The 70525-nt window shown below is 40.2% G+C and overlaps 2 protein-coding genes across 2 annotated transcripts in view; both read left to right on the top strand.

Moving 5' to 3' along the window:
* Window positions 1-22359: 22359 nt before the first annotated feature.
* Window positions 22360-47600, top strand: stmn4 (stathmin-like 4). The gene is made up of 6 exons (XM_041250690.1): window positions 22360-22428; window positions 22820-22890; window positions 35545-35640; window positions 36246-36451; window positions 43577-43768; window positions 44353-47600. Exons 2-6 carry the CDS (start codon window positions 22878-22880, stop codon window positions 44410-44412), a joined length of 567 nt encoding a protein of 188 aa, XP_041106624.1. The 5' UTR covers window positions 22360-22428; window positions 22820-22877; the 3' UTR covers window positions 44413-47600.
* A 16795-nt stretch (window positions 47601-64395) lies between these two features.
* The window catches only part of gpn1 (GPN-loop GTPase 1), a 63771-nt gene continuing 57641 nt past the window's right edge, over window positions 64396-70525 (top strand). Inside the window, exon 1 of the mRNA XM_041250689.1 lies at window positions 64396-64855. Within this exon, the coding sequence (XP_041106623.1) occupies window positions 64601-64855 (255 nt within the window). The 5' untranslated portion in view covers window positions 64396-64600. The remainder of the gene's footprint in view (window positions 64856-70525) is intronic.

Here is a 70525-nt window from a genome sequence, read left to right as displayed (position 1 = left end):
GAGCCATTAAAGCATATGTTCCTTGCTTTCCCACTGCAAATAGTGCTGATTTGTAGTAGATTAGTTTGTCTTATTGTAAAGCTGGTGGTGTGAACATATGTTTGTTTTATTTTTTTATATATGGTCCCGTGTAGGTGCTTGTGGGTCTTAATTCTGTGCAGTGTGTTCATGCAGGCATGCATGTTTGTCTTCATTAATATAACAAGGAGACAGATTGAAGATGAGTTGCCCCTGTTTAGCCAAGCACATCTCTGAGCCTACAGTAAACAAATGCACAGTAGAATAACAATTCAAAGAAACTTTGAAGAAAAAAAAATGTATGATGGCTATTTTAATGTGATGTACTGATAGAATTATTTTCCTTCAGTCTAGTCAGTCAACTGGTCAGAGTAACTTTCTTCAAACCCAATGTTCACACTAATGCAAAAGTGCATCTGTGAGAGAGTGCGCCCTTTACATAAATACATTTTTTAGTTTTAACTTTTTCTACTTACTGGTTATAGGCAGTGCTACAATAAAAACATTGAATACAACATCTAGTTTTTTTTTTTTTTACACTTGTTAATTTTAATAAGTTGTGTGAATACACACCTACAGCAAAAGTACAGATGTTGCAAAAGCTTTCAAAGAGGAAAATGTAGAATATGTGCTTGTTGTTTCTTCTAGTTTAAAATGTTAAACTTGTTTTTCCATCGTCTCCCCTTGCATCGCATGACGTGTACATGTTAAGGTACACTGCTGTGCTGAAGGGGTGCACTAGCTCACGGGAGGCACTTTCACATGCAACGCTGTGTCGGTGAAGACAAAGGGTGATTCAGCACAATGTACTTCATAAGGTTGAAGTAAGGAAAGATTTGCCCCACTTCTGTTTTTGTTTTTCATTGTTTTGGGTGTCTCTTTTTTTTTTTTTTGCTTTAGTACTGTACTTTTTAAAACTTTACATGATTGCAAACTTGATCCACAGTTCTCAAAACCCCCTTCATGATTTTTTTTTTTTCTGCCATCCTTTTAAACACTTCCACACCTGTTTCTTGCCAACAAGCTGTTTTACAACTTTAAAATCCTTAATAAAAGTGATGTCTCAATCAGACCAAAAGTAGTTGTGTTTTCTTGCGTGTGCCGTCATGTTTACTGCTCTGGGTTATGCTGTTTACATGGCTTTATATTCCCCTAGTATTCTGCATACTAGTGGAATATGCCACCTCCAATATTCCGACTATGCAGAGGCGGAATACTCCTCCGTATTCAGAATTCTGAATACTAGTGGTATATTACCGGCCATGTAAACACACTGGCTGTTTACTGCCATTTTGTTAATCTGAGTTTTTGCTTGTGCAAAGCTGGTGGGTGTGACTTACGGGTGTGTGTATATATACTATTTTATGTATTCATGTAATTGTGAAGCAAACTTCAGACGTATGCGTTTGTGTGAAAACACGCAACCAATACAAAATGTTTGCAAATTGACCTTATACTTTCTTGTGGGTTTTTTGTTTTTACTGTAACACGTGGATGGAATAACAGTGCTACAGCTGGCCAGTTCAAGGCTGTCTTCAGTCATCTCGTGACACGCTGCAGTGTTCAAGCAGGAACAACAGGAAATGTAACAGCACAGGACAAGACAGACTTTGAGTGACACATGGAAGGAGAATTTTGGAAGCAGATGTGGGAAATTCACCATTTGTGGACTGTGGCGGTCTACATGACCACACCTGCCAATGAAGTTCAATATATTGGTTGCAAATGCTAGTGTATATTGTGTGTGAAAAAGTGCTGCATGAGCCTCACGACCACCCACCCTCCAGTATTCATTGATCCTTCTACAGTACAAAGGTTGCCAGTGCAAATTCTTCTCTCTTCCTCCAAACATATTGCTTGCTTGAAGAAAAAGTTGTTTTGGATTTGTCTGATCATTTTATATTTTGCAATTCTAAAATCTTTGAACTACTGTACTTAAGTTACTTCATACTATGCCTGAATTTGTTATACTGTGTGATGTGTGTGTATAGTATTAATGTTTTAAAAAAGAGGCCCAAATTTATAAAGGCAAAACCTAACAGTAAAAAGCCATGTAATGTGTGTGTTCAGTACACCTGCACTCATTGTCAAAATAACCTATTTTATAAGACTAAAGTAGGTAAGTAAAGCAGATGATTCCACGAGCAACCAATTTAAGTACCCCTCCCTGCAATTAACGGTGGAGAATTACACACCTCTCACAATAAACAGCGGGTTTGGGTCAACCCTGCGTGTGTAGACTACACGTTCCAAAAGAAAATGAATGGCATACAGAGACAGAAAGAAACAAAGTTTTATTTACTTACATCCATGGCAGTCAAACGGGTGGATAATCCTTCCATTGTTGTACAGCAATATGTTCAGCAACAATACAGCTGCATACGAACAGTCTTCAGTTTAACTATGACTTATCTTAGTCTTGCAGTTACAACTCTCCTTTTCAGCCACGTATGTGAACACACTTAGGCCCCCTACAACCTCAACTGTGAACGGAAATTTTAAGGCAACCAAGAGACGGCCCAAGACCGGCTCAGTAAATGTGAAGGGGGTGTTAGACTTTTTCTTTGGTGCACCTCGAAATACTGTTCTTTTAATAATGCTCTTGTTAGAACCTTGCTTTGCAACTGTGAGGAGACCTTTTTTAAATGGATTCTGTATTTTCTATTTGTAGACTCTCTTTTCACATGTAAGCTATGAAACATGTATTGAAAATTGGAGTTTGCAAAACAATATGGTACCGGTATTATAAACTGTAATTTACAAACTGACTTGATCAGAAGGGTTAAAAAAAATGCGCTCTTTGCAAAATGTTATTAAATGTTTCTTTGTCCTTGAAAACTATGTCTCCTTGCTGCAGACAAGTCTCCCACATCACCTTGCCTTTAATATAGCCTACTGTCTGACTGCGGCAAATTAACTCCTGCTTTTCTTCTTAAAATAACCATGCAAATACAAGACCGCAATTACTGGCAGCTTTAATAAATTAGATGGAATATTTAATAGACCTAATTTGCAAAATCCCCTCCCAATTTTAGCAGTTTCATTCTGAAACGCCCCAGAATTACATATGCATCAAGGGCTAAAGCGCAGAGACACTGCCCTCGCAAATCACGTCTTAATTGTGTGTTTGTGCCATTGCCTGTTTTTTTATGAATCATCCAAGAATTCAGAACCCTCAGGGCCTGTTTTACGGTGGTAAAACATTCACAATCCTTTATAAAACTGGACCCAAGTCTCCTTGGATAAAGGCATCTGCCAAATAACTAAATAATAATGTTCTGTTTCCTATGTATCTTACTATTACATTTCTATTAAAATCTACTGTACTTTAAAATGATACATGCTTACATTTTTCTTTATACCCTTACATAAAATCTTGATTTGTAACAGATGGGAAAATTATAAAAGTTATCAAGCTGCGGAGACAAGGTCCCCCAAGATGAAATGGTAGATCAAACGCAGCCTATGATGATGATGACGATGAGGAGGATTTTAAAGATGACCAATGGGATGACTAGTGTATTTTCTCCCTATAGAATTAAGACACTAAATTGTTCCTGACTTTCAAAATCTTATTAAAATTATAATGTAAATGTTTACCAATTTGCTGTTTATTTTTGTTGCCTTTTGCTTTTTTTAATGAATATGTGCAAATCATCATATAATCGGTAAAGGTTTGTTATATACCTTATGTAAAGTTACTCCCTATTAACTTGTGTAATTTTACATCCAGACAAATGCACTCTTGTAAATTTTAATGTTATGTTTCCTTCAAAAATCCTTAATGTTGCAATTGTTAGTTTATACAAGATAACACTATTTTCATGCCATACTTTTCTGTACCTTAAGTGTTCTTATTAAAATCCTAGTATTAGCACTTTTTTTTTTTAAGCTACAGCTCTTAGGATATTTTTAGGAAAACGCACTATATTAGTATAATAGATATTGTAGAACGTTTATAGCTATGGTAGTTCATTACAAATTATTATTGATGTTCATGCCTATCAAAAAAAAAAAAAAAAAAAAAAAAGGGTATTTATTTTATTTATTAGTATGACAAACTTAAAAAGCCTGCAGAAAAAAAGTCAGTCTCCTAAGCTGTCATTAGCTGTCTGACCTTCTCTATTACCACCCTTCATTCTGGGTTTTTCTTTAACAATCAAAAAGCACACCAGTTTTGTAAATCAATATTTTCACATAATATTTGGGATTTTAATGTATTATTGGAACAAGTCAAAGTTTTTGATCTATCTCCGCTCCTATCTGTTGCCCAGACTTGTAGTTGAGTCAGAGTCACGAGTCTGAGTCCTTAAAAGAAACTCCACTTGTTGTAGTAGTGGTGGGAACAGTTTACCTAACAATTATGGTGTGATATCCCTCAGGAAAAAGGCACAAATAATAAAAAATTAAAAATACAAAAAATGTTTTTTACTTATTTTTTTCTAGCTAGATTATTCTATTTGCAAGCCTTTTTCAACTTCTCTGTCACTATTTTCTTTTGGAATTGGAATACTGTTTGAATGTACCTGAAGTTTATAGATAAGATTTAAGTTCAAGTCTGTGCATGTTGTTTTTTACTTTGATAGAAGCCGTGATCTGGAATATAGAGCCAGTGTAGTGTTAGAAAGTGGTACATCGTCAGAATGCGGTATGTGTACCACAACTTGACTCATGTAATGGCTGAAAGTGATGTCAGATTGCACGTTAACCCTAACCCTAACCCAAATCAAAACCTATCGGTCAGCGCCTGAGCATGCAACCTCAATGACCCTAGTTCCCACAGAGGGCAATGAGGGACCTACCACATTCAGGCGGTAGAACCTGGAAAAGGTATGCGGGGTAGCCCAGAACTGACGCCTTCTCTGACCGGACCTTTTCGAGAAAGGGAGAAATGGCAGAGGAGGGAACGCGTAAAGGAGCGCTCTGGTCCATACATGGGCTACGGCATCGACGCCGAGTGGACCGCCTCAGCGGTGGAGGCAGTATAATAGGGGGCAGTGTGTCATCTCCGCAGAGGTGAAGAGATCGACCTGTGCCTTCCTGAAATGTTCCCAAATGTGTTCCACCACCTGAGGGTGGAGCCGCCACTCCGAAGGATGGGGGCCCTCCCTCAAGAGGTCCGCTGCCTGATTCTCCACGACCCAGAACATGCGTCGCCCGACGGGACAGAGGTTCCATTGTGCCCAAATCAGAAGCCTGAAGGCTAGGCGATGCAGCCCCGGGGACCGAAGGCCACCCTAGTGGTTGACATACGTCACCGCTGATGTATTGTCCGTGCGGATCAGCACATTTCTGTTCCGTACCATAGGTAGGAAGTGCTAGAGGGCAAGGAACACCGCCTGCAGCTCCAGCATGTTGATATGCAGGAATGTCCAACGGCCCGACCAGGGTCCGTTGACTCCTCTGCCTTCGCAGACTGCGCCCCAACCCGAGTTGGAGGCATCCATCATCACCACCCTGCGGTTGTAAACCACTCCCATTCGGACTCCCTGACGCAGGTGAGAGGGAATTCTCCACCAGTGCAGGCCGCCGTACACGCAAGGCACACTGTTGCATTTGGGATGTAACCGGAACGCACTGAGCCACATCTGTACTGGGCGCATGCGCAATAAACCCAGCTTGATTGCTGATACTGCTGCTGCCATCAGACCCAGTAGTTGTTGGCACAAAACAAGGGGCACCCTCGATCCCTGTCGAAATAGGGAGAGGTGGTGTTGCAGAGCTGCTACCCTGTCGTCCGACAGGTATGCGCACACCGTAGTGGAGTCCAGCCGGAGCCCCACATACGTTATGCACTGCACCGGCGTCAGACGACTCTTGGCATCGTTTATGGTGAGGCCCAGCCTCACTAGATGCTCCGTCACTGGAGTATGTGACGATGAGTTAGCATGTGGAAGCATTTCTGTTTCAGAAACTGGTTGAGAAACTGCAGGTCCAGGATGGGGTGAAAGCCACCGTCCATCTTCAGTACCAGAAAGTAGAGTTAGGGTTAGGGTTAGGACCCTAGTAGGACCCACGTACACAGTTGTGACGTCGCGAAAAGGAGGGGGTCCCAAGTGAAACTGAAGCGTGTAACCGTATGGTACGGTTGAGAGCACCCACACATTGGAGGTGCAAGCGCCAGTAGATCAGCTGTTGAGCCGTGAATTGAGTATGAGGCCGCTAGCCTTCAGGGTCTCTGCTGGAGCGGCTGAGGCTGGGGCGGGGCTAGCGGTGGCAGTTGTCGTCCAACAGAGCGGCCTTATCAGCATCAAGTACACGTGCCTGAGACGGCCACTACTGTCGGCGCGCGACCACTAGACCCGCCAGACTCTGGCCCAGTGTCTGACCCTGCAGGCTGGAGATCTGGAGCAACGTGTGTGATAGCAATCGCAACTCCGTGGCCACCGGTTCTGGGAGCGCGGCGTCACGCAAAATCTCAGGGGTCAGGGGGCGCTACAGAGACTAAGACCGGCACAGGGGGTGGAGGGGACGCCACACGGGGGCCACCAGCCGGAGCCGGTGGGGTCGGCCTCTTCAAAAGCTCCATGATCCGACCGATCTGGGCTTTCATGTCCATGATGTCCCTCGCCTGCCAGGACTTCTTCACCCAACTAGCCAGAGGCGACAGGGAGTGGCTGTGGTGGATAGAGACGCCTGAGCACAGGGGATCTCCCTGAAGGGGCTCTGTGACGGCGTCCGGAGGTGTGGCTGAGAGGGGCCCGCTGTGTGGGACGAAGAACGAACCCATGCGACTCTCTCCAGGCGGTTCGCGAGCACACAGGGCTGAAAAACCGTGCAGATGTCGCAGGAGCCTTGCAGGGCTGAGGCGGCGTGATCCTGGCCTAGGCACCGAGTACCATGCAGCAACAGGCGCCGCACGCACCAATAGCACTGAGTACCTTGCAGCACCGCCGCGCTAGCCTGTATCGGTACAGCGAGACAATGGGCACCGTACGCACCGTAGTATCGATGTAGCACGGGCAGAGTCTTATGCACCACGGTATTAAAAAACACAGAGGCAGCTAGGCACAGTGCCTACCCTGACCTCGTGGTCACACGCCTGAGCAGCACATAGCGTACAACAGGGGGACAGGGCCGAAGCCGCGGTGGGCGATTCACTCACAAAAAACAGTTAGAACATAAGAACATAAGAAAGTTTACAAACGAGAGGAGGCCATTCGGCCCATCTTGCTCGTTTGGTTGTTAGTAGCTTATTGATCCCAAAATCTCATCAAGCAGCTTCTTGAAGGATCCCAGGGTGTCAGCTTCAACAACATTACTGGGGAGTTGATTCCAGACCCTCACAATTCTCTGTGTAAAAAAGTGTCTCCTATTTTCTGTTCTGAATGCCCCTTTTTCTAAACTCCATTTGTGACCCCTGGTCCTTGTTTCTTTTTTCAGGCTGAAAAAGTCCCTTGCGTCCACACTGTCAATACCTTTTAGAATTTTGAATGCTTGAATTAGGTCGCCACGTAGTCTTCTTTGTTCAAGACTGAACAGATTCAATTCTTTTAGCCTGTCTGCATATGACATGCCTTTTAAGCCCGGAATAATTCTGGTCGCTCTTCTTTGCACTCTTTCTAGAGCAGCAATATCTTTTTTATAGCGAGGTGACCAGAACTGCACACAATATTCAAGATGAGGTCTTACAAGTGCATTGTACAGTTTTAACATTACTTCCCTTGATTTAAATTCAACACTTTTCACAATGTATCCGAGCATCTTGTTAGCCTTTTTTATAGCTTCCCCACATTGTCTAGATGAAGACATTTGAGTCAACAAAAACTCCTAGGTCTTTTTCATAGATTCCTTCTCCAATTTCAATATCTCCCATATGATATTTATAATGTACATTTTTATTTCCTGCGTGCAGTACCTTACACTTTTCTCTATTAAATGTCATTTGCCATGTGTCTGCCCAGTTCTGAATCTTGTCTAGATCATTTTGAATGACCTTTGCTGCTGCAACAGTGTTTGCCACTCCTCCTACTTTTGTGTCGTCTGCAAATTTAACAAGTTTGCTTACTATACCAGAATCTAAATCATTAATGTAGATTAGGAATAGCAGAGGACCTAATACTGATCCCTGTGGTACACCGCTGGTTACCACACTCCATTCTGAGGTTTTTCCTCTAATCAGTACTTTCTGTTTTTCTACATGTTAACCACTCCCTAATCCATGTACATGTGTTTCCTTGAATCCCAACTGCGTTCAGTTTGAGAATTAATCTTTTGTGCGGGACTTTGTCAAAAGCTTTCTGGAAATCTAAATAAACCATGTCATATGCTTTGCAATTATCCATTATCGATGTTGCATCCTCAAAAAAATCAAGCAAGTTAGTTAGACACGATCTCCCTTTCCTAAAACCATGCTGACTGTCTCCCAGTACCCTGTTACCATATAGGTAATTTTCCATTTTGGATCTTATTATAGTTTCCATAAGTTTGCATATAATAGAAGTCAGGCTTACTGGTCTGTAGTTACCTGGTTCAGTTTTGTTTCCCTTTTTGTGGATCGGTATTACGTTTGCAATTTTCCAGTCTGTCGGTACCACCCCTGTGTCAAGAGACTGCTGCATGATCTTGGTTAGCGGTTTGTAAATTACTTCTTTCATTTCTTTGAGTACTACTGAGAGGATCTCATCCGGCCCAGGGGATTTGTTTATTTTAAGAGCTCCTAGTCCCTTTAACACTTCTGCCTCAGTTATGCTAAAGTTATTTAAAACTGGATAGGAACTGGATGACATGTGGGGCATGTTGTCAGTATCTTCCTTTGTAAAAACTTGTGAAAAGTAATCATTTAACATATTTGCTATTTTTTTTTTCTTCATCTACGATTTTGCCATTTGTATCTCTTAAACATTTAATCTCCTCTTTGAATGTTCTCTTGCTGTTGTAATATTGGAAAAACTTTTTGGAATTGGTTTTAGCTCCTTTAGCAATGTTCATTTCTATTTCTCTCTTGGCCTTTCTAACTTCCTTTTTGACCTGCGTTTTTAGTTCTGTGTACTCTTTCTGTGTACTTTCTTTTTGGTCCTTTTTTAATGCTCTGTAAAGTTCCTTTTTTCGCTGAATATTTTTTTTAATTGATCTATTAAACCATTTTTGGCAATTTAGTTTTACATTTAGATTTGTCTACTTTAGGGATGTAATTGTTTTGCGCCTCTAGTACTACGTTTTTGAAGAACAACCATCCTTCTTCTGTGGGTGTTTTCTCTATTTTACTCCAATCTACTTCTGTTAGTCTCTGTTTCATGCCTTCATAGTTTGCTTTTCTAAAATTGTAAACCTTAGCTTTAGTCTTTACTTTTGGGGATTTAAAAAACACTTCAAATGAGACCATGTTGTGGTCTGAGTTTGCCAGTGGTTCTCTGACCTCTGTTTTAGTTATTCTATCTTCGTTATTTGAAAAGACTAAATCAAGGCATGCCTCCCCTCTAGTGGGTGCCTTCACAAATTGTGTTAGGAAGCAGTCATTTGTCATTTCCACCATTTCTATTTCGTCCTTCGCGCTACCCACCGGGTTTTCCCATTTTATTTGGGGGAAGTTGAAATCCCCCATTAGTATGGCTTCTCCTTTGCTACACACATTTCTAATGTCATTGTATAACAGATTATTGTGCTCACCGTCTGAATCTGGCGGTCTATAGCATGCTCCTATTATTATGCCTTTTGAATTTTTGTCTGTTATTCAGACCCATTCTGACGTTAAAATATTACAGGACAGATGGGGCACACTGTCTGTTGAATCTGTTTTTATTTTCACTGTGTATAACATTGAAAAATAGGGCCGTGAGTTTGAAAGAAAACACGCATTATTTATTTGTTTTTTTAAAAAGGGTTAACAAACTCCGTGCGACTATTACACAATTAAAATGCAGATTTAAAAAAAAAAATGGGGTGAATAGAACACCCAAAACCCAGCGTAACGCTGTCACCAGGGTCCGGGTACATTCCGGCCAATCGTTCTTGCATTCTAAATCGTAAAACTGAAAATGAAAAACCAGTCGTTTTCTGTTTTTTCGAGTTTAAAAAACAAAAACGGTTTCAGGCATGTTTTCTCATAATGCATTTTGCAAAGAAGTATTCGAAATGGTATAATCTGTAATACAAAAAAAAATAAGACTATTTTAAAAAGTACTAAGGCGTACTCTACTGAGGCGCAACATAAGGAAGAGCCAAAATGAGGCTGGGGTTGGCAGTTGGCGTCACAACGCGTCAAACAAGAGGGCAGAGCACAGGGCATTGCGCGGAGTGCCTGCAAAGGTACCACGCAGTGTTCCTCTCAGGACAACTGAGTAAGTCAGCACCTCTTTTAGAAGTAACAAAAACGCGTATTCACTGCCAAACATGAACCACTTTAGCTGTGTACTGGCTGCGGTATATGATACTGACATTAGGTTTAGCGTTTTGGTGTTGGGAGAGGATTATGATTGATTTATTAACAATAATATGATAACCAATCAGAGTGCAGTGTCCTCACAGGAACATTTGGTGGTATCTTTGTAAGGACAGTGCATTGCGCGTCCATGGAGAAATAAATGTCAAAGAGGAAGTGACTTCATCACGATGCGCAGGAGCGACATTAACAATAAACCTTGAAGATCGACAATTCCACACTGTCTCCCCGAGTCCTGCTTCATAAACCTGACAAAACGATACAATATTTTGGGGGTCCTAGTTTTCCAGATATTGAACCCCAGAGATATAGTTCAGCACACACGGGTCACATCTGTATGTCTTTCTGGATTAAAATTGGTAATCACTGATAATATTTGTGCCTTCTGGGGAAACTATTCTTATTTATTCATTTATTTATAATTCAGGCTCTACGATTTTAATTTCCCCCCTCTCACTTTTGTTGTTATCTGGTCGGGAGTTGAACGATACCGTTTCATTCCACAAACAAATATGTTGCCGTTGGTATTAAAACTGATAATAAAACGTGAAAAACGAAAGACCAGGTCTAGCAATTGCAAGCCACGACACTGTTTACAGATTTACAGATTTCTTTCAGATGTACGTACTGATGTCCACATTTAGCGAATTTTAACAATAACAAAATGTTGGTTGACAACAAGACATAAATGATAACATGCTCCTGTTTACATTTTTTAAAAGAATATTCCAAAATGAAAATGATTTTGTAAAGACTTGAATGCATTTTATACGTATCTTACTGTTTTACATATTTGGAAAGTCACTTCTGCTGAGTTAGAAAATAAACATACTGCACCAGATTTATATAGCGCCATTTTAAAATTCAAACACGGAATTAATTATCCCCCATATTATTTGTCAGTTCATTAAATTATATGATATTGCACTTCTAAACATCGTGTGCATGTGTTATTTGTGTATATTTTTTATTATATTTATATTATTTGTATATTAATGTCTATTATATTTGTTATATTATACCATATTCTACCTATCACTATATTTATATAGCACCATTTTAAAATTCTAACACGGAATTAATTATCCCCCATATTGTTTATTAGTTTATTAGTATGACATGATATTGCAATTAATACAACACTTGCCAATTTCAAGCATGGCAAGTTGTAATTGATAGAAAAAGATTTTAAACTCTGGCAATTGTGTTAAGAATAATCATTATGTCATGTAAATATAAATAATACCAAATGTATATATTTTATTATATAATTTTGTAATTTTCTATTAAAAAATCCATCGTTATAATTTTAAACTGACCTGTTGAATTATTTTAGTGGTTAGGCTGTCATTGAGTACTTAAGTTAAAAAAAAAAAAAAAACACCTATACATATTTATTATCACATGTAATTACAACTAAATAAAAATATTGCAGAATGTTATGTAATTTGTATTGTAATTAATGGAATGTTAATAAAGTACAGTATATTTTAAAAATATTTGTTAATATGTCTATCTTTCTCAGGGCTCGCAAAATCGCTAGTTTTTGTAGTAATCGTGTTTTTTTTTTGGCTGCTTGACCGACGGGCAATTTGATATTTTTTTACTCTGTAACAAGATAACGTTCTGTGCTTTAATCAAACAGCGGTTTCCCAATTGAGATTCCGCTCACACACCATCCCGGTAAAACACGTTTAGAGGGATCAATGTTTTTCACTGGTAATGCTGGAGTGATTTCGCGAGGATTCCCCGGTATAACACCCCTGAGGACAAGCAATCCTATCTAGTCAGTGCACTGGTATATGTCACGTGACACACACACACACACACACACACACACACACACACACACACACACACACACACACACACACACACACACATATTATTTAGTGCTAGTAGTGTATACTGTAATAATAAAGAAAGTCAAAGAATAAAACAGTACTAATATTAATAATAGTTTAGCGAATGCCTTTATCCAAGGTGACTTCCTTAACTTACTCCAGCAGCTCATTTTGTTCGTTTTGGATTGTCCTTTTACTATAGCGAACAAAAGGCTTTGGACCCAAACAGGGTTGTTATAGCGAGGATGTACTGTATTAAGTAATATGACTTATGTGTTTAAGACGACACCTGCACATTTTAATATATAATGTGCGCACATTTGTTATATGCACCTCCAGATTCTGACAAATACTTTTAGAAAACCAGGAGCAACTTCTGCTCTGGATCAAAAAGCTATAATGCTCTGCGGCCGCCCGGCAATTTGAATAACCATCAAAAAACTAGTAGAACTAACTAAAACACGTCTGGGAAAAACAAATGGAAATTTGGAATAAATATGGAATTTTGATGTCGAAAAAGTATAAAAGAACATAAAAACCTAAGAAAGTTTACAAGTGAGAGGAGGTCATTCGGCCCATCTTGCTTGTTTGGTTGTTAGTAGCTTATTGATCCCAGAATCTCATCAAGCAGCTTCTTGAAGGATCCCAGGGTGTCAGCTTCAACAACATTACTGGGGAGTTGATTCCAGACCCTCACAATTCTCTGTGTAAAAAAGTGCCTCCTATTTTCTGTTCTGAATGCCCCTTTGTCTAATCTCCAATTGTGACCCCTGGTTCTTGTTTCTTTTTTCAGGTCGAAAAAGTCCCTTGGATCGACACTGTCAATACCTTTTAGAATTTTGAATGTTTGAATAGGTTGCCACGTAGTCGTCTTTGTTCAAGACTGAATAGATTCAGTTCTTTTAGACTGTCTGCATATGACATGCCTTTTAAACCCGGAATAATTCTGGTCACTCTTCTTTGTACTCTTTTTAGAGCAGCAATATCCTTTTTGTAGTGAGGTGACTAGAACTAAACACAATATTCAAGATGAGGTCTTACTAATGCATTGTACAGTTTTAACATTACTTCCCTTGATTTAAATTCAACACTTTTCACTGTATATCCGAGCATCTTGTTAACCTTTTTTATAACTTCCCCACACTGTCTAGACTTTCAGGCCTTTTTCATAGATTCCTTCTTCAATTTTAGTATCTCCCATATGATATTTATAATGCACATTTTTATTGCCTGCATAGAGTACCTTACACTTTTCTCTATTAAATGACTTTTGCCATGTGTCTGCCCAGTTCTGAATCTTGTCTAGATCATTTTGAATGATCTTTGCTGCTGCAACAGTGTTTGTCACTCCCATTTTTGTGCATCTGCAAATTTAACAAGTTTGCTTACTATACCAGAATCAAAATCATTAATGTAGATTAGAAATAGCAGAGGACCTAATACAGATCCCTGTGGTACTTCACTGGTTACCTCACTCCATTTTGAGGTGTCTCCTCTAATCAGTACTTTCTGTTTTCTACATGTTAACCACTCCCTAATCCATGTACATGCATTTCCTTGGCGTGAGATACCCTGAGGTACTGTACCTATATTGAGTACAGTGTACTTTGTACAAATCACAGTCCATAGGTCATTTATGGGCAACTTGACATTTTTTTGGACAACCAAATGTCGACAGTGGACTGCCCAAAGGGCAAGTACCATTACCAAAATTTTGTGAGCCCTATTTCTATTTGCTTTTAGATGTGTATCCCTTTAAGAAAGACATTCTTGGTATTTAAGAAGCTGCAAGTATTTTTAGAAACAGGGTATAGGCAGAGGGGAAAACAGGCGAAGAAACAGTAGTAGGACACACGAAAAAGGGTACACAGGCTGTAGATTTGTTATAGCTGTGGAAAGCTTGAAATACATTTTTTGCTAACAAAAATTAATAAATTAAAAAAAAAAACCCTGAAAAATACAACAAAGCTGGTTTTACTTTATATGTTTCTACCTCTGCTAATGAATTTTCATTCCTCTCAAGCTGTTCTTTTGGTGCTGCTTGTTATAAATTAGACATAGATTTACAGCCCTTAGTAATTTTATAATGTTAATGGTATGATCTAAATTGCAGTAACACATTTAAAACTGTAATACAAAAAAAAAATCACCTGCAACAAAGCTGGAATTGCATTGCTTCGGTCAGTTGATGGCGATATATCGATATGTTAAATACTTGTTAGGGTTTTATTTGACAGTCTGTTAAAACGGTATCGACTTCTCAATTAATTCTCATCTGGGTGATTATCAAATAAATCATATACTATCACCTGTCGAGTCATGTGAGAAAAAAAAAGTTGTTTCAATGGCAGATTTGGACTTAAGCCTCCTCCAGGGTAGTCTTAAAGTTAAGACCTTACTTAAGACCAAAATTCTGTTACAACTCGTTCCTGAAAAATCCAAATTGACGACTTATGACCAGTCTTAGACTTAAATCAGCTTTGTGAATACGGCCCCAGATCAAACTTGGGCAGCTCTGGGGCCGTGGGTGTAAAGAATGCACACTCCATCTCGGTAAAGGTAGTATGAATCTTTGAGGAGATGTTTAAAATAAAACAAACAAAAGTAATAAAGTGTGAAATGACAACATAGACCAACTGGGTGGTAAACAAAGTGTGTAGATAATGGAATATGTTTAAAAGTTAAATTAGAGAGTAAAGTGGTTATCACAGATTGGTTTAAGAAAGGTTAAACTTGGGTTTAGAAAAAGAAGCAATGTTATGTTTGGTTTCTAAAAAAGGTATTATGTCAGAAAGGGTATTTGGAGGCATTAAGACCCTGGGGAACACACTGATGTCAGAAATAATCTCCAATGTAGCTTAATTGTTTAATTGTGTAATTGTCTGGCAGTTAAAAGTGGTAAGGTTGAGAAGGTAGGGGGAAGGAAAACATGACAAGGACTTGCTGAGAGCCTGAGTGGAGTTGGTTGTGCACAAAGAAATGAAAGTAAGAGAAACAAGAAATAAGTTACCTGTGTGTTTAAATTGGGGTAAACAGGATTAGCCTGTCCCCATTTAGAGAGGGACACCTTAACTGTCTAGTTAGACCCAAAAAGGGGTTTAGGCTTTTCTTTTGTTTTTGTTTGCACCAATAGTGCAGTTGTTTTCAAAGAAAGCCACGCCCCGCGTGTTTCATAAGTACTGTTTTGCTTGGAATTATTATTATATATTATACAACACAAGGTCATTATCCAGAAAGATGGCAACAAATTTGTTACACATACATACACATACACATTTTGTGTATATATATATATATATACACACACACACACACACACACACACACACACACACACACACACACTGTTGTGCAAAAGTCTTAGACATTTTATTCTGATGCATTATGAGCATAAACAATTTACACAAAGCCTCCACTAGTATTTCTACTATTATAACAACTTTTCAAGGTGTGGTAACCAAAGCATAATCAACAAGTACAGAGAAACATCATCTGTAATTGACAAACCCAGGACTGGAAGACCCAAAAAGCTGTCTAACAAGGATGAGCAACACTTGAAGATAATGTCCTTAAGGAATAGAAAGAAGACATGTGTTGAATTGATAACATAACTGGCAGAAGACACAGGTGTCATTGTCCAAATCAACAGTACAAAGGTCACTCTTGAAATCAAGGCTTAAAGGATGTGTGTCAATAAGAATATTTCTTTAAGAAAGGGGAACAAGACTAAAAGGCTAAAATATGTATAAGAACACTGAAACTGGACTATAGAACAATGGTTAAAGGTGCTATGGACTGTTGATATTCTTCTGAAACTAAAATCATTTCATTGTTGCAACAAAGCTGGAAACTATATTGATCATTTGAAAAAAAACAGTAACACAGGTACAGTGCCTATAGATAGTCTACAACCCCTTTCAAAATATTCACCTTTTGTTGCCTTATAATCTGGAATTTAAATGCTTTTTTTTTTTAGTTTTTTTTTTTTTTTTTTAGCAAAGACCACCCCCTAAATTAGCTGAGATGTAACCAATCCCCTTCAAAAATACACAGCAAGTTAAGTGGTCTCCACTGGTGTTAAAATGTACGGATTCACATGATTTCAGAATAAATTCAGCAGTTCCTGTAGGTTCCCTTTGCTGGGTAGTGCATTTCAAAGCAAAGACTCAACCATGAGCACCAAGGTGCTTTCAAAAGAACTCCGGGACAAAGTTGTTGAAAGGCACAGATCAGGGGATGGATATAAAAAAAAATAAAGGCCCTGAATATCCCTTGGAGCACAGTCAAGATGATTATTAAGAAGTGGAAGGTGTATCGCACAACCAAAACCCTTCCTAGATCAGGCCTTCCCTCCAAACTGGAAACCGAGCAAGATGGAGACTGATGAGAGAGGCTATCAAGAGGCCAATGGCAAGAGCTACATGCTTTTATGGCCAAGACCAGTCAAAGTGTACATGTGACAACAATATCCCAAACACTCGACAAACTGGCCTGTATGGTAGGGTGTCAAGAAGGAAGCCATTTCTCAAGAGAAGAGATTGAATCCTGTTTGAAGTATGTGAAAAAACAAGAGATTGTGCAGCCATGTGGCAAAAAGTTTTGTAGTCTGATGAAACTAAAATGGAACTTTTTGGCCTAAATGCAAAGCGTTATGTTTGGCACAAACCCAACACAGCGCATCACCCAAAGAACACCATCGCTACTGTGAAGCATGGTGTTGGCAGCATCATGTTGTAGGGATGTTTCTCATTGGCAGGGACTGGGGCACTTGTCAGGATAGAAGGGAAAATGAATGGAGCAAAGTACAGAGAAGTCCTTGAGGAAAACCTGCTGCACTCTGCAAGAAAGCTGAAACTGGGACGGAAGTTCACCTTTCATCATGACAATGACCTAAAGCACACAGCAAAAGCTACACTGGAGTGGCTAAGGAACAAAAAGGTAAATGTCCTTGAGTGGCCCAGTCAGAGCCCTGACCTAAATCCAATCAAAAAAATTGTGGCATGACTTGAAGATTGCTGTCCATCAACACTCCCCTAGGAACTTGACAGAGCTTGAACAGTTTTGTAAAGAAGAATGGTCAAACATTTCCAAATCTAGGTGTGCAAAGTTGGTAGAGGCCTATCCCAACAGACTCACAGCTGTAATTACTGCCAAAGATGCTTCCACCACGTATTAACTCAGGGGGGGTGGAGACTTATCCAATTATGATCTTTCAGTTTTGTATTTTTAATATATATATATATATTTTTTCTCAATAAAACTCTTTTCCCCTTAACGGTGTGGAGTATGGTGTGTAGATAAGTAGAAAAAAAATGCTCATTTAAATGCATGAAACTCTGAGGCACTGACACAACAAAAGGTGAAAAAAGTTCAAGGGGGTGTAGACTTTCTATAGGCACTGTATATCTCTGCTGTGAATACAGGTTGTCAAAAAGCAATGTTTTTTGGCTTAATTCAGCAACCATGCCGCAAAGCAAAATTGATCAAAGAAAAAAAAAAAAACTTTAGGATCTGACAAATTTTCATGTCAAAGCTTTCGTGTCAGGTTGATTTGGGATTCTTACACGTTGGATTAAGATTTTGTGCACTTAGAAAAGATTCATGTCTGATTAAATAATTCGGGATTCGGGATTTTTATTGTTTGTACTGGGTTTTAATTCTTTTACGAATAGGATAAAGCAAAGGCAGAATACTGCATACATGAGACGAACAGGTACATACAATTCTACTTTTATTCACAATCTCATCTCATTAACTTACTCCAGTAATTTATCATTCATTTTGATTGTCCTTAGACTATAACAAACCCCTCGATATAACGAACAAAAGACTTGGAGCACAACAGGTTTGTTATAATGAGTGTGCACTCTCTCTGTGTGTGTGTATATATATGTACAGTACTGTGCAAAAGTTTTAGGCAGGTGTGAAAAAATGCTGTAAAGTAAGAATGCTTTCAAAAATAGACATGTTAATAGATTATATTTATCAATTAACAAAATGCAAAGTGAGTGAACAGAAGAAAAATCTACATCAAATCAATATTTGGTGTGACCACCCATTGCCTCAAAACAGCAAAAAAGTCCCAACTTTTGCACAGTACTGTGTGTGTGTGTGTGTGTGTGTGTGTGTGTGTGTGTGTGTGTGTGTGTGTGTGTATATATATATATATATATATATATATATATATATTAGTTGTAGTCAAAAGTTTACATACCCCAATGGAAATTTATAATTTCTAGAAATTTCTCTAAAACAGAATTTTAGGAAAAATGTTTTGTAGCAAAAGTTTTGCTTTTGTGGATGAGAAAAAAAGGTACAAGAAATTTCAAAAATGCTAATTCAAAAGTATTCATACCCTGATAGTATTATCTAAAAGGTGTTAGAAATTACACTATGATAATGTAGAACCTAATTATAGAAAAATCTAGAAAATGCTGGATTGTAGGTGAATAGTCTTAGAGAGTATAAAAATGTTAGGCATAGGATGATTCCTGTCATTACCAATAAGTCAATATGGGAAAAATTAAAGAGCTATCTATAGACCTTAGGTAGGGAAGTATGTATTGTCAGAAGGATACAAGAAAATTTCCAATCATTTGAGTATCCCAATTTCAACTACTGTTTCAATTATCAAGAAGTACAAGACTCACGGTACTGTCACAATGCTCCCTTTGTCTAGAAGAATAGGTTCTTTCACCAAGAACAAGTAGAAGAATTGTGAGGAAGTTTATTAACAATCTGAGATTGACTGCCAAAGATATTCATAGTGAATTGGCTGCAGGTGAGACCAGGGTTTCATTTTCAATCACAGGGTGACTATTGCATGGTGAAGGTCGCAGTGGTCACCAAGGAAAAAGCCACTCTTAGGAAAATGTTACAAGGACAATCGCTTAAAGTTTGCAAAACAGTATTTGAATGATGAATTTTTTTTTCTAGTCAAATGATGAAACAAAAATCGAGCTATTTGGTCACGCTGATAGTCATTACGTTTGGGGAAAGTCTGGTGAGGCATACAAAGAAAAGAACACCATACCTACTGTCAAGCATGGAGGTGGTAATATCCTTCTATGGGGTAGTTTTTCCTCATATGGCACAGGAAATCTAGTTCCAATACATGGTAAAATTAATTCCATAGCATACAAACCGATACTGGCCAATCGTCTGAAACCCTCCACTACAAAACTTGGTTTAAAGCACAACTGCGTTTTTAAAGCAACAACTGACGTTGTACGACTTTATTATTGACATCTTTGAAAATAACTGTAGAAACTGTAGAAACTCTATTTCTATTTCTTCTTTTCCTCATCCACAAAAGCAAAACTTTTTTGTTACAAAACATTTTTCTATAATTTGAGAAATTTCTAGAAATTATACATTTCCATTGGGGTATGTGTGTGTGTATTTTATATATATATATATATATATATATATATATATATATATATAATATATATATCACTGGGATCCTTCTGCTTTCCAACTGTTGTTGCTGTATAGTTGACAACTATATATTCCTGACTAAGGACTTTGGACTGTGGGAGGAAACCGGAGTACCCGGAGAAAACCCACACAGACACGAGAAGAACATGCAAACTCCACACAGACACATTAATGATTATTTTAAATAATGTATTTTTTTAATTTATAATTTGCTCTAGTGTTGCTTTTTAAAAAATCAATTAGCCTTGGGCCCTTTATTACCGGCAGTATACAGATCAATCACTGTTCAGATCAATTCAGTATACCCCATTTACAACATCCCCATCCCCTACCCCCAACACAATAATATGAATTTTCTTAGTGCAAATATCAAACCCCTTTAAGTTAAATTGCCAAGCCATTTTTTTTCTTCTGAATCATACTAGTGCTAGCTAATCAGTAGGAGATATACCACCATCCAATGAGAGAGCTGGGAGGTGATGTCATGGTTTGATGCTTGTGTGGTGCTGAGGCTGGGAGCTGCCTATTTGAGCAGTCACCGAGAGCGAGATTGGCTGTGAGCACCACTACTGAAGACACACAGGTTGGGGTAAGTCTGATCAGAAAGGAAAAATATAAAAGACAGCTTTTACTTTCTACACCTGCATACCCTGAGCATGTTACAAAAGCCAAATGCACTTGTTTTTTAAAATGTTTTTATTTGTTTTATTTCATTATTAATAATCCAAATTGAGAATTGTGCCATTTTCTGCGAGCCATAGATAATGCATTTGTTGCAGCTGGTTATTTCTTCTGTGTAACATTGTTGGTATAATCATTCAATTTTACTGAAACCTTTAAAATGTAATATAAAAATACAAAAATATTGAAATGTATTACAGATAATTCATTTTTAACATAAAATGTTAATCCTGCATTGACAAGTGACCCTTATATTACTAATGCATCATGTACCATAGCAATAGATGTCTGCATCAGCAATGTACTACACGTTCATACATTTATTAAACTGTTCACAATATAAATGTATAGCTAGATACTGTGGATTCATAGATCTTAAACACTGTATACATTTATTAAAAGCTTCATGGAAATCAGAATGTTAACAGTTGTACAGTTGACACATATTGGTTGTCTGTTGTATCGCAATCTGTTATTGCTTTACAATAATACCACCAATTGGAATTATTGATATTGAATATATTAAGGTTTAATAACTTTAAAATAGCTAGTAAATATTTTAAAAAAGCTTATTTTTGTTGCATTAAACTTACCTTTATTGTTGCATATACCGTCCTATATATCTTATGTGTCTTGCTTTACATAATGCATATTGTGCAAGTAAATGTAAAATATCCTGGTAATTTCATGGACAGGAAAGAAAAAGAATGCAGTGGCAAAATCTAACGGATTATTAATAAAAGCAGGAAGCCCTAACTCACAAAAGGATTAAATAATGTATTTGATCAGGGTACACTGACATTTTAAAGCTTCCGGCACCTTCTTTGAAATCAATCAAGTACCAAGCTCCAGTTTGTGACTACCACAATGAATTGGTATGATCCATGGCTTGCTTACTTTGAAGCTGAGTAGCCACTCCTGATCTAACCCCCATCATCACTGCAGCACAATCAAGTTACAACACACTAAAAGAGGCTCATTACTAGTGTTTGTCAATTTTTCTAATGACAGATTTACCTTTTCTAAGTGAGGGTTAATAGCGTGGAGAATACCATTAGCATTTACATTTACAAACCAACTAGTTTAGTTTAGTGACTGGTACATTACTATCTGTTTATCTTAACAAAACGGTTTCTTTCTTAACAACTGCCTTGTCAGGGGAAGAGTCAGCTAAAACACTTCTGTATCTTGCCTTATTTACATCTTCTGTTAGATCACTCTGCATTTTCTGTGCAATGTATTCTAGAAATCGCCTACCAGCCTTTCTTGACAAATAATGACTTCCTATATCTACGTCATTCTTTTTCTGAACAGTGCAAATAAGCTTATAATCAGCAAGAGGCAAGAGGCTTGACTTTCTTTGCACATATAAGCAGTGTTAAACAGACGCCTCAGCTGTTTACGTTGATAGCCAGAATATCCCTGCCAATCGGCATGTCTAATTACAGGTCCTACAGACTGCTCAGGCTCTGTACACTCCTTGTGTCGTCTGCTGTCATTGTGCTTTCTAACAGTTTCAATTCAAAAGTTAGAAGTACCTGCAAATAAAGGGCTGGTTTTATCTGCTGACTCCAGGTACTTTCTACACACCACACTAAACATTCTCTGGCTTTTATTTGTAGCATTGTCTCCCATCACTGACACTGTTTTTTTTGTTTTTTTCAGCAGCAGAGACTTCCTCTGTATCTAACCAACGGAATTTGTATTTTTATACTGAACTGTATTTTTCCATGCACCTGAAATGTGCATCTGTGTTTAGTCTTGTCTTATATTTTGTCATAATGTTTTCGGTTGCGAGCTGTATCGGTCACATTAAGTGCAGAACTACTGTCTGTTCCTCTTTTAAAACTCCAGAAAAGGCTGGGCTTGTTTCAAAGCAAATCCTGTAATATTATCTTCTATTTTTTTCTTTTTTATTGCTGCATTGAAAAGTCCTGTGATGTAACCAAACGCAAAGGATTTCAATGAGAATGATGTCATCCTGAATCAGACACAAATCAGACACAATTTCCTTTCTCAAATCTGCCATTGTTATGTCGGTGAATATCAGCCAAAAAAAATAAGGTAGGTGATTAAACACTGGGACACATCAAAAGTATGACCTTTTTACAGGCCCTAGATTGTTCCTTTTTACACAGAATATTGCAGATTATAATCCTCTACACTGCAGTCCACTATGAGGCAAAAGCCAGCTTCACTACTGTGCCAGACTGTACACATTTAATTAATCCTTACTTAAAGCTTGATGTTATTTGTAGATCACGACTCATTAGACCCAGTTGCCAAGGAAAAATGCATTAATTATCTTTTGTGGCTTAGTCTAGTGATCATGTTATTAGTGATTTTGATAATACAGTAAATCTAGTATTACATTACATTTCCCATGTGGTATTTATCATGATCCATAAGATTCGATCAGTACCATAAGCCTAATTTTTTATTTTCTCTTCTGTAGATTCACAGAGGATACCTTACAGATTATTTTGTGACTGACATTAAAGTTGTGAGGCATAATGACTCTTGCAGGTATGTAGCATTATAATTTTCTGAAGGCAGAGTAGTCTAGTGGGTTTTCTGACTGAGTTCAGCCCAGGTCAGACACTGACTATCTTTGTGACGTACTCCGTGCCAATCAGGCCATCAACCACTAACCCACCCATCCCCATCTACTTGACACACATTAACATAACATCTGTCAATTCATTTTAAAATAAGTATATATAATTAAAGTATTAATTCATTTGGATTATGCTTGCAATCACTACCAGTGGTTCTGAATTGTGCTTCATTGAGATTTAATAATTATATCATTTATCTGTAAATAGCTGTGTGGCAGGCTGGTGAGTGGATAGAGGCCCAGAGACAGTCTGCAATTCAAAAAAGTAACAATTTTATTACAAACAAACACAAAAATAAAGTGCACAAGGGCAAAATAAAGATCTTTAAACACAAATAGAAAGATAACAAAACTTACAAAAATAAGGTTTCCAGGCTGGGCAATGCCTTCACTGGATTTATCAAAATTCAAAAATCACAAAACAACCACAAACACCAACCTGCTTCCTTAGCTCCCTCTTCCTAAATGAGAAGCAGAGGCCTCCTTTTATGTCAGGTAGCTGGGCGCTGATTGATCGTTAATTAACCTAATCAACTAATCAACCCCAGCCACCTGAACATAATAAACTCAGGCAGGTAGGGGAAATTAACCCCATCCCTGCCAATTTAAAAAGGGCAGAGCTTTGCTCTACCACACACCTCCCCCCATATACAACGTACACCGGCCGCAATCGGCCAACTACCCCCTTCTCCCCTCCCCCCCCACGAGTCCAATTATGTCCCTTGGGTGGGCTGTTATGGTGGGTGGTGGTGGGCGGGGTTGATGTCGGAGCCCCCAAGCCTTCTTTAGTTGAGGGTGCCCCAGATCTCCAAGGTAGTACGGCGACGGCGGCCCGGCTCCCTCTGGTGACGGAGGCGGCGATGGAGGCAGACCCTCGGCAACCCTAAAAAACAAAAAGGAGACACTAGCAGTCCCAAGCGATGCGAAGCACCAGGCAACCCCAGGCGATCCAAATGAGTCATCCCTGAGCGGAGTGGGTGTGGCATCCTTGGGCGGTGCAAGGCAGGCATCCTTGGGCCATAGCTCCTTCCTCTCTGGGCTCTGGGAGCAGCGGCTCCTCCCTCTCTGGGCTCTGGGAGCGGCGGCTCCTCCCTCTCTGGGCTCTGGGAGTGGCGGCAGCTCCTCACCCATCTCTGGCTCTGGGAGCGACGGCAGCTCCTCCTGCCTCTCTGGCTCTTGGGACAACGGCAGCTCCTCCTCCCTCTCTGGCTCTGGGGACGACGGCAGCTCCTCCTCCCTCTCTGGCTCTGGGGACGACGGCAGCTCCTCCTCCCTCTCTGGCTCTGGGGACGACGGCAGCTCCTCTTCCCTCTCTGACTCTCGGGAAGGCACCTCACCCCTCTCTGGCTCTCGGGAAGGCACCTCACCCCTCTTTATTGGAGTGACCGGGACATCTCTCATGTCTACCGCCAGGTAATTAACCACCATGAGGGCAACCTCTGGGAAGGACGCCGGGTGGTGTTGTTCCTCCCACTGTTACCACCTCTCCCCATCTCAACACCACAGTGTGTTGATAACTATGGGGAGATCGTGGACGAGGTCTGCCTCAGGGTGCATCAACCAGTCCCAGATCTCCTGGGACGGTGGTGAAGGTGGTGGTGCTGGAGGTAGTGGGGTGGCCCCTGATGCCCGGGGTGAACACGGCACCTCTTCCTGGGCCTGGTTGTAGGGGCATCCTGCCCAGTTGTGGCCATCCTCCTCACACCGGCCACACCAGTTTGCCGGTGGCACATCTGGGCAGGACCGCCAACGATGGTCCTCCTTCCCGCACCAGGAACACCAGGGGAAGAGGCTGGCCGGGTCCTCCAGCAGTGGCTGCAGCAGTTTACATTTCTTCAGCTGCTGCTTTTCCTGCCTTTGCCGCTGTCTGCTCTTTTTTCCCCCATAATCCAAAAAAAATAAAATAAATAATTCTCCCAAAAATTCCAAAAAAAATATAAAAATACTGCTCTGAGCCTCTACGTGGCGCTATCCCACTTCTGACACCAAATGTGGCAGGCTGGTGAGTGGATAGAGGCCCAGAGACAGTCTGCAGTTGAAAAAAGTAACAATTTTATTACAAATCAACACAAAAATAAAGTGCACGAGGGCAAAATAAAGATCTTTAAACACAAATAGAAAGATAACAAAACTTACAAAAATAAGGTTTCCAGGCTGGGCAATGCCTTCACTGGATTTATCAAAATTCAAAAATCACAAAACAATCCCAAACACCAACCTTCTTCCTCAGCTCCCTCTCCCTAAATGAGAAGCAGAGGCCTCCTTTTATGTCAGGTGGCTGGGCGCTGATTGATCGTTAATTAACCTAATCAACTAATCAACCCCAGCCACTTGAACATAATAAACTCAGGCAGGTAGGGGAAATTAACCCCATCCCTGCCAATTTAAAAAGGGCAGAGCTTTTGCTCTGCCACAAGCTGTCTCTCACTGAACTTGGATGTCCGTTTGGCTAACATGCCTGTGCTTCCTTTTTCAACGTAAATCATGTGACACTGACATTTTAACTGGTCCTAATTATGCAGTAGAGTAGATAGTATTGTAGTGTGCAAGGTATATTTGTATTTGGACTAGTTTGAATTGTTATCATATAATATCTTATTTGAATTCAAATTGTGTAGAACCCACCACTATTGAATTAATCAGACTGGACAAGAGTTCTGTGAATATAAAAAGGAACAGTTTTATTAGAAATAAAACTAAATAAAAGAAAAATTCAAAGGTGCAACAACTGAACTAAAGCAATACAGAAAGGAAGAATTAACTAAAGTCAAGAGTAAAGAAAATAAAGTATAAACACCCCACTCCCGCTGGTTGATTAGCGATCCAATACAATCTATGGGAGATCTCCTTAAAGGTTACAGCTGCATTCCTGTCAGTTATTTAAGACGAAGGTTAGTTAAGGTTAGTCTGAACGGGTATCGTTAGTAACTCAAACATTCACTTTCATTAATATGTGATAATCAAAACATTGTTAAATTAGTCTCATATACTGTATGTTTTGGTTCAGAAGGCAATTCTCACTCTTGCAAGATAAAAACGCTCTTTGCGTCCAGAAAACCTATGAAGAATGATTATCAGAACAGCTAAATTTGGATTCTGGCCTTAAACGCAGAACAATAATTGCCTTGTAAAACCCATATCAATTTGTATAAATCACATACAAACAATTACTAGTGTTCATTAACTCAAAGCATGAATTGAAACAATAATACTTTTCTTACATTCGACCTAAACAAAACGTTAATTTTACTTTAAGGGCTGCTTATTCTCGAGTTCATAAGAGGATTAAAACACTACTTATTGGATAATTAACGGCCAGCAGCTGCCCTTTGTGCGGATCTGGCCACTGTACTTCCTGCCGCGAAAGTGCGGCTGGAGGAGCTGGTCTCTTGACCCCCCCTTCTTTGTAGCCGGCAGCCCCCTTTTCTGAGGAGTCGGCCCCGGTGCTTCCTGCGGTCCTGCAGGTCTAGCAGCGGCCCCAGGCGGCGCAAGCCAGGCAGCATCCCCAGGCGGCACAAACCAGGCAGCGGCCCCAGGTGAAGTGGAGCTAGCAGCAACCTCAGGTGAAGTGGAGCTGGCAGCGACCCCAGGCTAAGCGGAGCCCTCAGCGACCCCAGGCGAAGTAGAGCCCTCAGCAACCCTAGGTCAAGCAGGACTAGCAGCAACCCTAGGAGAAGCAGAGGAGAGACAGGCAACCCTAGGCGATGCGGGACCCTCGGCAACCCCAGGTGACGCTGGACCCTCTGCAACCCTAGGGGATATAAGAGAGACACAGGCAGCCCTAGGTGATGCGGAGCAACAGACAACCCCAGGCGATGCGGAGCCACAGACAACCCCAGGCGATGCAGAGCAACAGGCAGTCCCAGGCGATGTGGAGCAACAGGCAGTCCCAGGCAATGCAGAGCAACAGGCAGTCCCAGGCAATGCAGAGCAACAGGCAGTCCCAGGCGATGCAGACATGGTATCCTTGGGTGGTGCGAGGCAGGCATCCTTGGGTGGTGCGAGGCAGGCACCCATGAGCAGTGCAAGGCAGGCATCTGTGGGCGGTGCGAGGCAGGTCAGCAGCGGACCCTCAGGAGGCAATGGCGGCAGCGGACTCTCTGGAGGTGACGGTGGCAGTGGACCCTCGGGAAGCGACGGTGGGAGGAAAGCCAGGACTAGCAGTTGTGCTGGGGTTTGCCCTCTTCGCAGCCACTGTGGCCAGGCAGTTTTCCCCCATGCTCTCCTCAGCAACCTATGCAAGGGCTGCTGAGGCCCCACATCCTCTTGTCCTGGTCCATCCTGTCATGAAGGGAGAGGCAGCTCCTGCTGCTCTTCCTTGAGTGGTGTTGGTGGAGGCAGAGGCAGCTCCTGCGTGTGGCAGGAAATGGCATTATGGAGACATAAGGACATAAGCCGGAAGAATAACAAACAGTTCAAAAAGATGTTGCGTGCGCTGTTTTATTTTAAATATAAAAATAAATAAAATATTTAAACTAAGTGACACTGCTCACAGAGCGAAACAAAAGACAAATCAAACAAATCAAAAACCCAAAATAAACTACACACACAGGTCAGGCTGGGCAAATCGCCTTCACTGTTCCTGCATATTTTTTATAAATTGTCCTCTCTCGCCCCTCGCTCGCTCTCGTACTCTCCTCCATACACCCACCCAGAACAGAGAGCGTAGCAGGCTTTTTATACCATGGCCGAGAGGTTTAACTAGTTAGTAATTATTCTATTATCCCCGTGGCCATAATCTGCAAGTTTATTTAATTACTCTTGGTAGAGGACAAGCTGCTACTTTGCCTCTGCTAGAACTCACTCAAACAAAAACAACAAAACAAAACGCAGCGCTTCGCCATCACATATAAATAACATAATTAATAAATCATAATACAAAATAACACGGTGCAGGGGCGGAGGGGGAAACCCAGTTCTAAAAATAAATACTGTACAGGGCTGCTCGCCCTGTTACACCCTGTGATTGCACAGTTTGTTTATTTTGGGCTGTGCCTGAGTCCATGTGGAGAGTTTCCCATTGGTTGTTCTAGTTCCGAGACGGACCATTATTTGCAATTGGTTTGCTGTTTAGCCCCCTGTCGGCTGGATTTATGAGATGGACTGCTTTCTATCCTAGGTGTTAAAGCCTCCACCCCCCCCCCCCCCCCCAGTATCTTTAAATCCTAGGTGTTAAAGCACTCCCCTCCACCCCCCCCCCCCCCCCCCCCCAGTATATTTAAATTCTGTTAATTTCATATATAGAATGATGTTACAACCCTCTCTGACGCTACAGTTTAGAGTATATATTTATTCTAATCGATATTAAGAAATGAGAGATGGACACTGTAGATATCGAGTTGAATCACTCTATTAACAAAGCCAAAGTATCACATACAGCAACAGAGCACATTTAGGGGATCACAGTAATGGTGATCTGCTTAACAGTTTACTTCTCTCTTTCTCCTTTTCACTCACACAGGATGTTGCGTGTCGTACTCTCACTCAACACTCATGCAAGATTAACTAACCTATTCCTGAGCTTACAGTAGTTATGCCTTACAGTGTCACATGCTTTCTCATTAAAGATGAGGGTGACTGTTAAGAGACAGAAAGGGAGGTCATTGGTCAATCCTGTGAAGTCAGTCCTAGCTGTAGGGATGATGTCAGGTGAGAAAGAATCACACAAGCAGGCAGTACTGGGGTTGAAACTGAGACGAAATGGCTACGCTCAGTGTTTAATGAAACAAATAAAAGATTTAAACAAAAACAGCACACAGCACTTGATGCCAAAATAAATAGATGAACAAAGCGACAAAACAGTAAACAAACATAAGAACATAAGAACATAAGAAAGTTTACAAACGAGAGGAGGCCATTCGGCCCATCTTGCTCGTTTGGTTGTTAGTAGCTTATTGATCCCAAAATCTCATCAAGCAGCTTCTTGAAGGATTCCAGGGTGTCAGCTTCAACAACATTACTGGGGAGTTGATTCCAGACCCTCACAATTCTCTGTGTAAAAAAGTGCCTCCTATTTTCTGTTCTGAATGCCCCTTTGTCTAAACTCCATTTGTTCCTTGTTTCTTTTTTCAGGCTGAAAAAGTCCCTTGGGTCGACACTGTCAATACCTTTTAGAATTTTGAATGCTTGAATTAGGTCGCCACGTAGTCTTCTTTGTTCAAGACTGAACAGATTCAATTCTTTTAGCCTGTCTGCATATGACATGCCTTTTAAGCCCGGAATAATTCTGGTCGCTCTTCTTTGCACTCTTTCTAGAGCAGCAATATCTTTTTTATAGCAAGGTGACCAGAACTGCACACAATATTCAAGATGAGGTCTTACTAGTGCATTGTACAGTTTTAACATTATTTCCCTTGATTTAAATTCAACACTTTTCACTGTATATCCGAGCACCTTGTTAGCCTTTTTTATAACTTCCTCACACAGACAAACAAGTACAGTGCTGGTGCTTCCAACACATAGAAATTATTTATTATTTTTTTTCTCCTACTTTTTTACTCTCTGCTCCACACCAGTTATCCACTCATGAACACACAACCCCGAGTGAGTAAAATGTGCATATATATCTACTGTTGTGCCGGGATGCACAGCACACTTGGCCTCAATGGCCACCTCCCCCCTTAGTCCCAAAGTCCCGATCGCAGTTCCAGCCCAGGACCAAGGGCAGCAATTGGTCCATGGATGGCGGCCATGGCGGGAGGTCCTCCTCCCAACCCAACACTAGCCATGGCCAGGCTGACCGTGCACCGGCTGCTTGGGGGGTTGTCTCCTGACCTCCCCACCCTTTCTTCGTAGCTTACAGCCCCCTCTACTGGGGCTCTGGCCACAGGTAATCCTGCAGCAAAAGTGCTGCTGGGGGAGCTGGTCTCCTGACCTCCCTCACTTTCTTCGTAGCCAGTAGATCTCCTTTGAGGGACTCCGGCCACAGCACTGTACTGCTGTACCACTGGCAGTGGACATGCTGGTGGTAATGCTGTCAGCAGACATGCTGACAGCGCTAGGGCTGGCTCCTCCAGCCTGGGCAATCCTTCTTCCCTCTGTACCACTGGCAGCAGAAATGCTGCCAACGTCGAGGTTGTCAGGCTGGCATCAGAAAGGCTGCTTCCTCCCGTGGCACTCCTGGCAGCGGAAAAAGACTGCCAGGGGCAATGTTGTCAGCAGACCTGCTGACAGCTCCAGGCTGACCCCTTCAGCCGGGGCAGTCCTGACAGTGGACATGCTACCAGTGATGCTCAACACTCTGGCAGTGGAAATGCTGCATCCTCCCTTTGCGGTGGAGGCGGGAACAGTAACCCATCTCCCTCTGGCAGTGGAGGCAGAGACAGCCCCCTGCTGCTCTCCCTCGCTCCACTCCCATTCTCCACTCACGAACACACAACCCCTAGTGAGTAAAATGTGCATCTATATACAGTACATATAGAAAGTCCGCACCTCCTTCAACTTTTTTCACATTTTGTTGTGTCAGTGCCTCAGAGTTTCTTGCATTTAAATGAGGATTTTTTTCAACTTAACTACACACCATACTCCACACTGTTAAGTGGAAAAAAATTATTGAGAAAAAATTATATATTAAACATACAAAATTGAAAGATCATAATTGGATAAGTCTCCACCCCCCTGAGTTAATACCTTTGGCAGCAATTACAGCTGTGAGTAGATTTGGCAATATTTGACCATTCTTCTTTACAAAATTGTTCTAGCTCTGTCAAGTTCCTTGGGGAGCATTGATCGACAGGAATCTTCAATTTTCACCTGGATTTAGGTTGGGGCTCTGACTGGGTGTGGCAAAGCGTAAGCCTTGCACAATGGAATATGTAGTTTATTGTATGTTTTTGTGTTAATTGTTAATATTGATTTAATTGTTTAGCTGCTGTGGCGCTCCACTGGGGACGATTACCCGTCTGCGTGGAGCAGCAGCTGAAAGCAATCAGCTGTTCCCGCAGGTGGGTGGGCGTGTCTCAGCGGAGCGTCAGTATAAAAGCATGGCGATCACTGTGATAGGGGCTGCTGCAAGGCCTGCCGTTTTCACGGCACCTTTTGAGTTATAGTTTGGGGTATTGTGTTTTATTTTGCACTTTTTGTACGGTTTACTGTATTTGTCCTCTGTGCGTTACCATCGCTGGTAACGTCACGTGACCGCCTTTATTTTACTTTCGTTTTCTGTTTGTTGTTAATAAATCCTGCGCGCCTGTGCCGGCGTTTCAACACCACCTCAGTCTCTCTGTATGCTTGAACAGCGGCTACCCACACGTGTGACCCGAGGAAGACCCTGTCACACTGGGCCACTTAAGGATATTTACCTTTTTGTTCCTTAGCCACACCAGTGTAGCTTTGGCTGTGTGCTTTGGGTCGTTGTCATGCTGAAAGGTGAACTTCCATCCCAGTTTCAACTTTCTTGCAGAGGGCAGCAGGTTTTCCTCAAGGACTTTTCTACACTCTGCTCCATTCATTTCCCCTTCTATCCTGACAAGTGCCCCAGTCCCTGCCAATGAGAAACATCCCCAGAACATGATGCTGCTGCCACCACAATGCTTCACAGTAGGGATGGTGTTCTTTGGGTGATGCGATGTGTTTTCACCAAAGATAACGCTTTGCATTTAGGCCAAAAAGTTCCATTTTAGTTTCGTCAGACCACAAAACTTTTTGCCACATGGCTACAGAATTTCCCGAGTCTTTTTTTGAATACTTCAAACAGGATTCAAGGTGGGCTTTTTGAGTAATGGCTTCCTTCTTGCCACCCTACCATACAGGCCAGATTTGTGGAGTGCTTGGGATATTGTTGTCACATGCACACTTTGACCAATCTTGGCCATAAAAGCCTGTAGCTCTTACAAATTTGCCATTGGCCTCTTGGTAGCCTCTCTGATCAGTCTCCTTCTTGCTCGGTCATCCAGTTTGGAAGGACGGCCTGATCTAGGCAGGGTCTTGGTGGTGCCATACACCTTCCACCGTCATCTTGACCGTGCTCCAAGGGATATTCAAGGTCTTTTTTTTTTTATATCCATCCCCTGATCTGTGCCTTTTAACAACTTTGTCCCGGAGTTCTTTTGAAAGCACCTTGGTGCTCATGGTTGAGTCTTTGCTTTGAAATGCACTACCCAGCAAAGGGAACCTACAGGAACTGCTGAATTTATTCTGAAATCATGTGAATCCGTACATTTTAACACCAGTGGAGACCACTTAACTTGCTGTGTAATTTTGAAGGGGATTGGTTATATCTCAGCTAATTTAGGGGATGGACACTTATCCAACCAAGCTATTTCAGTTTTTATTTTTAATTAATTTTCTACAAATTTCTAGAATATTTTTTTCATTTGGAAGTTGTGGGGTAGGATGTGTAGATAAATGAAAAAAAAAAAACTATTTTAATGCATTTTAATTCCAGGCTATAAGGCAAAAAAAGGTGAACATTTTGAAAGAGGGTGTAGACTTTTTATAGGCACTGTATACTGTTGTGCCAGGATTCAATTACTAGTTAATTATTCACTTGAATCCCAGCATGTGAACTAATTTGTGCAACATATTATTAAATACTTTAAATGCACGTGAAGTGCAATCCCCGTGCCTAAATACAACTATATATTTTAAATCACTCATACTACACAGACCCATTTATATCCCGTGCACCAATACCTATACACCAACATTCACACACCACACACAACATATAACACACAAATAGATACAGGGGCGGAGCACACTGCCACAGTCCTTATTAGTCCATGTCAATGTCAGCCGAGGAGTGGCATGCTGGACCTGCTATTGATCTAATATATTCAAGTGTTCAAGTATTGATTTTGAATACCGATCTACAACTGACAGTTTGACATAGTAGATTTACAGCTGAAGAGAATATATTGACAGCAATTGCAATTTGGCTTCTTTTGTTAAAAAAAAAAAAAAAAAACTGCCCACATTATGCTTGCTGACTGTTAAGTAACAGACCCACCTCTGCATTATTGTACTGAATGGTTTCACACACCCGTCACCACACCTTAAAGTCACAGGTAACAAACTCTAGATGAACTGACTGTTAGTGTTATTCTCCCCCGCTGGAGCTGAAATCCCCTGTGAAGGGTTTATAGTGGAGATGGTCACAAATATCAGGGGGGGGGGTCTGTCTATCTGTACATCCATCCATCTATATGTCACATTTACATTTTTGCATATCAGATTCTGGCGATATAGGGGGTGTCTGTACGATCATTCATCTGTATGTCACTCTTAACTTTTTGTCCTCTTACAATTTATCCAGTTGTCATGAAACTTGGTCATTCTAATGCTACACTGTTCTGTACATGCCGATTCAGTACATGTCATGGTCATTTTCTCTTTCATCATACTGGTAGCTCTTATTTTTAATTTACAGCTATGGCAGGGGATGTATGTTACTGACATACTTGTTCTTATGTGTTTATTATAATGGCGCGATAGCGAAAAAATTGCTAAAATATTTAGTGAGTTATTTTAATTTCTCTTCACACATGCACGGTTTATTTTTTGCTAGCTGATAAGTTACGCATGTGCAGTCGGGCTCCACCGCCAAGAGTAAGTTGGTGGGTATTCGTCAGTTTAATAATTCTCTGTGGGTAATTTAATTAGAATTCCTTATGACACTTATGTCTTGTGGATCCTGACTTTATCCAATTCATTTTTTACGACTTAATTTAATTATTTTTTTCTTAACTCGGTTTTGAAGCTAAACCCCAGGTGCAGTACCATGATTGACAGCACTGTCCCCAATGGGGATTTCAGAAGTTGATGTAGTAATGAAACTGTACTTCTTTTAAATATTTACAGCCAAGCTATTAGTCAGTGTTTTTCATTGGTATGCATTATATACACTATAAAACATAAACATAAAACATATATATTCTTAATAATAATATATTGTGTACAATAACTTATTACAAACAGTATAATGTGCATGATAATTAATATTACAAAATGTTTGAAGGTTTTTTTTTTCTGTACACAACAATCATATAATAAATTGCTCCCAAACAATTATGGATTTGCAGCATTTGACCGATCGTTTATGTTCAGAACCCTTCTTCCGTGTGAACTGTGACGCACAACACATACAGTATAGTTGTGAATACACCAGGGGAGCTGCAGTTGAACAAAAAAAAAGTAAAGGCAGAGCTTAAAAGAGTTTCTCTATTTTTTTGTATGTGATTTACCCCAGTGTTTTGTTAACATGTTGAAATCCTTCGTTAACGGACATACAAGTATCTGGGAGATTCTGTTGTTCATGATTATTAAACTATTTTCTTGTTTATATTAAGCGATGAAATTGTTCAATTGATTGTATGGAAAGAGTTTTTCTTATACAAAAACTAAGAATTAAAATAATAAAAAAAAATACATTGCAAACCAAAAACTTCCTCTAAGATATACAGAGAGGACTACAGTCTAAAGGATCTACTTTCCATTGCATATAAATATCATGTTTTAAAATCAGCCTTCCAGTGGAAAAAAGCATTAAACATAGATATCCTTTAGAAGTCTCAAAGAAATGTTTAAGAAAGAGCTATAAAGTTAATGGCTTGGGAAATGTTTATGTAACATAGTATTTGTCTCCTTTCAATTATCTCATTATTATGGAACCCCTAAAGGGACATGTTGTAAATTAAAAAGGGAGGCTACGATCTTGTGCACATGACTTACTGTCTCTTGAGCACTCCCATTTTCATTTTTACACCATGTACCTGTACGGGTTCCATACATTACTGCACCACACAGACATCAAATTTATTTTCCAGCATATGAAACACATGCTTTTGTGTCCTCATAAAAAAATAAAAAAGACAAAAACTGAAATGGTTATAAATGTTTGTAAATATTTGTATACTTGGAAATGTACACATATAATTCTATGACAACATGAGAACAACCATGTCATAACATGAGTCAGGTGAGGGCACAGTGGTGGCCTTACCTGACAATTTCCCATCTTTTTCGGAATCACTTTGAATAGCTAACAGCATTCTAAAACAGGACTAAAAAATTATGACAGAAGCAGTGTGGCAGGCTGGTGAGTGGATAGAGGCCCAGAGACAGTCTGGAGTTCAAAAAATAACTATTTTATTATAAACACAAAAATGAAAGGGCACAAGGGCCAAAACAAAGCAATTTAAACACAAAATAAACAAAATAAAGCAAAAATACACTCACAAAAATAAAGGTTTCCAGGTTGGGCAATGCCTTCACTGGATTCAAAAACATTCAAAAATCACAAACACCAAAACACCAACCTGCTCCCTCCTCCCAAATGAAAAGCAGAGGCCTCCTTTTATGTCAGGTGGCTGGGCGCTGATTGATCGTTAATTAAACTAATCATCTAATCAACCCCAGCCACCTGAACACAATGAACCAAGGCAGGTAGGGGAATTTAACCCCATCCCTGCCAATTTCTAAAGAGCAGAGCTGTGCTCTGCCACAAGCAGGTATTAGTTAATGTATGAAGTGCAGAAATTGTTTAAATGCTTCATGGCAAGCTAGACTTTTTCAAGTCATCATTGGTTTGTTTAATAAACACAATGGCTTGTTGTTGTGTACAGCTTACAAAGAGAAGATGAAAGAGCTGCCCCTTGTTTCTCTGTTCTGCTCCTGTCTACTTGCTGAGCCACAGCCTAAGTCTACTTACAAAGTCCAAGGTAAAACAAACAAACTTTTATTTATTTTAGTACATAGTCTTTGCTGTTTTAATTTTAAAATATATAAAAAATTGGGCAACAGTAATTCCAAAACAATGCCATTGTTTTCAGGGTTTATGATGTCACCTAACCATTAGATGATTTGTTTCTACACCATTTATTTTTTATACTACATGGGGAAAAAAAAGAGAACGACAATTGTTAACTTAAATTTTTTTGAAGAGAAAAAAAAAAGACTAGTAAACCTACTCATGTAGGTCGCCTGAGATAAAGGACTCTGCCAAATAAATAAATAATAACAATCAAATAATAATATATAAAGCAGGACAGCAATATATATATATATATATATTGGGTTATTTATTTACCAGTTTGTGCATTTTCAAGGTCTTTGTTGAGCAACTTCTCATACCCCATAGAGTTCACTAAAAAATTAAAAAAATGTAATTTGTGAAGGGGATATACAGCGGCTATAAAGCTGTGGATATTGAATCTTAGGATGACTAAATCATTGTTATTGAGTCTCTATATGTATCCTGTGAAAAATGTTCTATCACTTTCTGTCTCAAACTTCTTTATCTAACTCTTACTCGTGCTCACTTCAGATGCGGTGGACCTAAGCTGGTGTGTGATCAAAGATGTGGAGCTTATTGAGTTGAATAAGCGTGCCTCTGGACAGGCCTTTGAGGTGATTCTGAAGCCCCCCTCCTTTGATGGGATCCCCGAGTTTAACACCTCACTCCCCCAGAGACGAGATCCCTCCCTGGAGGAGATCCAGAAGAAACTGGAAGCGGCGGAGGAGAGAAGGAAGGTAATGAAAGAGAAGGGCCATTGTTGAACACAATTCTTTACATTTCTAAATAATAGAAAACAATACAAATATTTGCCTAGTAAAAGTATTGTAAAGCACAGTCAAGCATGGTACGGCAAGATAAGCTACAACCTGTGCAGCTTCTATCAGCTCTTATATAGTCTGCCTTGATTCATGGGCATCTACTGTCTTGCTGCCACTTACAGCAAGTAGCGGGGTTCTGAAAAATATAGTGTTATACGTTCCCATGTGTTGCTGTAACTGTTTAAATAATGTACCTGTGATTTTCCTTTTCATTGTTAACATCCTGACAACTTTTTATATTTTAAAGTCTGTTTCAAAGCTGTTTTTAAAATGGCCGCTTTAGTGCATTGAGGTTTGAGATCCGCCCTCCTAAATCACTGCACGAAGAGCAATTAAAAAAAAAAAGAAAACCCACCATAACAAGAAGTGCCCTGGCTTTTCTGTTCCGTACCACATTATGGATTGTTATTGCTGTGTTACCTGTTTGACAATGTGAGCAATAATTATTACACTATTAGTGCACTAGAGCAGCCATTTTGAAAAAAGCTGTGAAACAGACTTTAAAGGTATAAGTGTAAAGAGTTGTCAAGATGTTAACAGTGAAAATAAAAATGACAGGTTGTCACAAAGACAGCCAAAGTGGGCGGAGTCAGAACCAGGAAAAGGAATGATACAAAGACAGATGATGTGAAATGATGATGGCGCTTGCTTGCGCCGGTTTATTGCAAAATAAAGGGATTAAAAAAACAGAAAACAGGACTCGGCATGCTACGCCAAAACAAAAAGACAAACAAAACGGACTATACAGACAAACATGGTGCACGGACAGACACACTAACAAACACAGTGAGCAGATAAATAAACAAGTATCGTGCTGGTCCCACCAGCACGCAATAGCAATTGATATTTACTTCTAATTCTCCTCCTCTCTCTCTCGTCCTCCACTCACCGAACACCCAACCGCGAGTGAGTAAAACGTGCATCTATATATACTGTTGTGCTGGGATTCGATTATTAATTAATTATTCACTTGAATCCCAGCACATGAATTAATTATGTGCAACCTCGTTCTCACATGTGAACTACTTTAAATGTACGTGAAGTGATGTACAATCCCGTGCCTAAATACAAATATACATTTTAAACACTCGTGTTACACAGACCCGTTTATATCCCGTGTACCAATGACTATACACCAACATTTAACACACCACGCGCAGCATATAATAGATAATATACACAGGGGCGGGCACTTTGTCACACAGGTACTTTTATTTTAACAGTTGTAGCAACACATGGAAACGTGTAACATTATATTTTTTGGTGAGACCAGCTGCCAAAACAATAAAACAATTAATAAATTAATTATACACACATTTGCACGTGTGATTGGCAGGGGAGGATTTTAACCCCTTCCCTGCTCTGTACTACTATATATATATATATATATATATATATATATATATATATATATATATATATATATATATATACACAGCTTGTAAAAATAATACTCTGATTGGTTAAACAGAATCACATGACCGTGCGTATATATAGCACAGTTTGCTTACTAATGAGCCGTTTCACACTGAATAAATCACTACACACCACTAGATTCTAAATTCCATAACAAACTGCCATTAGACAGCAGTACATCAGAAATAAATTAAGAAATAAATGCACCAGCAAGAGTAGAAACATAACAATAGATGAGGAACAGCTAAATGAAATAGAAGAAAACAAAGATTGAAAAAAACACACACACACAAAAATACAGCATGGGCTGGTTAATGTACTTAAAGAAAAAAATATGGGCATTTATTTTATGGAAACAAGTCCAAAAAATCTCAACAATATTAAGGGAATTTTATGCCAGTGCAAGAAGTTCAACTGCGGACTAGTATTCAGTCTCCAGTTTTATAACGCTGAGCTGGACTAAACACATATTTTAACAGAATAAGTTTTAACATCTCTGCTGACAGCAAGTTTAAAAATAGTAATTGTGCCTATAGGAAGTATTTGCCACCCTTGGACATTTGCAGTTTGTTGTGTTGTGTTACAACCTGAAATCTTGATGCATTTAAATCAGACTAAATTTAAAATAAAAACCTGAAAAGTCTTCAATAGATAAGTATTAACCCATTTGCTGTGACACTTCTAAATAAGCTCAGATGCAACCAATTGCCTTCAGAATTCACACAATAAGTTAAATGGAGTCCATCTGTGTGCAATAAAAGTAGTTCACATGATTTTAGATTAAATACACCTGTCTCTGTAAGGTCCCACAGTTGGGTAGTGCATTCAAAGCAAAGATACTACCATGAAGACCAAGGAGCTTTCAAAACAACTCCAGGATACAGTTGTGGAAAGGCACAGATAGGGGGAGGGATATAAAAAGATTTCAAAGGCATTGAATATCCCTTGGAGCATAGTCAAGTCGAACATTAAGAAGTGGAAGGTATACGGCACCACCCAGAATCTGCTTAGAGCAGGCCGTCCTCCCAAACTGAGCAGCCAGGTAAGAAGGACATTGGTCAGAGGAGCCACCATGGGGACAATGACAACTCTGAAAGACCTACAGCATTCCATGGCTGAGATGGGAGAAACTGTCCATGTGTCAACAATAGCTGAGGTGCTCCACAAATATGGCCTGTATGGAAGAGTGGCAAGAAGGAAGCCATTTCTGAAAAAAGCCCATGTAAAATCCTACGGAATTTGCAAAAAGGCATGTCGGAGACTCTGAAAAGATGTGGCAAAAGATTCTTTGGTGTGTGGTCCAATGAAACAAAAATTGAACTCTTTGGCCTAAATGCAAAGCATTATGTCTGGCGCAAACCCAACAAAGCACATCACCCAGGTAACACCATCCCTACTGTGAAGCATCATGGTGGTGGCAGCATCATGTTATGGGGGATGCTTTTCATTGGCAGGGACTAGGAAGCTTGTCAGGATAGAGGGCAAAATGGATGGAGCTAAATACAGCGAAATCCTTGAGGAAAACCTGTTTTGGTCTACAAAAGACCTAAGACTGGGACGGAGATTTCAGTAGGACAATAACCCCAAGCACACAGCCAAAGCAACACTGGAGTGGCTTAAAAACAAGAAAATGAATGTCCTAGATGGCCCAGTCAATGCCCAGACTTGAATCCGATTGAAAATATGTGGCAAGACTTTAAGATTGATGTCCACCAATGATTCCCATCCAACTTGACAGAGCTTGAACAATTTTGCTGAGAAGAATGGGTGAATATTCCACGATCTAGATGTCCAAACCTGGTAGACTTACCCCAAAAGACTTATACGTCTAATTGCTGCCAAAGGTGGTTCTACCAAGTATTGATTCAGGGGGGTGAATACTGATCTAACCAAGACATTTCAGTTTTTTTTTTATTTTTCACAATAAAAAATTATCTTGCTCCTTAAAAGTATTGAATAGGTTGTATAAATCAAAGATAAAAAAATCCCATTTAAATGCAGCAAGATTTCAGGTTGTAACACAACAAACTGTGAAAACATCCAAGGGGGGTGGTGAATACTTACTATAAGTACTGTATTCCTGTCAGTCAGGAAAACTCTTAGATAAGCAGATAAAGACAAGGCCAGACACCACCCCCCAAATTACCGGCCTGGATTTGAAGTGTCTGCGGGAAGCTGAGGTACTGTCCCCTGACACCGCGGTCAGATTAGTGCATAAAGTCTGGATCGATCGTCTGGTTCGAGTGGTTCCGATGATATGTACCACTTCTGGGGTGGTCATCACCAGCCTGTCTTTGTGTGTTTTTGGTGTTGTTTAGAGTGGATGTGAGTGAGTCTGCTGGGTGGATCTGTGAGTAAATGAGTTTGTGTGAGGAATGCATGGATTGTGCCTGGACTAATGAGGTGTTAATTAATCAATTAGTCCAGGCACCTCTATAAAAGGAGAGTGGTTGGGAGTGTTAGTTGGTGAGTATTTGTGAGAATGAGAGGACCTATTTGGTAGCGGTAAATGAGAGTGTGTTAGCAGTGTTTCTCTTAGTTGTTTATTAGTTATTGTTTAGATTGTTTTGTGTGTCTTTTTATTTGCCCATTGTGCCCTTTTGTATTGTGTGTTGATTATTATTTAATTAAAAGTTTTTTATTTGCTGCACTTTCCCACTCTGAGTCTCCTCACTTTGGTTACCTTGTCACAGACCCGCAAGGCCCGTCATGGTTTAAATCATTTATATAGTGCTTTTTGTGTTAGCCTATAGGCATGTTCCGGGGGACGAGATTTGGGGCTCCACCCTGCTTTCCTTGTCAATCTTTTCCTAGTATTTCCTGTTTTTAAGTCTGAATCTCATACAGCTCGCTGTCTAGCGTTTTCAGTTCGTTTTTGCTTTCTAGTAATTGCTCAGACTCTGTCAAACGTGCTTAAACTTTCTCTCTTTACAAATGCCTAAATCTCGTCTTCTCATTCTTTCATATGACTCAGATGATTTAGAGCAATTTTCCTAACTGCTCAAAAGATTTTTCTCATCCTTCAGCTTCTTTCCTTCTCGCTGCAGCAGCTGCATCGCCAGTTAGGCCTGTTCAAAGCGCCGATCCATTATCCAACCTCTGCTGCGTCTCCATTGTAAAGATCGGCCCTCTGCCAAACTTTTTAAAGCTCTGGTCGACAAAGGCATCAACATTCCTATCTGCAGCAATCGCCTTGTCCTTATCATCTATTGCAAGCTTTGTTTCCAAAACCTCTCTTTTCATCCGCTGCAAACAACTACAAGCAGGCGCCCCTCCCTGACTTTTCTTTAAAGATTTGTACATCAACAAGATTCTGAAAGCTATTTTCATAAAGGTATTTTTCTCCTCTGTAGCAATTCAGTGTTAAAACAGCAGTATTCTCCCTTCCCATCTGGTCATTCGATAACAGAATCGCACAATTCTGTTAAACTCGTCTAGACCACTGGTTCTCAATAACTAGTCCGAGGACCGGCGTCGGTCCATGGCAGCCACTTTGCCGGTCCGTGTATGATTTTATTTTTAAAAGTTTTTTTTTTTTTTTATTTTGTTAAGGTATTTAAGAAAATAAGGATAAAAAAAACCTACGTTACGGTACGGTTCCGCAATGATACCGGTATAAAAATGCTAGTGTGAACAGGGGGATAGTGTGACACTAGGTCACTTTGAATTGCATGATCCAAAGAGACTGTGACAAAGACAGCTGTGATGGGGACGTCAGACCAGAAGAAACACAGTACTGTGTGATGAAATGATAAATGGATGCACTGCTGCTTGCTTTATTATTATAAAATAAAACAGGACAAAAACAGGACATGGCACTCGTCGCCAGAACAAAAAGACAAACAAAAACAAACTACACAAACAAACACGGTGCGCTTCTATAAACTATTAACTATTCTTATTACCTCCGTCTCCAATCCCGTTCTCCACTCACCGAACACCCAACCGCGAGTGGGTGAAAACATGTTGTTTTTATGCAGCTGTACCAAGACTCGATTGCTAACCAATCATTCAATTGGAGTCGCAGTACAACTAAGAACATAAGAACATAAGAAAGTTTACAAACGAGAGGAGGCCATTCGGCCCATCTTGCTCGTTTGGTTGTTAGTAGCTTATTGATCCCAAAATCTCATCAAGCAGCTTCTTGAAGGATCCCAGGGTGTCAGCTTCAACAACATTACTTTACATTAATAAAGTGCAATTCCCCGTGCTCACATATTATTACTTTTTACTTGCACGTGAAGTGCCGTGCAATCCTCGTGCCTAAATACAAATATACATTTTAAACACTCATGTTACACAGACCCGTTTATATCCCGTGTACCAATGACTATACACCAGCATTAACATACAACATATAACACAAAATACACACAGGAGCAGGCAATTTGCCACAGTGATGCACTGAAAAAAAAAAAACGCTTGTTATACTGACACCAAATAAACAGAAGAACACATACAAGTAGCTACTAAATCACTACAATTAAGAACATGATTAAAAAGGGACATAAACTTATACTATACGGTTTAAAATAACTATGATCGAATGGTTGGAAAAGGGCAAGAACTCCTTTGCATACCTCTAGCAGTGGGTTGGATACAATCTCTCGGTAACAATCTGTGATGGCAAATCACATCTAAAACCATTACAGGCCAGTAAAATAACCAGACTATAGTTTTATAAAAAAAATAAAAAATTAATGGCCAGAAATTACAGCCATCTTTCATGCATATGGGGGGCCCATATCTCATAAACTACCAGCGTCATTGAGGTCACGGATAAACTTGAAATGCTTTTAATAAGAGACAATCATGCTTACATAGTACACTGCACATGGTATTGTGATAATATCTGTGCAAGTCTGCAGTACTGGAATTCTAGTTATTTTGTAAATTAACACTTTCCTTCTAATTATTATTAGAAATCTGATGTGACAAGATTTCTTTATGCTGTTTTTATTCAAAGTTAAGTTACACCCCTAAATTCGAAGACCAAAAAAAAGAGAGACTGAATGCAAGTCGCATTTGATTCTAAATTAAAAGAATTCACATTAACAGTTAAATTGCCTTTTAATTTGTAGGTGCCAGCATCGAACACTGTTACTGTACATTAAAGCATCAGAGCAAGTCACTAACTACAGTGCTTCCTTCCCCTTTTTAACGCTGTAGTCGGGAACCATAGTTAAGAGACTGTGCTTTTTCTCTTTCGTCTTATACTGAGAATACTAGTGTTAGTGTAATGGGATTATGGGGCAAATGGGAGCCATGACCGTACCATCTCTATATTACAAATGGGAAAAGAAAATATGTACAGTATGGTAATTGCAGTATTTAACAGCAGTCCTTTCAGTTTTGGGTAGTTGGAAAAGGGTAAATTACATTTAATTTATTTCAGTCAGTTTTGTCCTCCCTTCTTTAATGTGGTCAATGTAGTTTTCTTCTTTGTTCAGCCATTCTGAATAATTGACATGCACAAAGGTAAATTGGTCCCCTAACTGAAAAACCCTGAATCCAAGTTGCTCCCTAATCCTAGTCACTACCCCAGTATTTTATATTGGTCAAAAAGTGCAACCTGGATTCGAAAAAATATGTTTTGTTTTTTTTAACGTTTTTACCATTACATAGTTCCAAGAGGCAGAGCTGCTGAAGCACCTGGCAGGGAAGCGAGAGCACGAACGAGAGGTGATTCAGAAGGCCATTGAGGAGAACAACAACTTCAGTAAAATGGCCAAGGAGAAGCTGGAACAGAAAATGGAGGCCAACAAGGAAAACCGAGAGGCCCTGATGGCAGCCATGCTGGAGCGCCTGCAGGAGAAGGTACACTTTTTTTGGAATGTGGTGCTCATAAAAGACAAGTGAGCTTCCCCTTACTATTATGTAAACCTTAATCCACATCTCAGCACCCTTTGCATGTATTCAGTCCACTCTCTTTCAAGCAGAAACAGAGAATCATGTTGTAGTTTTGTGATTTGGACTAATGCTCACTGGTTCTTGGTAAAAGGCAAATTCATATACTTTTACCTGAACAGAATTGGAACCCAGGCCTCTAGACGTAAAGACCTTAAAAGCATGCTTATTTTATTTAACGAGTTTAGCCTTACCAACTCTGATAAGTGGAGTCTTACCAGTACTAGATGGAAAAGCTTCAAAAAGTAACCGTCAAGATGGGGTGTTGCCGATTCAGCTTTATACTGACTTTGGGTCTGAAGTCAATACCACTTTATACTGACTTTGGGTCTGAAGTCAATACCACGGGGTTATTGTGTTATTTATAATAGTCCTACTTGGGGCCTTGCACAATGTAGTGGTCAGATATTGTAATGGATGACAAAGAGAGTGTCAAAGTATCTAATAAAGTCAAATCTGATTAAAGAAAAGTTTTATTTTATTTTTTATTTTAGGACAAGCATGCAGAAGAGGTGAGAAAAAACAAGGAGCTGAAAGATGAAGCTTCTCGATAGATGGAAGAAAACTTGGGACTCATTTTACTAGTTAAGAATTAAAAAAAGATTATCACAGATTTTTTATGTGATGAAGATTGGAAAACAAGAAAGCTTCTTCGTCCACATGAAGTGGAGTTAGTGTTTGTCTGTGTGGCAAAACAAGGTGCACCAACTCATGTTGGCCAAAACAGCTTCAAGGCTGGAATTTAAAAAAAAACAGAGAGAGAGAGAGAGCTGATTGGTCTGGTCCAGTTATTAAAACAGGTCTCTTGTCAGAAGGTCTTTTGAGGACTTTTCTGATGTTAGATCATGGTTAACACTTTTATTTTTAATGATCTTTACTAAAATTTCCCATGCTTAATAGCACACCAAATATGTAAAATTGGCAACAGAAGATTTATGTATTCATGAACTTCCAAGGAACATCGACAGCAGTGCTTCCCAATTGAACCTATAACTTCATTCAAGTATGACTTGCATCTTTGGGTCATCTAAGCTCAGCTCACCTCTTATAATGATTAACCTATCCCCTGAAATGCTTTATCACTTTATTCAGGTACAAGACATTTGCAGCAATGCAGTTCTTATGAATGATTAAAATCATTAAAATAAAAAAAAAAAGATCATCATTCTGATGAGATGTGTTGACATTCCAGGAATATGTATTCTAGAATTATCAATTCATCGCAAAATTATGACATCTATCTCACCATGTATCTAGGATAATTTATTTCTGTATTCTTTATGGGTCATTTTGAGCCAAAAAGTCCTTAATAAATTTCTCAATACAGAAAGTGTTAATTCAACCTATGCCTAGTGTACAATACCAGTTGCGTACCAGACTTATACTTGCACTTGTGCGCTTCACAGGCTTGGTCACTTTCTTTCCCTCTCTCAAATACAAATCTAATTTTCTGTTTGCACTCAGCATGGATCAATAAGGGATAAATGACACGTGTGCTCATACAGAGCACCTAGTGCAGTTATGGAAAGAGGGAATGCAGTGAAACAAGAGAAAAAAATAATAAAATCACACTTACTAAATTTCCATAAAACTTAATCCTAATGCAAATCTGAAATGTTTTATACATGTTGCAATTGGGAATATGGTAATTGCAAAATAAATCTCTATTGTAACAATGGAAACTAATTTAAATTGTAATGTAGCATATACTGTTCCCAAAGCCAATCACTGGCTGTATATGCTTTAAAGCATAATGCATTAATTCTGGGAAATAATTACTTTAAATGAGGTTGTAAATTGAGGTAGACTTGTGCAACTGGTGTAGAACATTATTGCTTTGTATTTGGTTACACACTGAAGATTGCAATTTTACAGTATTAATGATGTATACATTGTATGCATTTTAGCAGGGATAGGAAATTCTATTTTGACTGTTAAGTTGGACCTGTCCCATTATTCAGTCAAAATTTATTTGATATTTTCATGATTAATAATTGGAGTGCATTCTTTGGATTTCAAATAATATATACACATATTTTGAAAATGTTAGGAAACCTTTACAATACTATAAAAAAAAAAAAAACACAATAACACCAGAACACACACTTACATACTGTTACACTATGACATTGTGTTCTGCTGCAGCACATCCCTTCCCTATATTAATGAAGCAAATGCAGGTCCTATAGGTGCACTTTGTCTTGGCATGCCAGTGTCCTTCTTTTTGTGTCTTGTGATTGTTGAACATGTAATTCCTTTAAGATGCTAATAACATGTTAATATTACCTGATGTCAATATGATAAAAGAAAAAAGGCAAATGTTGACATATACAGTAATTGATAGACATGTAACTGAAGTTGAGTTCAGCATGACCAGTAAAAGGTTTTTTTTTTTTTTGGCAGAACAAGTCATGGTTACTGTAATATATCCAGCTTCTTATTTTCCCTTTAAAGGAGTTTAAGTATTGTGTTTCTTTTCTGTGTGTGAGTGAGTGTGTGTACATTTTTGTGTACAAAGTGAATAAGGAATTCAGACTTGTGAAACCAAAGTGATTAAAATAAAATAAAGTGATTTAAAAGGATGAACCACATCAGTGTTAGCTAGGATCAGAATTCTGTCTTCTGCCTGTTAATGTATGTGTTTCTGAAATCTATGTTCCAGGTTCCATGAAGCCTGGTCACATGAAGGGAGGAGACTCAACACTGGACTGGCTAGCCCAGCTTGTTAATGAAAAACAATGTTAGTGTGAGATTGGCAAATCCATGTCTGTCAACCCTGGAATCCTATAATGAGGATTGACTAAACAGTGACTTAGAGGTCTACATAAGACTGTCAGCTTTCATCTGATACCATGAGGCTGTCTCCTGAGTGTGCAGAATGGTGAAAGATGTGCAGAAACTGCTCGCATTCTGTTACCATGTTGTTTTTATGCAGCACATTGAAGTTCAAGGAAAACAGTTATTGTGTATTTTCCTGTACTGCAAACATAAATCCTCAATATGTGCAGAAATGCAATGCAAATGCATCAAATAAATGCATTGTACTCTGTGCGCGCGCGTGTGTGTATGTGTGTATATTTCAGTCAAATTTAAATAGGTTTCTAAAACATAATTGTTCATGTGGCTGTTAAATATGTGGAAAATGTAACATTTGCAAATGCAAAATAATTTAAAAAGCTGTATATTTTTTTTTTTTTTTTAAGTTTACAGGTATTACTTGTGAAGTATTCACCAGCAAGTATGCCATGCATTTGGTTTTATTAATGTCCCTCTGATGAAAACTTGTCATTATTAAAACTGTAACTGATGGCTAAAAATAGGTGGTGCTAAATATGGGTAGAACATCAGCATTTTCAAATATGGAGAAGAGAGATATTTGGCAATATTTCAATGCATTATTTCAGTCTGTAAATTCTCCAATTAATTTTTTAAAAAGAGAATTCGGAAAGGTGATATCCACCTAAGGTTTGGTTTGACCAATTCTTAATTGCATTTGACAGAAGGACCAAGAGAAGTATAATGCACTTTTTGGCCCATGGCCTTGACCATTGGAGTTCTAAAATGTCTGCTGGCTGAACTGTGAGGTAAATAATTATTGTGTGATGATAGCAATTACCAGTGGGAAGAAGTGGCAGTCTGGGTCACGTTCCCCCACCCCATGTGCTGGGTGAACTGTGATGTAATGATTATTGACAGCTTGTAACAGGATGGCGTGTATGGTGACGTCAGACCCGGAAGAAACACTCAGTACTGCCAGGTGAAATGTGAATTACGCAGTTTAATCAATAAACAGAAAATAAAACTGTACAGTAGCCAAAACGAACAGACAGACAAACAGTGAACGAACAAACAAGTATCGTGCTGTTTGTAAGCCAGCATGTAGCAACTGTTAATCTTTTAGTTTTGACCTCCTCTCCACATCCATTCTCCACTCACGAACACACAACCCCGAGTGAGTGAAAACATGCTGCTTTTATGCAGCTCTACCGAGACTCGATTGCTTAATCATTCAATTGGAGTGTCAGTACAACTTCACGAGAATTAATGAAGTGTAATTCCCTGTGCTCACATATTATTACATTTTACCTGCATGTGAAGTGCTGTGCAATCCTCGTACCTAAATACGACTATACATTTTTAAACACTATTAACACACCACACGCAACATAAAACACAGAAATACACAGGGGAGGGGCATCATTGACACACTGCCGCTAATGAGAAATTATGGTAACTAAATTGTTTTTCTGTGTGAGGTCTGTTTGTCAAAATTGTTTTATTAATATGTATCTAATGAAATGAAATAAAACAAAATTTGTGAAAAACAAGAGTGAATTTCACATGGGACTCTACTCAAATGGTTATGGGAAAATGCTAAATTTAACTTATTAGTCAAATTGTAATTGTAGCAAAAACACAAATTGAAACAACCTGGACAACCTGGGTTAACATAGTGCTTGCTTTTATTTTATTTTAAACAAAATGCATTCATGCAGCTTTGTGACAAAGTGCCCGCCCCTGTGTATATTATCTGTTATGTTGCGTGTGGTTTGTTAAATGTTGATGTATAGTCATTGTTACACGGGATATAAACGGGTCTGTAACACGAGTGTTTAAAATGTATATTGTATTTAGGCACGAGGATTGCACAGCGCTTCACGTGCAAGTAAAAAGTAATAATATGTGAGCACGGGGAATTGCACTTTATTAATTCACGTGCAGTTGTACCGAGACTCCAACTGAATGATTGATTAGCAGTCGAGTCTCGGTACAGCTGCATAAAAACAACATGTTTTCACCCACTCGCGGTTGGGTGTTCGGTGAGTGGAGAACGGGATAGGAGACGGAGGTAAAAGTAATCATAAGAATAATAATAGTAGTTAAAGTATCTGCTCACCGCGTTTGTCTGTCTAGTCTGTTTTGTTTGTCTTTTTTGTTTTGGCGATGTGTGCCGTGTCCTGTGTTTGTGTTTGTTTGTACAACCTTTTTATTTTCTGTTCTGTTTATTAAATGCCTGCTGGGTCTCCACCAAACCACACCCCTCTGTCGTTCATTCCTTTTCCTGGTTCTGACACCGCCCACTTCGGCCGTCTCTGTGACACGTGGTGTTAGAGTGGAATAACAGCGCCTCCAAGCTTCAGATCAGGAGAGGTGTTTTGTCAAAAAAAAAAAAAAACATAACAGCAACAAAAAATATAAATAAATAAATAAAACATGGAAGGCTGGGACTGGAGAGATGGCTGCCAAGACCTGGAGGAGTTCCTCGGTGGTCTGGAGGACCAGGGCTGGTGCCTTGCCTGTGGGGAGTTCGGGCACCCGGTGGTGCGCTGCCCCTACCAGGAAGAAGTGGAGGAACTGGCCCAGGAGAGGAAGGTGAGGAGAAGGCAGAAAAGAGGAAAGGGGAAGAGGAAGGCAGAGCCTCCACCAACACAACCAGCAGGGGAAGAATGCCTGCTGGTGTTGCCTCCAGAGGGAGAGGAGCCATCTCCAGCACCAGAGGGAGAGGAGCCATTGCTGCCGCCTTCAGCGCCAGAGGGAGAGGTCCTACCGCTGTCTTCAGAGTCGCACCAGTCCCCTGCAAGTGAGGGAGCGCTGCACCAGTCCCCTGCAAGTGAGGGAGAGCCGCACCAGTCCCCTGTAACAAGGGTAGACTACACGCCGCTCTCACCTCCGTCGCCAGGAGACTACACGCCACCTCCACGGCCAGGAGACTACATGCCTCCGCCACCTCCACCGGCATGCGTAGAACAGCAGGAGCTGCCTCTGCCTCTGCCACCTCCATCGGCAGGAGCAGAGCAGCAGGAGCTGCCTCTGCCTCCGCCACCTCTATCAGCAGGAGCAGAGCAGCAGGAGCTGCCTCTGCCTTCACCACCAGCAGGGGGTGAATGCCTGCTGGGTCCCTGTCCACCAGCAGAGGGTGAATGCCTGCTGGGTCCCTGTCCACCAGCAGAGGGTGAATGCCTGCTGGGTCCCTGTCCACCAGCAGAGGGTAGATGCCTGCTGGGTCCCTGTCCACCAGCAGAGGGTGAATGCCTGCTGGGTTCCCGTCCACCAGCAGAGGGTGAATGCCTGCTGGTATCACTTCCCCCACCAGCAGAGGGTGAATGCCTGCTGGTATCACTTCCCCCACCGTTACGAGGAGAGGAGCTGGCTCTGCCTCCACCTCCATCAGGGGGAGTAGAGCAGGAGCTGCCTCTCCCTGGACCAGGACTAGATGCTGGCGGTCCTCAGCAGCCCATGTATAGGCTGCTGAGGGAAGCACTGGGAAGAACCGCCTGGCTGCAGTGGCTGAGACGAGGGCCAACACCCGCACCCCAGCTTGTCCTGACTCCCTGCCTCGCTTCACCCAAGGATGCCTCCGCATCGCCTGGGGTTGCCAGCTGCTCCGCACCGCCTGGGGCTGCCTGTTGCTCCGCATAGCAGCAGGAGGTATTGTGGCCGGAATCCCACCAAGGGGAGCTGTTGGCCACGAAGAAGGGGGAGGAGATCTTGAGACCACCAACCCCAGCAGCAGTTTCGCTGCCGGAGATCGTGGGGGAGGTCAGGAGACCTGCTCCCACTGCAGTTTCTTCGCTGCTGGAAGTACTGTGGTTGGAGCCCCAGCCAGGGGAGCTGCCGGCTCCAAAGAAGGCGGGAGGTCAGGAGACCACCCCCCAAGCAGCCTTTCCACTCCCAGGACTACCCTGGCAGGAGTATGCCACCTTGCTGTCAGCATTGCTGCTGACAGCCTTACAACCTGTGGGCCCCTTGAAGCCCCTGGTCCTGGCCCAGGACTTTGTGTGGGACTTTTGGGTTTTTAAGGGGGGAGGTGGCCATTGAGGCCATGTGTGCTTTGCACGGGGGGAGGGGGGGTATATGTGACAAAGTTCCCGCCCCTGTGCATATTATCTGTTATGTTGCGTGTGGTTTGTTAAATGTTGGTGTATAGTCATTGGTACATGGGATATAAACGGGTCTGTAACACGAGTGTTTAAAATGTATATTTGTATTTAGGCACGAGGTTTGCACAGCACTTCACGTGCAAGTAAAAAGTAATAATATGTGAGCACGTGGAATTTCACTTTATTAATTCATGTGCAGTTGTACCGAGACTCCAATTGAATGATTGATTAGCAGTCGAGTCTTGGTACAGCTGCATAAAAACAGCATGTTTTCACCCACTCGTGGTTGGGTGTTCGGTGAGTGAAGAACGGGATAGGAGACAGAGGTAAAAATAATAATAATAATAGTAGTTAAAGTATCTGCTCACCATGTTTGTCTTTTTTGTTTTGGCGACGTGTGCCGTGTCCTGTGTTTGTGTTTGTTTGTACAACCTTTTTTTTTCTGTTCTGTTTATTAAATGCTGAGCGAAACATTCGCTCAGCTCCACCAAACCACACCTCTCTGTCATTCATTTCTTTTCCTGGTTCTGACGCCGCCCACTTCGGCTGTCTCTGTGACAAGCTTGCTCAGTCCTTCAGACGCCTTTTGCTTGGGAACATTTTTTTGCTTCGTTTAAAACTAAAATGGTCTTAGTAAAATTGCCCACTTTCTTTGAAATTTGCTTCATCTCTGCCTGGATACATTTGTTGGTACAGTAATTTTCCCTTCTCCATGACCAGCATGCTGCTTATGGAGTGCTTTATCAAAATCATCATCAGCAATGATTTTGCGTACAATAGATCTGTTTTCACTGCTCTGCTGTCTTGTGTCTCTGTGACAGAGATCGAATGATGCTTGGTGTTAAATCTCCTTCCCAACCGGTGAGAACACTAGAAAGAAGGAACAGAGTAACTTTAAACAAATGGCAAGACAATTTATTACAAAGGGTAGGTGGAAGTTGGCCATTTAGTAAAGGGGCGGAGCTACGGCACCCAAGCTTACTGACCCGGATGGTAAACGGCGCGGCATCTGAGGACTGGAGGAGCGGATGCACTCGTTAACCTAGGGGTCGTAGGCGAGGGTATAAATAGGGGGCGTGGCTTTGTGATCTGTTCCTTTGCAGATGGTTATGCTAAATAACCCAGAAGGAGCCCGTTTGTATACCGAAACCGTGAGTGTCCTGCTTGTTTGTGTATTAACACTGTTTGTCTTGTGTTGTTTTCACTAAGACTACTGAGCACGATCCGGAGCTGCAGCCGCAGGCCAGCGTAAAACCCGGATATCACCACTCACCTTTCCACTACAGGAACCGTCTCTTTGCACCACAAGCACTAAAATCACGCACTGTCGGAATTGTGTCTGTGTTTTGTGATTTTTATTATTTGCAGGTTTGCTATAAGGCTCTGGACATTGAATTCATTTAATAAACACCCTTGCCCCTGTATATCATCGTCTGTGTCATTTATCCACTCTGCACTGCACTCACCTGCACATATTCACCACTTTGCCACAGTCTCCATTCACCACTTTGCCACAGTCTCCTTTCTTGGTCTTTTTTTGATATCGCTGAATCTCCCAATAACGCATTCCCATTGCTGAGGATACTGTTGTTGTTATGTTTTCTTTCAATTGAAAGTGTAACATGTTTGTGTTTCCCCAGTTCTTAACATTTCAGTGGGTTAACCTTGCACTTTTTAAAACTGAATTCTGGTTGCATTTTAGGTATGGTTGAGTGATTGCACATTTCCAGCTATGTGTCTGGCCAGTTCATAAATTTCGGCAAGAAATTTGACTAATTAGCTGTCATTTATGTATTTATTTAAAATACATAAATGACAGCTAATATATACTGCTGTGCAAAAGTCTCCACTCTGATGCATTATGAGTATCGACAATTTACTCAAAGCCTCCATTTGTGTTTTCTACTATTATAATAATCTTGACTTGCTTAAAGAAAAAAACATTGAGTGAAATAGCTTGCATCACTCGATTTTCAAGGTGGAGTATCCGAAGCTTAATCAACAAGTACGGAGAAACATCATCTGTAATTGACAAACCCAGGACTTAAAGACCCAAACAGTTGTCTAACAAGGATGAGCAATACTAGAAGTTAATATTCTTAAGAAATAGAAAGAAGACAAGCATTGAATTGACAACAGAACTGGCAGAAGGCACAGGTGTCGTTGTCCACCAAATCAACAGTACAAAGGTCACTCTTGAAATGAGGACTTAAAGGATGTGTTGCAGTAAAATACCTCTCTTAAAGGCGAACAAGGCTACAATACGCACAATAACACAGAAATTGGACTATGGAACAATGGTCAAAGGTGCTTTGGACTGTTGATGGATGGACAACGACACCTCCATAAATTAGGAGCTCCATAAAGAAAAATCCCTACCTCCTGTGTTGCTTTTGTTGACCCTGGGAATAACCAGCAGCCTCGCATCCTGTGATCTCAGAGTGTGGTTTGGAAGATACGGGGTCAGTAACTCCTGCAAATAACTAGGCGGTAATCCATTCAGGGCCTTGTAAATTAAAAGCAAAATCTTAAAATCAATTCTATAATGTACAGGGAGCCAGTGTAAAGAGGCCAAAACAGGGATAATATGTTTACTTTTCTTGGTTTTAGTCAGAATTCTAGCAGCAGTATTCTGAACAAGCTACAAGAGGGATACCACACATTTTGGGACACCAGAAAAAAAGTGTATTACATTAATCAATTCTAGATTAAACAAAGGCATGCATTAGTCTCTCGGCATCAGATACGGAAATTATTGGTCTAAGTTTGGCTATATTTCTCAAATGGTAAAAAGATACTTTGGTAACTTCTAATATGAGTCTCAAATAATAGATTAGGATCAAAGATGACCCCCAAACTCTTCATTTCTAGTTTAAGTTTTGATGAGAGACTGCAAGGGTCAAGCTCATGTAATCCCATATTTCCTTTTAGTTGGTTCTGTGAGCCCACCAGCATAACCTCTGTTTTATCTGAATTCAACATTAGAACATTCTGTGACATCCAATGATTGATGTCTGTAAGGCAAGTAGCTAATAAGACCCAGGCAGAAGAAATTCCTGACTTTAGGGACAAATGCAGTTGGGTATCATCAGCATAGCAATTGAAGTTCACTCTATGTCTGCGGATAATGTCACCTAATGATAGTACCTAGAATGGAGCCCTGTAGAACACCGCAGACAACTTCCGATAATGTCGATTTTACCTCCCCAATAGAGACAAATTGAAACCTAGCAGAAAAATAAGATTTGAACCAGAACAGGATGGTGCTAGAGTATCTAAAATACCAGTCAAGTTGGTGTTGTAGGTATTAACCAGCTCATCTACTGATGAGGACTCAGAGAGTAGTAATTAGCTCAGACATCAGAAAGCTTAATAGCAGTTGAAGAATGAATTACCTGGGATTTAAATGTACGGTCCACAGTCTTTGTAGATACTGGCAGATTCACCTCAAAAAGAATGGCAAGATGATCAGAAATAGTAAGATCTACGGTTAGTGTTGTTCTTAACAGCTAAACCACGAGAAATTACCAGATCTAAAGTATTGCCACAACTATATGTTGAATCTTTGATATGCAGGAATAATCTAAGGAATCCAATAGCCTCAAAAATTCCATGGAGTTAGAATTAGAATCAATGTCAAAATGAAGGTTAAAATCACCAATAAGAATCATATTTGACTGTCAATATCGATAGCAGATCCCCAAATTCAGTCAGAAATAGCAGGTTTGACTGAGGTGGTCGATAAATAATTACAATATGAACAGGTAATGGACTGTTTAATGTGAAGGTTAAAAATTGAAAAAATACATTTTAACATTTTCCTGTTTGATTCTAAGTTCACTATGGAAAACAGTAGCAAGTCCACCTCCCTGCCCAGTACAGTGAGCTTTCTGGAAAAATAGAATAGTTAGGTGAACAAGCCTCAGTCAGGGAAACTATCATGGGTTTCCATGTGGGTCAGTTTACATGTGAAATGGCAATGGGTGTGCATGTTTGGGAGAATTACTCATGTAAATCAGGTTTGTGGCCGGAAAAAGCGGCCAAAGAGAGGGATAGGGTAAATCTCATTTACTCGTGTAAATGATGAAACACACAGGAGAATCCACGTCCAGTTTTGCATGGAAACCCGCATTTCACATGTAAATGTTAACTATGAAGTCTGACTTGGTAGCTAAGTCTAGCTTACTTGTTTATTCGCAATATAACGAATATGTGAAATATGGATCTGGGGGTCACAGTGTGACCCCCCCAAAAACTGTAATGGCTATAATGACTATAATTCAGGAACCACATCATGTAAAAATGTTCTGTTTGTGCATGCTTGTAGCTGTCAATTGGCTCTATATAAGGAATAAGTGAAATATTGTGTACACTTGGTGTGAGACCCTTATTTTGAACTTTGACCTCTTTTTTGGGGTCACAAAATTTTTGACAGCTTATATCTCCTTACAGACTGCAGATAGGCTCATGTCTACTATTGAACACATATAGGAAACCAATTAGGACTTTTCCAAATATGTGTTGGACTTTGACCTCTCTTTCTAGGTCAAATGGACAACTAACAAATTGACTGTTTTAACAGCTTATATCTCCTTACAGACTGCAGATAAATATTTACTATTGAACAAGTATAAGGAATCAGTTAAGACCTTTCCAAAAATGTCTTGGACTTTGAGCTTTGACCTGTGTTTCATGGTCAAACTGGACAATTCACAGTTTTGACAGTATCCTTACACACTGCAGATAGAGTGATGTTTAATATAGAACCTGTACAGGAAAGCAAGTATGCCATAACCAGAAATGACCTTGACCTTGACTTTTGACCTGTCGCGTTTCTCCAGAAACTTCAGTTCTAGTTGTCTGCGTTGTAAAACTCGGTTTCTTTATTATTTTTATTATTATTATTATTATTATTATTATTATTATTATTATTATTATTATTATTATTATTATTATTATTATTATTATCTGCGTTGTAAAACACAGAGATTGTTTTCTCTCAGGAACTGAAACTAAACGCATCTCCTCCTACAGTTTTCAACTGATAAACTCATTTTTTTCGCTCAGCTCCTCCAATATGTTTGAATATATTTACTATTTTTGTAGTGATCCAATTTGAAATGTGGACGCAGTGCCCAGAAAAATGCCAATGAAACTCCAAACTTTATTTGTCTGCCAAGCTTATGGTAAAAGCTTGTAATTGCAGACTGTGACCCCTAAAAATTGTAATGGCTATAACATGTAATGGAAACATTTGGGTAGAACTGTTTTGTTTGTGCATGTTGGTATCTGTCAACTAGCACTATATACTGAATAAGTAAAATATTGTGTATGGCTCAGGTTAAAGAGGTAAAACTTTTATTTTGAACTTTAAACTTTTTTGGGGGCTCACGCAATGTTCGACAGCTCATATCACCTTACAGACAGTAAATAGACTCATGTTTACTATAGAACACGTATAGGAAACCAATTAAGATCTTTCCAAATATGTCTTGGACTTTGATATTTGACCTCTGTTTCAAGGACAAATGGACAACTGACCGTTTTAATGGCTTATATCTCCTTACATGGTGTTATTTGGGTCATAGTTAATAGTGAACACATATAGGAAACCAAGTATGCTCCATCCAAAAATTACCTTAGGTTTGACCCTTGACCTCTTGACATGTTTGACTGCTAATATATACTTATAGAGAGTTTATTGGGCCATAGTTAATATTGAACTGTGGTGGAGTTTCCCGCCCCTTTGTGTTTATTAGTGTTTTATGTTGTATGTAATGTTTTTAATGTTGGTGTCTATGTATAAAATACACGGGATATAAATATGGGTTATGAACACGAGTGTTATAAAGTGTAATTTGTATTTAGACACAAGGATAGCACAACTCACACCACGTGCATATTTAAGTGGGTATTGATATGTGAGCACGGGAGTACACAGATTAGTTCACATGCTGGGATTCAAGTGAATAATTAATTGGTAATTGAATCCGAGCAAAATTGTTTATATAGATGCACGAAGCACTCACTCTGGGTTGTGCATTTGTTAGTGGAGAACGGGTGGAGTTAGGAGGGAATTATGAACAATTGCTACAATGTGCTGGAAGTGCCATTGCGGTACTTGTTTGTTGGATTCATCCACGTCTGTTTTGTCTGTCTGTTTGTTTGGCCAACACGCCCTTTATTTTCAGTGTTGTGTGTTTTGTTTAAATATTTTGTTTGTTTTGTCATTTAATAAATATACTGAGTGCCACGGCTCAGTTTTCACCAGCCAGTCCTTGTTTTGGAGTTTGTGTTCTTCCGGGTCTGATGTCACCACTACAGCCACAACACATATAGGAAACCATTTATGGTCTATCCAAAAGTTTGACCCTTACCCTATCCTGAAAGGTCAGATTGTTGTTTACTGCTTAAAACTTCTTAAATACTATAAGAAGTTGTGGCAAAGTGGCTGCTGATTATGAACAGGTACAGAGGTTGTGCTGATACAGGCCAGTGTGCTGGTATAGGCTAATGTGCTGGTGCTGCACGGTACTTGGTGCATGCGGTACTCGGTGCTAGCGGTAGCCCGGTGCTCAGTGCATGTGGTGCACATTACACCCGGTGCTGTACGGTACTTGGTGCGCATTAGAACCGGTGCTGCACGTCACTCTGTGCACATGGTGCTCAGTTTACAAAAACAAAACAGTGGCAAGGACTGCCGTGTTGACTGTTATTTTACACTCACAATTATTTTTGGGTATATGTGTTTTTCTTTACTGCCTTGCAGTTTAAAAAGAAAAAGTAGTGGCGTGACTCCTCTACTGGGACCCAGCTCTGCTGCGTCCAGCTGTTGAGTTGAATCCACCAGCTTATTTAAGCCAGCCTACTCTGCGCTAACATGGTGACTTATTTTACCCTTACAATTGCTGTTGTGTGTGTGTGTGTGTATGTGTTTTTCTTTACTGCCTTGCAGTTTGAAAAGAAAAAGTAGTAGCAGCGTGATTCCTGTACTGCGACCCAGCTCTGTAGGGTCCCGTTATTGAGTTGAATTAGCAGGATTACTTTAGCCCGCCTACTTGGCATGGGGAACGTGTCACTTTGTTCTTGCATAACACGCCACAGTTCCTTGAGCCTGTGCTCCACTCTGGCATACGCTATGTGATGCCACGCTGTGTGACTGCACATGGTCCAGGACCAGGTTATCGCCGCTCTGCACCATGGTGCAGCACCATGCGCTCCCCTGTACTGCTCTCCTGATTGCCTACCGCAATACTTGAGCTATGTATCCACCCCGGTGTATGCTATGTGGTACCTGGTGCCTCGTGCTTGGAGCCACAGCATGTCCATAACATTCAGTGTCCCCAATGCTTTGGTGCACCAGTTGTGTATTCTACCTCACTCGGTGCCCTCAATGCGTCTGCACCCTTGGTGCCTGGGTGCTTCAATACACTGCTGAGCCGTATAGGGGCTTGCCAGGCTGTTGGCCACACTGGACCGGAAGAACCTGTTGCACGTTCCTATGGGTCCAGTGCACAGGAAGTATCTCCTCTCCTCCTTACAGGGGAGATTCCTGAGTTTCCGTGTGGTGATTCGGCCTCTCCTTACCCCCGCACGTTTCAAAGTGCATGGATGCCACCCTCGCTCCCTTGCGGCAGCAAGTGATCAGGGTGATGAATTGCCCAGTTGCAGGAAGGATTGGTGGCCCACACAGCTATTTGTGACAAAGCATTTGTTTGAGACTGGGTCTTGCCCTCAACGATGCTAGAGCCAATTAATAGCAAGTTTACCTGTCGGAGGACAGAGTAGCAGCTCTCCGGCACCAACTCTCCCTATTTTGTCATGGATCGAGGGTGCCCCTTGTCTTGTGGTGCAGCAATATCAGCATTGGGATGGGCTGCAAGAGTGGCTCAATGCATTCCATCTGCATCCCAAGCGTGACAGATACTGTCGGTTGACAGTCTTGCTCGGCAGCCCTGCGCTGGTGGAGGGCTACCTCTCCCCTGTGCCAAGGAGTGCGAATGGGAGTAGTTTCTAACCGGATGCCTCCAACTCAGGTTGAGGCACAATCCACAAAGGCAGAGGAGTCAGCGGGCCCTGGATGGACCGTTGGACAACCCTGCATATCAATATGCTGGAGCTGCAGGCAGTGCTCCTTGCCCTCCAGCACTTCCTACCCGTGATGCAGAACAGACATGTGCTGATCCGCACAAACAATACATCAGTGGTGGTGTATGTCAACCACCATGGTGGCCTTCGGTCCCCAGGGCTGCATCGCCTAGCCTTCAGGCTTCTGATTTGGGCACAACGGAACCTACTGTCTCTTCGGGCGACGTACGTTCCGGGTGTGGAGAATTGGGCAGCGGACCTCCTGAACTGTTATGTGGATAGGACAAGAGCGCTGCGTCAATCTGACCAGCTCTTCGTCTGCCATGGAACATGGACCCTCAGGCAGCCCCTTTCAAATCACCGACTATCGCACTGGATTGCAGACACAGTCTCAACTGCATATGACAGTGCTGGCTTACCCCCACCTGGGCGGGTAGCTGCACATTCCACAACTGGTGTGGCTACATCATGGGCCCTCTTTCAAGGTGCCTCCATGGCTGAGATTTGTGATGCGGCTAGCTAACGTTATCCACCCCACAATAATACTAGCCACGGGCACCAGTCCAGGTGCGTGCAGTAGTGCTCGTGGTGGGTGACAACAATTTATTTGTGACTGTAATGTAGTGCTGTTTAGTGCTGTTCCAAGGCGACAGTCCGAATACGTGTTAGCCGTCTTGTGGTTTACAAACAAATACAATTACTAACAAGTACAAACAAACAAAACACTTCTGAATATTCTTTTTATAACAGCTGTTACTGCGTCTCTCATGGTCCTTCTAGTTTAAATGCAAAACGAAACAAAGGAGTAGATTGCGATTCTCTGGCCCCTTTTGTGCCATCACGCATGACCCCTTGGTAAACGAGTGCAGCTGTCTCTACAATCTGCAGCTGCTATATTGTTTCCTTTCCACGTCAATACATTCTTGCAACAGTGTTGCCTTCTTCAAGACTGACCGACACTGGAAAAGAACTGAAATAGCTTGGTTGGATAAGTGTCTATCCCCCTTGTAATAGCAATCCTAAATTAGCTCAGGTGTAACCAATCACCTTCAAAATCACATACCAAGTGGCCTCCACCGGTGTTAAATTGTAGTGATTCACATGATTTCAGGATAAATTCAGCAGTTCCTGTAGGTTCCCTCTGCTGCGTAGTGCATTTCAAAGCAAAGACTCAACCATGAGCACCAAGGCGCTTTCAAAAAAACTCCAGGATAAAGTTGTTGAAAGGCACAGATCAGGGGATGGGTATAAAAAATATCAAAAGGCCTTGAATATCCCTTGGAGCACGGTCAAGATGATTATTACAAAGTGGAAGGTGTATGGCACAACCAAGACCCTGCCTAGATCAGGCTGTCCCTCAAAACTGGATGACTGAGCAAGAAGGAGACTGATCAGAGAAGCTACCAAGAGGCCAATGGCAACTTTGCAAGAGCTACAGGCTTTTATGGCCAAGCTTGGTCAAAGTGTGCACGTGACAACAATATCCCAAGGACTCAAGAAATCTGGCCTGTATGGTAGGGTGGCAAGAAGGAAGCCATTACTCAAGACCACCTTGAATCCCGCTTGCAAAAAAACACTTGGGAGATTCTGTAGCCATGTGGCAAAAAGTTTTGTTGTCTGATGAAACTAAAATGGAACTTTTTGGCCTAAATATAAAGTGTTATGTTTGGCACAAACCCAACACAGAGCATCACCCAAAGAACACCATCCTTACTATGAAGCATTGTGGTGGCAGCATCATGTTATAGGGATGTTTCTCATTTGCAGGGACTAGGGCACTTGTCAGGCTAGAAAAAAATTAATGGAGCAAAGTACAGAGAAGTCCTTGAGGAAAACCTGCTGCCCTCTGCAAGAAAGCTGAAACTGGGACGGAAGTTCACCTTTCAGCATGACAATGACCCAAAGCACACAGCCAAAGCTACACTGGAGTGGCTAAGGAACAAAAAGGTAAATGTCCTTGAGTGGCCCAGTCAGAGCCCCAACTTAAATCCAATCAATACTTTGTGGCATGACTTGAATGTTGCTGTCCACAAACACTCCAAGGAACTGGACAGAGCTTGAACAGTTTTGTAAAGAAGAATGGTCAAATATTGCCTGATCTAGGTGTGCAAAGTTGGTAGAGACCTATCACAACAAACTCCCAGCTGTAATTGCAAGTATTAACTCACAGGGGGTGGAGACTTATCCAATTATGGTCTTTCAGTTTTGTATTTTTAAAATCTAATTCTCAATAAAAACTTTTTTTCCTCCTTAACAGTATGGAGTATGGTGTGTAGGTAAGTGGAAAAAGCCTAATTTAAATGCATGTAACCCAGAGGCACTGACACAGCAAAATGTTAATGTTCAAGGGGGTGTAGACTTTGTATAGGCACTGTATAGTACATAATAGCTATACATATGCACAAAAAGAAAGCGTATTCCTTTTGTTGTGATATCATAAAAATACAGTATGTACTGCAACAGATCCCCTAGCTAAGAACACTTGTACCACTGCCTTTCCCTTCCAGCAACTGGCACAGACTCAGCTGCAGGCAAGTGTATTTTATTTACATCAAACAAGCAATTTCTCTCAAAAGTTCTCACCCTGTACAGGCCACTGACTAACTCACTTTTTCAACCCTCCCTAAGCTACTTCAAATCCTAGAGATCGAAGAGCAATCCGAAGATACTTCAGAAGTGAGTTAATCTGCAGGTAAGAACAGGGCAGCTCTCTTTTCCTATAGCTGTCTTGAGTTACAGGTAATTGCAGGATGGTCTCCCTCTGCTGGGGTAGACCTGTAACACAGGTAAGTCAAAGACAGGTTCCCTCTGCTTGAGTTGTCCTGGAACGCAGGTCAGTATAGAGTGAATCTGCCTTGAAGACAAACTCCCAAAACACAATGGAAATGTCCTGGACGTCCAAGAAGTGGATACTGATGGTACACATTATAACCAGTCTGTGGAGGTGGAGCTCCTGCAGCCAAATCCCAGTCATCCACAGAAGCACACTATATTTCTCCCAAGCATCAGTGTTTTGTGTCTGTGTATAATAAACAACATCCTATACTTTCAGTCTCAAAGTCTATTCTTTCCGGTTATTATTTTCTGTCCCTTAAAACAAAAATAACCAATACCCCTCTGGGTTGCAAGTATAGAAATCCATACTGTTGTGAGGTCAGCGTATCACCGCACCGCGCCGAACACCATTGCATTTTTTTTTTAATTATTATGGCGTACTTCTCCTCTAATCACACTCCGTTCAAAAGAAAATAAATAAACTTTCACCAACAAACAAGACTACCTCAACAAGAGGAAAAAAATCGCGCTTTCTTAATGTTCTTATAAACCGATATATTTTACCTTACAAAGTTTTCACATAACACTGACGATTCCTCGCTACCTTCTCATAAAACGACAAAACCCTTACTCCCCACACCTCCCACTTGATGGCTCTGCCCTGCTTCCTTTTAAACCCAGAAACCCCGCCCAATTAATTGGCACTAGGATTTCTGGGATGTGTAGTTTCTCCTATAGCGCCGCCATTTCTTAAAGGAGCCGCTACCCTTTCCTCACAGTACCCAGGTGTTTGTGAGAGATATTGGGGATTCATGTATAGAGGCTGTATGCCATTACGAAGAAAGACGTGATGGGATATCAGTTGAACACTTGTCAGCTAATATAGAAATGCTTAAGTGCAGAGGTGCTGGATTATTACAGTCCAGTTCATGTAATAGCTATGATGGTGACCAAACGTGTGTGAGTAGTGTTGTGTAAAATATGGTTAAAATTAACAGTTGTATTAAAAAAAATGTAGAACAGCGAAAAACAAAAATAGACGTGCATTAACAAAATGCCCTGAAAACTTAACATAAAGAAAACAATTTAAATGAAGCAATAAGCTCAATAATGAAGCTAAAAAGGAAGTGAAAAGTGTACCTTTTTTATAAACTCCAATAAACCTAGGTTATCTTTCCCCAGTCAAATCCTAAATAAGCAGGGTAATTTACCATAATAAAAACAGTAATGAAAAAGAAAATGTAGAACACAATAAAGATGAACCAGAGATAGTCAATAAAAGACAACATACTATTCAAATGTTTTTGTTGTATTATATATTTAAAGTTTATTTTTCCATTAAAAGTGCTCCTGGCTATAATGTTCTGCCATCCAGCTGTACAGAATTCCTGGGGAGAACCCTGAATCTGTAAAGGTTTGTCATATATCTTATGTAAAGTTCTTCCTATTAACTTGTGCAATTTTACATCAGGACAAATACACTCGAGATTGTAGATTACACTTGTAGATTTTAATGCTATGTTCTTTCATCAGAAAAAAGTAAGGTGTCAAGGAAATTTTACAGAAAAAAAAACTTAATTTTGTAATTAGTTTTTTTTTAAGATAAAACTATTTTTTACATCATACTTTTCTGTACCTTAAATGTTCTTATTAAAATTATACCATGCCACTTTTTAAATTGTTTTATTTTTAATACAGCTCTTAGAATATTTAGCTCCATCATTTCCAATGTAAAGTTACATAAATGTTGAGGCAGTTATATCCCAGGTGGGACACTGCTGCTGTACCCTTGAGCAAGGTACTTTACCCAGATTGCTCCAGTAAAAACCCAACTGTGTAAATGGGTACCAGAATTTGTATGTAAAAATAATTATTTGTACTCCTGTAAATTGCTTTGGATAAAAGACTCTGCCAAATAAATAAATTTGTATTATTAGATGGTAATATAACTTTTTTGGAAAAACGCTAGTAGTTATCATAGATATATAACCGTTCTACAGCTATCAAAAAAACACACCCATTTTGTAAATCAATATTTTCACGTAATATATGTGATTTTAATGTACTGCCGTAACAAGTTTAAACAACAGCTAAACGCCTCTTATCTGTTGCCTAGAATGAAGTTCCTTTCCTAGGCAATATGGTCGCCCGGTTTGCATACGACCGTTTCATTGTTTGTGTCCGATCTAATCCTAATCTATGGTCCCCCTTTCACAACCGTTTGCGCATTATCCTGACAAAAAGAAAAACTGATTTTTTCAGTGTCCCTCACACACAGAATAAAATACAGAAAATTAAAACAGCACTTTCTTATAAATCTTATTCACCATTATTTTTTTTTATAAATACATACATACATACATAGTAGCTACGTGTTTTACACGTCTCCCAATAAATATTTAGACGACATTTCATTAAAAGAACAATGCGCTGAACAGAACGCAACCATCAGCAATGCCTACAGTACCACGAAATGTCCCCGTCAGGACAACGGAGCAAGGCAGCACCTCCGCGCACTTTTTTTTAAGTAACAAAAACTCTTATTCACTGCCAAACATGAACTACTTTAGATGTACAATGGCTGCAGTATATAATACTGACTTTAAGGGTTAGGGTTTTGGTATTAGGAGAGGATTATTGATTGTTTTATTAACAATAATATGATAACCAATCAGAGTGCAGTGTTCTGACAGGAACATTTGTTCGTACCTTTGTAAGGACAGCCAACCATCATTACATATTTGTCGTGAAGTGTCGTAAAACTCCTATCGTAAAATGGTATAACATAAAGCTGTTTGGTTGCTATTGCCATTCCAGATTTTAAGTCTGTTTTCTTTATTTTGTTGTGTGACTTTGTATCTTAGCACATCGTAGTTTTAATTTGTGATGAAGACAACATAAACTCAACTGATCTGAGCTGCAGAAAGCTTATCATTACCATTCTATTGTTGGTGCGTCTGAAAAACTGCACACTCTAGCCACCTATATACAGATCTTTATGGTGAACAGCATAGTTGACGACGATGTGTCCACTTTACGACATTGTCAATCCAGCATGGCTTCTGCAGTAGGAGATTGGGAGGCTGATGGTTCAACTGGGCTACTACCTGGAGAAAGTCATGATTGTGGAACAGATCACAGGAAAGAGTGTGAAGCCCAGGGGTCCCAGTCTGACGAAGGGGAGCAGGAAAAGAAGCCCGTGTGTCTCATAGTTCTGGGAATGGCAGGATCCGGCAAAACTACATTTGTGCAGGTAAACCATGTTTTGGTTTAATAGGAACTTCTACCAGTAGCATTCAAGATTACATTTAAATTTGGTTATCGTTGTTCAGCTGTTTACACCATATACTAGGTTACTCTATACCGTATTTGCTTGAAATAGCGCCCTGAGCACTTGTTTTCTGAATATTTAAGGCCCAGGCACACTGCATTCAATCTGTACTACTATTAGTTGCTTTTAAACAGATTTAAAAGTGGTAAGTATGGTTACATTACAGAATACCTTACCCGATAACCGGTGTCGTGCCTAATTTTGCACTACTTTGAGATATGCATGAGTGTTTCTTTGTAGTTTATCCGTGTGATTACTTTAAATTTAAGCTTAGTTAGTTCTTGTATCCCACAGAGCTGGCTGCGCTTGCGGCTCTTGGCCGCTTTTTGTTTGACATCACTCACATGTGGAAGGCCATCTGGGTCAAAAATGCATTGTGTATTGCACCGTAGCCAATAACGTTTGGTGTGTCCTTTAGACAAGAAGACATCAATTTAAAGTAAGGAATACTGCAAATATTGGCGGCGAGAGAATTTTTTTTCCGCGCTGCAAGCATACATTTGCTGAGTGCAGCAGTCTCATTGAGATTTTACATTTGTTATTTTACGTGGCGTGGTGCTGGCCCGGACAGGGACCTTGTTTATTATCAAGTATAATACATTTGATAACACCGTGTAACAATTTTTTTTTTTTTTTTTTTTGGTTCCTGGGTAGTAAGGGTTATTTCCCAATTGCTTATGCCTCAAAAGTATAGAAAATGGCTATTATTCCCCACAAACTTTGCTTTTGTGACCAGGACAGTGATATTTTGAAATGTACCTAATTTCCAGAACATTCCAGATAGATTCAGTGCTGAGTGGCTTCTAGAACTTTCTAGAACTTTCCAGTAGTATAAATACAGGGGCCTTAAGCCCACCAGTTCAGTTTAGTTCCAGCTGCCTAAGTGGATACATATCTGCATTTTTCTGAGATGGCATTAAGAGGCTGCAATTGTGGCATTCCTGATGGGTCTCCAAGGTGGTTTTACCAAGTTTCCCTGCTATCTTTGCTTTTGGGACAGCAGGGACACCAAGGCGCACTACCACAGGCGGGACTGGCCACAGCAGACCGAGTTCTCTGTGGGGAGGAACAACGTCAAGTGGGAGCCACTGGTGGACCCCTGGAAGGTGCTGATGCCACCACTGCACATCAAATTGGGCCTTATGAAACAATTTGTCAGAGCTCTAGATAAGGAGTCGGCAGCCTTCAAGTACCTTCAAGACTTCTTCCCTAAGCTGTCTGAGGCAAAGGTCAAAGCCGGTGTCTTCGTCGGACCACAGATAAAGAAGATCCTGGAGTGCAATGAATTCCCCAAGAAGCTCACTAATAAGGAGAAAGCAGCTTGGAACAGCTTTGTTGCAGTGGTTCGGGGCTTCCTGGGCAATCACAAGGCCGAAAACTATGTGGAGCTGGTTGAGACTCTGGTGAAGAATTACGGCACAATGGGCTGTAGGATGTCCCTCAAAGTCCATATCCTTGATGCTCATCTTGATAAATTCAAGGAGAACATGGGAGCGTACTCGGAGGAGTAAGGCGAGCGCTTCCACCAGGATATACTGGACTTTGAACGCTGCTACCAAGGACAGTATAACGAGAACATGATGGGAGACTACATTTGGGGGCTGATTCGTGAAAGTGATTTACAGTATAATCGTAAATCCCGAAAAACTACTCACTTCTAAATCTTTTGTAGTCATTTTTGTATTACTTTAGTATAAATACATGTTAATTTGGATTCATATGTTGTTTTTTTCTGACTTTATGTGAACGAAAAGACAGTTTTCTCATTGGAAATAGGTACATTTCAAAATATCACTGTCCTGGTCACAAAAACAAAGTTTGTGGGGAATAATAGCCATTTTCTATACTTTTGAGGCATAAGCAATTAGGAAATAACACTTACTACCCAGGAACAAAAATTGTGTTTGTCATCTCTGTCTCCAGCCAAAGGCGCTTCCACCAAGTATTAACTCACAGGGGTGGAGACTTATCCAGTTATGATATTTTCAGTTTTTATATTTAATATCAATTTTTTTTCTCGATAAAACCTTTTTTCCCCTTAACAGTGTGGAGTATGGTGTGTAGATAAGTGGAAAAAGCCTCATTTAAATGCATGAAACCCGGAGACAATGACACAGCAAAATGTTAAAGTTCAAGGGGGTGTAGTCTTTCTATAGGCACTGTATAGTACATAATAGCTATACATATGCACAAAAAGAAAGCGTATTTTTGTTGTGATGTTGTAAAAATACAGTATGTACCCAGGTGCTTGTGAGAGATATTGGGGATTCATGTATAGAGGCTGTATGCCATTATGAAGAATGGCGTGATGGGATATCAGTTGAACACTTGTCAGCTAATATAGATATGCTTAAGTGTTGAGGTGCTGGATTATTACAGTCCAGTTCATGTAATAGTTATGATGTTGACCAAATGTGTGTGAGTACTGTTGTGTAAAAAAAATGGTTAAAATTAACAGTTGCATTAAAAAAAATGTAGAACAGCGAAAAACAAAAATAGACGTGCATTAACATAAAGAAAACAATTTAAATGAGCAATAAGCTCAATAATGAAGCTAAAAAGGAAGTGAAAAGGTTACCTTTTTTTGTGAACACCAATAACCCTACGTTATCTTTCCCCAGTCAAATCATACTGTACCTAAATAAGCATTGTAATTTACCATAATAAAAAACAGTAATGAAAAAGAATGTAGAACACAATAAAGATGAACCAGAGATAGTCAGTAAAAGACAACATATTATTCAAAATTTTTGTTGTATTATATATTTATGGTAAGGCAAGTTTATTTTTCCATTAAAAGTGCTCCTGGCTATAATTCCTGGGGAGAATCCTGAATCTGTAAAGGTTTGTCATAACTTATGTAAAGTTCTTCCTATTAACTTGTGCAATTTTACGTCAGGACAGATACTCGAGATGGTAGATTACATTTGTAGATTTTAATGCTATGTTCTTTCATCAGGAAAAAAAAGTAAGGTGTCAAGGAAACGTTACAGAAAAAAACCCTTAATTTTGTAATTTAGTTTTTTTAAGATAAAATTATTTTTACATCATACTGTTCTTATTAAAATTATACTATGCCACTTTTTAAAATGTTTTATTTTTAATACAGCTCTTTGAAAATTTAACACCATCATTTCTAATGTAAAGTTACATAAATGTTGAGGCTGTTATATCTGTCTCCAGCTTTACTGTCAAAAATAGTAATGGTTTTCACAGTCTTATTATTATTGTTTTATAGCGTCATGGGCGTTTCTTTACAATATTTCCCAGAAGCCCCGTCGACTATTGAGACACAGCATTTATTATATAACATCACTAACATCTTAATATACAGTGGTGGCTGGTGGCCAAAATATTTGGGTGTTCACACCTCGGGTGTAGCTGACAGTGTGGGGCTGGCGTCCGGGGGGCCGACCTCAGTGGTAGATGCACTAGTGGATCTAAACTGCAATTATCCAAACCTTGCAGCGCAGAACACATTTTCAACGTGCTGTATTTACATTTGTCTTGATTATCAACAGTCAGTTTAATGTAATAGATAAACATTAACTATTGTAAAATTATACATCACTTATCGCGGATTTAGTACATTATTTATTTATTTATTTATTTATTTATTTAATATAGCATGGACAAGGCTGTTCACGGCATCATGGTGTAATAAATTGTCATTCGCCTCCGCTAACAAGGTGGCAGCAGTAGTTTTAGTGGTTATTTTCATTACGTTTAGCAGGTCACTCGTGATCTTTGCATCGTCCCTTTGGTTCACAGCCGCAGCCAGCCTCCCGCAGTAACATTTCAAAGCTGCGCTGGGCTATGCAGAATCTGCACAGATTTCTGTGAGTGTTGAGTGACGTCTACAGCGCATCTCCGAGATTCTCTGCAGCAGTGCGGGAATCTGCGCTACAAGATCACGACCAATGTGTCAAACAAAACTAGCACAGACCCGCGACTGCAACAGGATAACCTACTTATTATCAATGTAGTTTTTTTTTAAAACTAGTAACGGTATTCCAATTTTTTTAGGTAAGTGAATAAATTTATGTATTTATTTATTTATACAAACTCCACTTGTGTAATAATCATTGGAAGCTTACTTGTGCAATGTCGTAAATGCAAATGCAAGAACACGTTTTAGTATTTGTTTATTTTTTTGCTACACATACTTAATTTATCCATTTGAAAAAATAAACGACATCTCTGCTCTTAAACAACCTGTGGGTTTGAGTTTTAAGCAAAAAAGACTGGTCATTTCCCAATTCTATTTGCCATCAGCTAAACAAAGTATTTATTTTATTTATTTATTTAGTTCATTTCATTTTATATACGTTATGTTTGAACAAACTACAGCACCACGTCATTTTGAGCAAATAATAGATCTTAACACTGTTGTAGTGTAACAGTGAGAGTGTACAACTTTAGTTTTTTTTTTTTTTTTAATTATTCTGATTGTCTTTATAATAAAAGAAATGTACTAAGTTATTTGGCATAGTAAAATACTAAATACCAAATGTTTAAATCATTCCATGTAAGGAAGTGTGATTTATTGGTTTTATTTTTGTGAATTACGGTAATTTAAGTGACATTATTCTTTCTTCTTTTGAGCCTTTATTTGATAACTTGCATGATGCACTGTATACCGTGATATTAGTTACCACGGTATTTTTTTTTTTTTTAACGGTTATCATACTGTGAAAATTTCATACCGTCCCATCCCTAGTCTTTGAGGTGCCTTTAAAGACTGTGGCCATTTTCAAGTATGTTTCCATGTCCGGGTCAATCTTTGAAACAAAATCTACCAGTTCAAGAAACACACCAGCATTAGATGATGATGATGATGATGATGTTTCATTATGACCTCGTAGGGCCAAATCAAAAGCTCCACAGAACTTTATGCACTCAGTAATGCGTGTAAGTGTGTGTAGTTTTTTAGACACTTCTTCATTGTGCTTCTTTATGGTGTTTCGGTAAGCACTGCTAAGCTGGACAGCAATATTCACTCTACCTAACATGCCTAGATGCATTTCACATGTTTTATGAACTTGAGAAACCTCATGCTCTTTGGAGAACAGATGTTGCAGGTCTGTAACTCCAGTTCTTGATCATGTTGCATCAGTGTCACCTCGAGCCTTAGCAAAAAGGAGGGAAGCACCCCGTTCACACTTGCGGTTTAGGCCGGTCCAGGGCCGCCTTATCTCATGTGTGAACGTTCGTAAAATGAAAAGGCGGCCCTGGGCCGGGTGAAATTTAGACCAGCTTTTTGATGCGGCCTAAAGTAGGTAATGCCGCCTCAGGGCCGGCCTACCTGTATGTGTGAACTCAACTCAGGCCCTGGGCCGGCCTTAACGCGTCAGTGTGGTGATGTAGCTCAAACCACTCCCCTACTAGGTCAAGTGTAGTAGATCAAACAATGCCAGTTTTAAAAGGTAGCAACTGGGATGATGCAGAAATTAACCATTAGCTGTCCATTTATTCAGCGCTTGTCAGGCGCGTCATGTCCAATTTATTTTCACACGCGTTGTTTTAAATCCCCCCCCCACCCCCCCAGAGTAAAATGGGTTTAAAAGGTATTGAATCGCAAATTCTGCATCT

Source organism: Polyodon spathula, chromosome 5, assembly GCF_017654505.1.
Source record: "Polyodon spathula isolate WHYD16114869_AA chromosome 5, ASM1765450v1, whole genome shotgun sequence".
Classification (NCBI taxonomy): domain Eukaryota; kingdom Metazoa; phylum Chordata; class Actinopteri; order Acipenseriformes; family Polyodontidae; genus Polyodon; species Polyodon spathula.
This window is presented reverse-complemented; position numbering and strand designations above follow the sequence as displayed.

What these genes read in the sequence shown, in the direction of transcription:
- stmn4 (XM_041250690.1), top strand. An exon ending in GTCTACTTACAAAGTCCAAG is followed by an intron (nt 35,641 to 36,245) that starts GTAAAACAAACA and finishes TGCTCACTTCAG; the next exon opens with ATGCGGTGGACCTAAGCTGG. An exon ending in CGGCGGAGGAGAGAAGGAAG is followed by an intron (nt 36,452 to 43,576) that starts GTAATGAAAGAG and finishes ACCATTACATAG; the next exon opens with TTCCAAGAGGCAGAGCTGCT.